Source organism: Hordeum vulgare, chromosome 3H, assembly GCF_904849725.1.
Source record: "Hordeum vulgare subsp. vulgare chromosome 3H, MorexV3_pseudomolecules_assembly, whole genome shotgun sequence".
In the NCBI taxonomy this organism is placed as follows: domain Eukaryota; kingdom Viridiplantae; phylum Streptophyta; class Magnoliopsida; order Poales; family Poaceae; genus Hordeum; species Hordeum vulgare.
In genome coordinates this window covers 18,498,180-18,570,268 of record NC_058520.1, presented here as the reverse complement: position 1 = coordinate 18,570,268, position 72,089 = coordinate 18,498,180, and the positions used below count along the sequence as shown (strand labels likewise).

General features: G+C 43.4%; 3 protein-coding genes across 3 annotated transcripts; 2 read left to right on the top strand and 1 right to left on the bottom strand.

Annotated features, from left to right (window-relative positions):
• The first annotated feature begins 31,723 nt into the window (after positions 1-31,723).
• On the top strand, positions 31,724-33,383 carry LOC123442609 (UDP-glycosyltransferase 88B1-like). The gene has a single exon (XM_045118699.1). The coding sequence runs from the start codon at positions 31,833-31,835 to the stop codon at positions 33,246-33,248; it is 1,416 nt and encodes a 471-aa protein (XP_044974634.1). The 5' UTR covers positions 31,724-31,832; the 3' UTR covers positions 33,249-33,383.
• A 4,251-nt stretch (positions 33,384-37,634) lies between these two features.
• LOC123442608 (protein root UVB sensitive 5) lies at positions 37,635-41,851 on the top strand. Its single transcript, XM_045118698.1, has 15 exons — positions 37,635-37,791; positions 37,876-37,926; positions 38,059-38,201; positions 38,611-38,711; positions 38,987-39,045; positions 39,365-39,411; positions 39,480-39,558; positions 39,663-39,735; positions 39,857-39,946; positions 40,205-40,264; positions 40,374-40,487; positions 40,652-40,712; positions 40,810-40,928; positions 41,117-41,212; positions 41,285-41,851. Exons 1-15 carry the CDS (start codon positions 37,691-37,693, stop codon positions 41,522-41,524), a joined length of 1,434 nt encoding a protein of 477 aa, XP_044974633.1. The 5' UTR covers positions 37,635-37,690; the 3' UTR covers positions 41,525-41,851.
• Positions 41,852-41,921: 70 nt separating this feature from the next.
• LOC123442607 (DNA damage-binding protein 2) lies at positions 41,922-45,795 on the bottom strand. The gene is made up of 11 exons (XM_045118697.1): positions 45,457-45,795; positions 44,954-45,044; positions 44,583-44,710; positions 44,340-44,462; positions 44,135-44,223; positions 43,934-44,054; positions 43,643-43,734; positions 43,183-43,312; positions 42,854-43,102; positions 42,547-42,743; positions 41,922-42,466 (listed from the first exon to the last, which is right to left on the bottom strand). The coding sequence occupies exons 1-11, from the start codon at positions 45,706-45,708 to the stop codon at positions 42,241-42,243; spliced, it is 1,698 nt and encodes a 565-aa protein (XP_044974632.1). The 5' UTR covers positions 45,709-45,795; the 3' UTR covers positions 41,922-42,240.
• Positions 45,796-72,089: the final 26,294 nt, after the last annotated feature.

Below are 72,089 nucleotides of genomic sequence, written 5' to 3'. Positions count from 1 at the left end.
AAGTCCAACTCGGTTTGGGGAGGGAGTCCTCCCCCCTTGGACTCGGCCGACCCCCTTGGGGCTCCTTGAGCCCCAAGGCAAGGTCCCCTCCCTCCCACCTATATATACGGAGGTTTTAGGGCTGATTTGAGACGACTTTTCCACGGCAGCCCGACCACATACCTCCATGGTTTTTCCTCTAGATCGCGTTTCTGCGGAGCTCGGGCGGAGCCCTGCTGAGACAAGGTCATCACCAACCTCCGGAGCGCCGTCACGCTGCTGGAGAACTCTTCTACCTCTCCGTCTCTTTTGCTGGATCAAGAAGGCCGAGATCATCGTCGAGCTGTACGTGTGCTGAACGCGGAGGTGCCGTCCGTTCGGTACTAGATCGTGGGACTGATCGCGGGATTGTTCGCGGGGCGGATCGAGGGACGTGAGGGCGTTCCACTACATCAACCGCGTTCTCTAACGCTTCTGCTGTACGATCTACAAGGGTACGTAGATCACTCATCCCCTCTCGTAGATGGACATCACCATGATAGGTCTTCGTGCGCGTAGGAAAATTTTTGTTTCCCATGCGACGTTCTTCAACAGTGGCATCATGAGCTAGGTTCATGCGTAGATGTCTTCTCGAGTAGAACACAAAAGTTTTTGTGGGCGGTGATGTGCGTTTTTCTGCCCTCCTTAGTCTTTTCTTGATTCCGCGGTATTGTTGGATTGAAGCGGCTTGGACCGACATTACTCGTACGCTTACGAGAGACTGGTTTCATCGTTACGAGTAACTCCGTTGCTCAAAGATGACTGGCAAGTCTCGGTTTCTCCAACTTTAGTTGAATCGGATTTGACCGAGGAGGTCCTTGGATGAGGTTAAATAGCAACTCATATATCTCCGTTGTGGTGTTTGCGTAAGTAAGATGCGATCCTACTAGATACCCATGGTCACCACGTAAAACATGCAACAACAAAATTAGAGGACGTCTAACTTGTTTTTGCAGGGTATGCTTGTGATGTGATATGGCCAATGATGTGATGTGATATATTGGATGTATGAGATGATCATGTTGTAATAGAAATATCGACTTGCACGTCGATGGTACGGCAACCGGCAGGAGCCATAGGGTTGTCTTTATACTAACGTGTGTGCTTGCAGATGCGTTTACTATTTTGCTAGGAAGTAGCTTTAGTAGTAATAGCATGAGTAGCACGACAACCCCGATGGCAACACGTTGATGGATGATCATGGTGTGGCGCCGGTGACAAGAAGATCGTGCCGGTGCTTTCGTGATGAAGATCAAGAAGCACGTGATGATGGCCATATCATGTCACTTATGAATTGCATGTGATGTTAATCCTTTTTTGCACCTTATTTTGCTTAGAACGACGGTAGCATTATGAGGTGATCTCTCACTAAAATTTCAAGACGAAATTGTGTTCTCCCCGACTGTGCACCGTTGCTACAGTTCGTCGTTTCGAGACACCACGTGATGATCGGGTGTGATAGACTCAACGTTCACATACAACGGGTGCAAAACAGTTGCGCACGCGGAACACTCGGGTTAAGCTTGACGAGCCTAGCATGTGCAGACATGGCCTCAGAACACATGAGACTGAAAGGTCGATCATGAATCATATAGATGATATGATTAGCATAGGGATGCTTACCACTGAAACTATACTCAACTCACGTGATGATCGGACTTGAGCTAGTGTAAGTGGATCATGAACCACTCAAATGACTAGAGAGATGTACTTTTTGAGTGGGAGTTTAGCGAATAATTTGATTAAGTTAAACTCTAATTATCTTGAACATAGTCTAAGTCCACTTTGAATATATTTGTGTTGTAGATCATGGCTCACGCGACAGTCATCCTGAATTTTAATATGTTCCTAGAGAAAGCTAAGTTGAAAGATGATGGAAGCAACTTTGTAGACTGGGCTCGTAATCTTAAGCTAATCTTACAAGCTGGGAAGAAGGATTATGTCCTTAATGCTGCGCTAGGAGATGAACCACCCGCTACGGTTGATCAGGATGTTAAGAACGCTTGGTTAGCACGTAAGGAGGACTACTCAATAGTTCAATGTGCAGTCTTGTATGGCTTAGAACCGAGACTTCAACGTCGCTTTGAGCGTCATGGAGCATTTGAGATGTTCCAGGAGTTGGAGTTTATCTTTCAGAAGAACGCCCGGATCGAGAGGTATGAGACCTCCGATAAATTCTATGCTTGCAAGATGGAGGAAAACTCATCTGTCAGTGAACATGTGCTCAAAATGTCTGGGTACTCAAACCGTCTAGCTGAGCTGGGGATTGAACTCCCGCAAGAAGCTATCACTAACAGAATCCTTCAATCACTGCCGCCAAGCTATAAAGGCTTTGTGTTGAACTACAACATGCAAGGGATGAACAAGTCTCCCGACGAGTTGTTTGCGATGCTGAAAGTCGCAGAGTCTGAACTCCGTAAAGAGCATCAAGTGTTGATGGTGAATAAGACCACTAGTTTCAAGAGAAACGGCAAAGGCAAGAAGGGCAATTCGAAGAAGAGTGGCAAGCCTGTTGCCAATCCGACGAAGAAACCCAAAGCTGGACCTAAGCCTGAAACGGAGTGTTTCTATTGCAAGGGTATGGGTCATTGGAAGCGCAATTGCCCCAAGTATCTGGCAGATAAGAAGGCGGGCAAAGAAAAATCAGGTATATTTGATATACATGTTATTGATGTGTACTTAACCGGCTCTCGTAGTAGTGCCTGGGTATTCGATACCGATTCTGTTGCTCATATTTGCAAGTCGAAACAGGAACTGCGGAATAGGCGAAGGCTGGCGAAAGATGAAGTGACGATGCGCGTAGGAAATGGTTCCAAGGTTGATGCAATCGCCGTCGGCACAGTGTCACTTCAGTTACCGTCAGGATTAGTGATGAACTTAAATCATTGTTATTTAGTGCCTGCGTTGAGCATGAACATTATATCTGGATCTTATTTATTGCGAGACGGTTACTCTTTTAAGTCAGAGAATAATGGTTGTTCTATTTCTATGAGTAACATCTTTTATGGTCATGCACCGAATGTGAGAGGATTGTTCATATTGAATCTTGATAACGATACGCATATACATAACATTGAGACCAAAAGAGTTAGAGTTAACAATGATAGCGCCATATTTTTGTGGCACTGCCGCTTAGGTCATATTGGTGTAAAGCGCATGAAGAAACTCCATGCTGATGGACTTTTGGAGTCACTTGACTTTGATTCACTTGACACGTGCGAACCATGCCTCATGGGCAAGATGACTAAGACTCCGTTCTCAGGAACAATGGAGCGTGCAAGTGACTTGTTGGAAATCATACATACCGATGTGTGTGGTCCGATGAGCGTGGAGGCACGCGGCGGATATCGTTATTTTCTCACCTTCACTGACGATTTAAGTAGATATGGTTATGTCTACTTGATGAAGCACAAGTCTGAAACATTTGAAAAGTTCAAGCAATTTCAGAGTGAAGTGGAAAATCATCGTAACAAGAAGATCAAGTTCCTACGGTCTGATCGTGGGGGTGAATATCTGAGTTTCGAGTTTGGTGCTCACTTGAGACAATGTGGAATTGTTTCACAGTTAACACCGCCTGGAACACCACAGCGTAATGGTGTGTCCGAACGTCGTAATCGTACTCTATTAGAGATCGTGCGATCTATGATGTCTCTTACTGATTTGCCGTTATCATTTTGGGGCTATGCATTAGAAACAGCTGCATTCACTTTAAATAGGGCACCATCAAAATCCGCTGAGACGACACCATACGAACTGTGGTATGGCAAAAGGCCAAAGTTGTCGTTTCTTAAAGTTTGGGGATGTGATGCTTATGTCAAAAAGCTTCAGCCTGAAAAGCTGGAACCCAAAGCGGAAAAATGCGTCTTCATAGGTTACCCAAAAGAGACAGTTGGGTACACCTTCTATCTCAAATCCGAGGGCAAAGTGTTTGTTGCTAAAAACGGAGCTTTTCTCGAGAAGGAGTTTCTCTCGAGAGAATTGAGTGGGAGGAAGATAGAACTTGACGAGGTTGTCGAACCTCTCATCCCTCTGGATGGTGGCGCAGGGCAAGGGGAAACCTCTGTCATTGCGACGCCGGTTGAGGAGGAAGTTAATGATGATGATCATGAAACTCCAGTTCAAGTTTCTGTCGAACGACGCAGGTCGACGAGACCACGTGCTGCTCCAGAGTGGTACGGTAATCCCGTCTTATCAATCATGTTGTTAAACAACAATGAACCTGTGAATTATGAAGAAGCAATGGTGGGCCCAGATTCCAACAAATGGCTGGAGGCCATGAAATCCGAGATAGGATCCATGTATGAGAACAAAGTGTGGACTTTGGAGGTACTGCCTGAGGGCCGCAAGGCCATTCAGAACAAATGGATCTTTAAGAGGAAGACGGACGCTGACGGTAATGTGACCGTTTATAAAGCTCGACTTGTGGCAAAGGGTTTTTCACAAGGTTCAAGGAGTTGACTACGATGAGACTTTCTCACCTGTAGCGATGCTTAAGTCCGTCAGAATCATGTTAGCAATAGCTGCATTTTTCGATTATGAAATCTGGGAGATGGATGTCAAAACGGCGTTCCTTAAACGGCGTTCCTTAAACGATTTCCTTAAAGAAGAATTGTATATGATACAACCCGAAGGTTTTGTCGATCCTAAGAATGCTAACAAGGTGTGCAAGCTCCAGCGATCCATTTATGGACTGGTGCAAGCATCTCAGAGTTGGAACAAACGCTTTGATGAGGTGATCAAAGCATTTGGGTTTATACAAGTGGTTGGAGAATCTTGTATTTACAAGAAAGTGAGTGGGAGCTCTGTGGCGTTTCTAATATTATATGTGGATGACATATTACTGATTGGAAACAATGTAGAGTTTTTAGAGAGCATAAAGGATTACTTGAATAAAAGTTTCTCTATGAAGGACCTAGGAGAAGCTGCTTACATTCTAGGCATTAAGATCTATAGGGATAGATCAAAACGCCTGATAGGACTTTCACAAAGCACATACCTTGATAAAGTTTTGAAGAGGTTCAAAATGGAACAGTCCAAGAAAGGGTTCTTGCCAGTTCTACAAGGTACGAGATTGAGTAAGACTCAGTGCCCAGCAACTGATGAAGATAGAGAGAATATGCGCTCCGTCCCCTATGCTTCAGCCATAGGTTCTATCATGTATGCGATGCTGTGCACTAGACCGGATGTTAGCCTGGCCATAAGTATGGTAGGTAGGTTCCAGAGTAATCCAGGAGTGGATCACTGGACAGCGGTCAAGAATATCCTGAAGTACCTGAAAAGGACTAAGGAGATGTTTCTCGTGTATGAAGGTGACGAAGAGCTCGCAGTAAAAGGTTACGTCGATGCAAGCTTTGACACAGATCCGGACGACTCTAAGTCGCAAACCGGATACGTATTTATTCTTAATGAGGGTGCAGTAAGCTGGTGCAGTTCCAAGCAAAGCGTCGTAGCAGATTCTACATGTGAAGCGGAGTACATGGCTGCCTCGGAGGCGGCTAAGGAGGGTGTCTGGATGAAGCAGTTCATGACGGATCTTGGAGTGGTGCCAAGCGCACTGAATCCAATAACCTTGTTTTGTGATAACACTGGTGCCATTGCCTTAGCAAAGGAACCATGGTTTCACAAGAAGACCAGACACATCAAACGACGCTTCAACCTCATCCGCGACTATGTCGAGGGAGAGGACGTGAATATATGCAAAGTGCACACGGATCTGAATGTAGCAGACCCGATGACTAAACCTCTTCCACGGCTAAAGCATGATCAACACCAGAACTGTATGGGTGTTAGATTTATTACAATGTAATTCACATGGTGATGTGAGGGCTGGATTATTGACTCTAGTGCAAGTGGGAGACTGTTGGAATTATGCCCTAGAGGCAATAATAAATATAGTTATTATTATAATTCCTGTATCAAGATAATCGTTTATTATCCATGCTATAATTGTATTGAATGAAGACTCATTTACATGTGTGGATACATATACAAAACACTGTCCCTAGCATGCCTCTAGTTGGCTAGCCAGTTGATCAATGATAGTCAGTGTCTTCTGATTATGAACAAGGTGTTGTTGCTTGATAACTGGATCACGTCATTAGGAGAATCACGTGATGGACTAGACCCAAACTAATAGACGTAGCATGTTGATCGTGTCATTTTGTTGCTACTGTTTTCTGCGTGTCAAGTATTTATTCCTATGACCATGAGATCATATAACTCACTGACACCGGAGGAATGCTTTGTGTGTATCAAACGTCGCAACGTAACTGGGTGACTATAAAGATGCTCTACAGGTATCTCCGAAGGTGTTAGTTGAGTTAGTATGGATCAATACTGGGATTTGTCACTCCGTGTGACGGAGAGGTATCTCGGGGCCCACTCGGTAATACAACATCACACACAAGCCTTGCAAGCAATGTAACTTAGTGTAAGTTGCGGGATCTTGTATTACGGAACGAGTAAAGAGACTTGCCGGTAAACGAGATTGAAATAGGTATGCGGATACTGACGATCGAATCTCGGGCAAGTAACATACCGAAGGACAAAGGGAATGACATACGGGATTATATGAATCCTTGGCACTGAGGTTCAAACGATAAGATCTTCGTAGAATATGTAGGATCCAATATGGGCATCCAGGTCCCGCTATTGGATATTGACCGAGGAGTCTCTCGGGTCATGTCTACATAGTTCTCGAACCCGCAGGGTCTGCACACTTAAGGTTCGACGTTGTTTTATGCGTATTTGAGTTATATGGTTGGTTACCGAATGTTGTTCGGAGTCCCGGATGAGATCACGGACGTCACGAGGGTTTCCGGAATGGTCCGGAAACGAAGATTGATATATAGGATGACCTCATTTGATTACCGGAAGGTTTTCGGAGTTACCGGGAATGTACCGGGAATGACGAATGGGTTCCGGGAGTTCACCCGGGGGGGCAACCCACCCCGGGGAAGCCCATAGGCCTTGAGGGAGGCACACCAGCCCTTAGTGGGCTGGTGGGACAGCCCACAAGTGCCCTATGCGCCATAGAGATAAAAATCAAAGAGAAAGGAAAAAAAAGGAGGATGTGGGAAAGAAGGGGGACTCCCTCCCACCAAACCAAGTCCAACTCGGTTTGGGGGGGGGGAGTCCTCCCCCCTTGGACTCGGCCGACCCCCTTGGGGCTCCTTGAGCCCCAAGGCAAGGTCCCCTCCCTCCCACCTATATATACGGAGGTTTTAGGGCTGATTTGAGACGACTTTTCCACGGCAGCCCGACCACATACCTCCACGGTTTTTCCTCTAGATCGCGTTTCTGCGGAGCTCGGGCGGAGCCCTGCTGAGACAAGGTCATCACCAACCTCCGGAGCGCCGTCACGCTGCCGGAGAACTCTTCTACCTCTCCGTATCTCTTGCTGGATCAAGAAGGCCGAGATCATCGTCGAGCTGTACGTGTGCTGAACGCGGAGGTGCCGTCCGTTCGGTACTAGATCGTGGGACTGATCGCGGGATTGTTCGCGGGGCGGATCGAGGGACGTGAGGACGTTCCACTACATCAACCGCGTTCTCTAACGCTTCTGCTGTACGATCTACAAGGGTACGTAGATCACTCATCCCCTCTCGTAGATGGACATCACCATGATAGGTCTTCGTGCGCGTAGGAAAATTTTTGTTTCCCATGCGACGTTCTTCAACAGTGGCATCATGAGCTAGGTTCATGCGTAGATGTCTTCTCCAACAGAATCTTCATTATATAACTTGGCTTGTATATTCCAATGATTGGCTTCCTCAAAATTGCCCTAGGTCTTCGTGAGCAAGCAAGTTGGATGCACACCCACTAGTTTTCCTTTTGAGCTTTCACATACTTATAGCTCTGGTGCATCTCTTGTATGGCAATCCCTACTCATTCACATTGATATCTATTAATGGGCATCTCCATAGCCTATTGATACGTCGAGTCAGTGTGACCATCTCCTCCTTTTTGTCTCACCACCACCACCACACTCTATTCCACCTATAGTGATATATACATGGCTCGCGCTCATGTATTGCGTGATAGTTATAAAAAGTTTGAGAAAGTAAGAGTGAGAAAACAATTACTTGGCCAATTCTAGGGTTGTGCATGATTTACATTAGTTCTGTGAGGATGATGGAGCATAGCCAGACTATATGATTTTGTAGGGATAACTTTCTTTGGCCTTGTTATTTTGAAAGTTCATGATTACTTTGCTAGTTTTCTTGAAGTATTACTGTTTTCATGTCAATAGTAAACTATTGCTTTGAATCTTACGGATCTGAACATTCATGTCACGTGAAAGAAGTTGCAAAGGACAACTATGCTAGGTAGCATTCCACATCAAAAATTCATTCTTTATCACTTCCCTACTCGAGGACGAGCAGGAGTTAAGCTTGGGGATGCTTGATACGTCTCCAACGTATCTATAATTTTTTATGGTTTCATGCTATTATCCTGTCAAACTTTGGATGTTTTGCATGCCTTTTATTTATTTTTTGGGACTAACTTATTAACTCAGTGCCAAGTGCCAGTTCCTGTTTTTTTCCATCTTTTTGACCCCTTTCAGAGGAGATTTTGAAACGGAGTCCAAACGAAAGAAAATCCCCGAAAAGATTTTTTCTGGAACGGAAGAAGATCGGGGAGCTTGGGAGCCAAGGCAGGGGAGCCCCAGGGGGCCCACAAACCCCCACCCCGCGGCCAGGGGGAGGCCGCACCATCGAGGCTTGTGGGCCCCCTGGGCATCCCCTAACCTAGGGGTTGCGCCTATATATTCCCTAAAAATCCCCAAAAAATCAGGAGATCATCGAAAGTACTTTTCTGCTGCCACAAGCTTCTGTCTCCGCAAGATCCCATCTGGGGGACGTTCTGGTGCCCTGCCAGAGGGGGGATTCGGATACGGAGGGCTTCTTCATCAACACCATGACCTCTCCGATGATGCGTGAGTAGTTCACCATAGACCTACGGGTCCATAGCTAGTAACTAGATGGCTTCTTCTCTCTCTTAGATCTTCAATACAAAGTTCTCCATGATCTTCATGGAGATCTATCCGATGTAATCTTCTTTTGCGGTGTGTTTGTCGAGATCCGATGAATTGTGGATTTATCATCAGATTATCTATGAATCTTATTTGAGTTTCTTCTGATCTCTCTTATGCATGATTTCATATCCTTGTAATTCTCTTCGAGTTGTGGGTTTTGTCTGGCCAACTAGATCTATGATTCTTGCAATGGGAGAAGTGCTTGGTTTTGGGTTCATACCGTGCGGTGACCTCACCCAGTGACAGAAGGGGTAGCGAGGCATGCATCATGTTGTTGCCATCAAGGGTAAAAAGATGGGGTTTTCATAATTGTTTTGAGATTATCCCTCTACATCATGTCATCTTGCTTAAAGTGTTACTCTGTTTGTCATGAACTCAATACACTAGATGCATGCTGGATAGCGGTCGATGTGTGGAGTAATAGTAGTAGATGCAGAATGTATCGGTCTACTTGTCTCGGACGTGATGCCTATATGTATGATCATTGCCTTAGATATCGTCATGACTTTGCGCGGTTCTATCAATTGTTCGAGAATAATTTGTTCACCCACCATAATACTTGCTATTTTGAGAGAACCCTCTAGTGAACACTATGGCCCCCAGGGTCTACGCCACACCATATTTCAGCCTTACACTTTTTACTTCGTTGCACTTTCCGCCTTCAGATCTCACTTTGCAAACAATCTTGAACGGATTGACAACCCCTTTGAAGCGTTGGGTGCAAGCTTGTTTCTGTTTGCGCAGGTACACTGGACTTGACGAGACTCTCCTTCTGGATCGATACCTTGGTTCTCAAACTGAGGGAAATACTTACTGCTCATGTGTTGCATCACCCTTTCCTCTTCAAGGGAAAAACCAACGCAAGCCCACCCTTTGTCAACGTGTCAATTTCTGGCGCTGTTGTGTGTGGGATAGCAGGGCCCACTCGGTAATACAACATCACAACAAGCTTGCAAGCAATGTGACTAAATAGTTAGCCACGGGATCTTGTATTACGGAATGAGTAAAGAGACTTGCATGTAATGAGATTGAACTAGGTATGGAGATACCGACGATCGAATCGGGATTAACTGAATCCTGGTTCAGTCGATAAAGATCTTCGTAGAATAGGTAGGAACCAATATGGACATCCAAGTCCCGTTATTGGTTATTAGCCGTAGAGATGTCTCGGTCATGTCTACATAGTTCTCGAACCCGCAGGATGTGCAAACTTAACGTTCCCCAACAAGGAGATCGCCTCTCGCGGATCGACCATGTCTAACCCTAGCACCTGATCCAAACCGCCCACGCACATCGACACAATGACCCCCGGGAGAAAGGTTTCACGGGGATTTTGAGAGGGGTTTGAGGGGGTTTCAGAGGATCATAGGGGTTAGGGTTGAGCATAAGTAATTTACAAAATATATAAAAATAGAAAACTTGGACGCATCATCATTTTATGTGACTTAGTTGCTAGAAAAAAAATATAAAATTGGATGCACATCATGTACAAATTGGACCATCTCTTTCGAAGTATGAGGGTTTCGGACAAAAAATCATCTCTTACAAAGACATTTATTTATTTTTAGCTTATTACAACTCCACACTTTTTGTGTGTTCAATATGAACCATTCAAAGTGACATCCTCAAATTTCAACCCTTTGTGACTTCATTTGCTATTTTTCATGCATTTAATATTTTGTTGAGCTAAATGACCCTGAAATTGAAAAGCACTACAAATGAACTCCGAAAAGGTTGAAGCTTGGCATGGTATCATCATTTCACCCACATAACCTGTGCGAAAAAGTTGAGAGAGTTACGGCTAAAACTGGATGCACTTCATGTACAAATTGGACCATCTCTTTCAAAATATGAGGGTTTCGGACGAAAAATCACTTGTTACAAAGATATTTCATTTTTTAAAACTTACCTCAACTCCAGATTTTGTGTGTGTTTAATACTCTATGTGTCCCAAAATAAACGACTCAACTTTGTACTAACTCTGGTACAAAATTAGTGTAGAGTTGAGTCACTTATTTTGGGACGGAGGTTGTATGAACTATTCAAAGTCACCCGCATATCATGTGAAGAAAACTTAAGAGGCATGCATGAGTTTTTCAAAAAAGTTTTCACAAAATGGACTACCATGTACGAGGAATCATGCATTTCATGTCAAATGATGAAGTTCATGGCCATATCTAGGGCATACTTCATGGTAAGGGAACTATATTTGGCATAAACATGGGGCTTGACAATACACATCAAAGCACAATTTTGAAATATAGCTCAAATTTGAAAAGCCGACTCAAATTTGTAATATGACTCAAATTTGAAATCTGGCACATATTTTTCAAAGTACAATACACATCGAAGTACAAATAACATTACATCACACAAGTTGAGATTTGTAGTCTAATCATGACTAAATGACACTAGTCGACACTAAATTTTTCACTTCTGGTTCTTCTTACCACACGGTTTCTTCTTCTTACCATTGCCTGTTTTCTATTCTATGACACACACACACTCACGATCTAATTCTAACAAATTCATAAACACAAGCAACACTTGCAACACCATGGTAACCAGGTTATGGATCTGCATGAGCCCCCCTCAGCCAATGATAAATTAGGAATACGATGAGTTTTGTGGAAAGTGTTCACAAAATATTTTAAACTTTTGAGTTTTTTCTATATTCTATTGATTATATGAATTCCTGAACATTTAAGAAAGTAATTCAAAATTGAACTAGAGGTTTGTTATAGTTGGGCCCAAAGTATTGGCAAAATCGTTTTCACATACTCAAGAAGATTGTATGTATTATCCACAAAAAATGATTGAAATTTTATTTTGATTTTGAAATATCCAAACATTTTTTCTAGTTCACAAGAAAACAAACGAGGGAAGATAAAATGACTTCTTCAATGTGACAATTAGTTGGAAATATGTTTCAAAATTATTTGGAATTGATAAAAGAATTTTAGAAAATTGAATTGTGCTGGCATTAATGTTCACAAAGCTCTATATGGGTATATTTAGTCTAGTGAATTTTCCTATTTTTTATGAATTCGTTTTTTACAATTTTTAATATGTTGTGTAAATTAAAAATTTCGTAGTTTTATTAAAAAATAAAAAAAACACGAATTTAAAGAACGTTCATTAGAATTTGAAAAAAGTTCATCAATTCCGAAAAAACGTTCACTGATTTTTTTAAAAATTTCATCAAATTTGATAAAAGTTCATCATTTTTTAAAAACGTTCACTGATTTTTAAAATAAGTTGATCGATTCCGAGAAAATGTTCATCGTATTTTAAAAAGATTCACCGATGTTTCAAAAATAATCATTAAATTGTATAAAAAATCATCATTTTTTTAAAACGTTCACCAAACTTTTTAAAAAGTTCATTGATTCTGAAATATGTTCATCATATTTTTAAAAACGTTCACCGATTTTTCAAAAAGTTCATCATTTTTTGAAAAACATTCACCAATTTATAGAAAAAAATCATCAAATTTTACTAAAATTTCATCATTTAAAAAAAATATCATTGAATTTGAAAAAAGTTCGCAGATTTTGAAAAACAATCACCTATTTTGAAAAAAAGTTCATCAAATTTGATAAAAAATCTTCATTTCTTTAAAAAAGTTAATCAAATTTGGATTTGCCACCGTTTGGGAGCTGCTATGCGCCTCTCGCTGAGGCGAGCAGCCGAGCGGGCGCACAGGTGGGACTCCAGCCCATTATTAGAACAAGCTAAAAAGTCTTAAAAAAACATGCTCGATGCGTGGATCAAACTAGAGACATGTGGCTTCTTTCTTGCGAGCTTTGTTGGTTTACTATGGCGCGTGTGGCTTCTTAATCCGACTGTTTTGTCAAATTCCGAACATGAGCATTTTCTCAAAAAATCTGAAACATTTTTACAAAAATCCTGAACATTTTATAAAAATCCGAATTTTTTTATAAAAATCCAGAACATTTTATAAAATTCAGAAACATGCTTTCAAATTCTGAAACATTTTTATAATTCCGGAACATTTTTTCAAATTCAGAACATTTTTTCAAATTCCGGAACATTTTTTCAAATTCCTGATAATTATTTCAAATTCCATAACATTTTGTAAAATATCAGAACATTTTTTGAAATTCCGGAACGATTTTTCAAATCCGGAACAATTTTTTGAATGCTGGATCATTTTTTTAAATTCCTGTACATTTTACAAATTTCGGCACATTTATGAAATTTCGGAAAGATTTTTTCAAATGCTTGATATTTTTTCGAATTCCGGACATTATTTTCAAACTCCGGAACATTTTCCAAATTTCGAAACATTTTTTCCAATTTCAGATTTTTTTAATTAAAATCTGAAACATTTGTTCAGATTTTTCAAATGCGGAGCAGTTTTTCAAATTTCAGAACATTTTTCCAAATCCGGAACTTTTTTTGAATTTTGAAACATTTTTTTAAATTTTGGAACTGTTTTTTAAATTTTGGAGCTGGTTGCCGACGATGAGAATGGCAGCCGAGCACGTTGAGACGCTCCACCCATCTCGAGCGGATGCAAGGAAGAGGGAAGAGAGCTGCGAAGCGGGACTATCTCTGCTAGTTGGCGAGTTCCTTATCGCGTCTGCTGGCCGGCGAGCTCCTCACCGCGGCTGCTTGCCGGTGAGCAGAGATGTGGTTGCAACTCTTCTTGATCTGTAGGACGGGACGACCCGATTGCTTTTTTCAAAAAGTTTGCAGGGATGTGATTGTTTTTAAAAAAATTGTAGGAACCTGATTGCTTTTGTAAAATGTTTTCAAATAAGAGGATAAGACACTGACACGTGGGCCCCATATGTCACTTAATGGTTAAACTAACGCTTCGTTTAGGTGTTGGTCCGACATGTCATAATCGCGATCAACTGATTAGCACTCAACTATTCGGGTTTTCTGAAACAACCGGCCCTCACTCGGTAGGTATCGACGAAAAAAAAATCCAGTAGTTTCTTGAAATGATAGCGCGAATTATAGTAGTTTTATGCTATTTACTCGCCCTCGCGGGATGCACGACCGTGCCTCTCGAAAAGTAAAAAAAAACTTGTTTTCTAGTTGTTTCCTTTTTGTGAGAGGCACGGTTTTTTCCTTCGCGAGAGGCACGACCGTGCGTGTGAGAAAGAAATAAAATCGTGATTTTTGGTTATTTTTTCACGAGAGGCACGGTTTTTGATTTGCGATAGGCACGGTCGTGCCTCTCGAAAAGGAAAAGAACACGTTTTTTTTCAAGAAAGAACGGTTTTTTCGTAAAACAATTTCGTCAAACCTATCAGCATGGGATCTAGTTTTACAGATCTCGACACGAGAAAACCCAACGATGAAAATGATTCGATATTTGGACACACGGTTTAGGAGATAAAATGTTTCGAAAATATGGATCTACGAAAAAAAAGGAAAAACTCATAGGTTACGACAAGTAGTACACATGCAATTCATCAATTGTCACAACCTGGAAAAGTTAGAGTGATTCTTAAAAGAAATACTTTTTAATTAGTGATTTTATAGAGGATAAGATTGAGAAGGAGACAAGAGAAATACAAAGGATAAGATTGGCCAAAAGAAAGAATTGCGCGAGGGCCATCCAATTTGTTACCATCCAACGATGGCGCGCGTCAGGTCCAGCGTTTGGATGATATGTCAAACGTAAATGTTTTCCTTATACTTTCATGTACTTCTTTTATTTTTAAATATAAGTCATTTCAAAGATTTTAACATGAACTACATACATATGTATATAAATATATTTTAAAGTATTGATTCGCTTATTTTCTTTCGTATGTAGTCTTTAATAAAATTTACAAAAAGTCTTACATTTAGGAAGCGGAGGGGGTACTAATAAAGGTTTTGTAGAGAACCCACCATTAATGTTTTGTGTCTTAATTACATCCTAAAAAGGGTTTTGTGTGTTAGAACTGTCTAAAAACATGCTTGACCTTTCGAGATAAATTTAACATTTGCCGTGCATATCCTCCAGCGGGCTTGCTTGGAGGCCGGCGGCGTTGTCGAATAGCTTGTTCCGCATGGTGGGGGAACAAGTAGTGACAAGCACTTCGATGATAATGCAAAGGTATCTATAGCCGGATCCCTCAAATGAACCTTTATACGTCCGCAGACGCGTCCGGTCAGTGATCGGACAAGAGAGAAGGAAAAAAAAGACCCAACCGGACCCCTTATATCATACTTAGGCCTTGTTCGGTTGCAGAGTATGGAATCCTCTAGTGGATTTAATACTCTAGAATATTGGATGATTCCCCACCCTACACCAAATCCGCTCGCGGCCTAAATACATGTCACTATGCAATCCATATTGCATTCGGTTAATCCTCTACGGGAGTATTAATTAACAACATGAGTCTAGGCCGGCATCACCAACGCCTTATTGTAGGTAGAGAGAGAAAAGACAGTAGGCAGGAGAGCAAGCACACACACAGAGAAAGAGAGAACCAATCTGAAGGTCTCGTCGTCGGCTGCCTCCTCTTCTCCGGCGTGAGGTGGCGGGGGAGATTAGACCGGCCAGGCTCCATGGCTGTTCTGGGTCACCGTCGAGCTCGTGCCGCTTCACTTGGTTGTTGAGTTGACAGTTGAAAAGGGAGGAGGAAGGGGAAGGAGGATGCACGCCCATCTGCTCCGGTAGCGTCCCCGGCGCCTCGTCGCTGAATCGAGGGAGGGAGAGACTCCCTCGAGAGGATCGGGGCGGAGAGAGAGAGAGCACACATAACGTTTCGTGGGAGGGTTTGCTTCCACGAGGTGGGACGCGTGGGTGGTTTCCCTGTGATTTCCACGTAGTTTGGTAGGGATTTGGTTCAGAGAGGGTCTAACCGAAGGCTGTCAGCAGCGAGACCGGGATTTGGCCCCGGCCGGGACGAAACCCACGTGGATCGGCGGGGTTTGCACCCAATCCCAGCGGGGATGGGGCTAACCGAACAAGGCCTTATATGTTCGAATTGTCCGCTAATCCTCATATCCAACTCAAATATGCGGAGGATATGAGGGCTCGCGAACGTGTCCGAACGCGTCTGATAAGTCTGCCACATAGAACGCGACCCCATCACAGAACATCTTTTTTTTCTTCTCTATCTTCCTCCTCATTAATCATGTGCAAGTAACTGGACATGTGATAAAGAAGATGAAAAGTGTGGTTGCGCGGACGAATAAATATGTAACACGTTCGGTCGTTGATCGAACGCGTCTGCGGATGTTTAAGGGTCCGAATTTACAAGTCAGGAAGATGCTTAATATACCGGCAATGACATGATCAGGCCACTCCTACTCCAAAACCTGCTACTGATCAGGAGACTGATTTGAGAAAGCAAACGTGCTGCAGGATTGATAACCTACTGTACGTACCATAAATCCATGCATGATCAAATACCATCTTAGAGTATATTAGAGTCAGAAGGTGTCCACTTGCGGTTGGCGAGTTTGGGTCGGCCCACACGCACTGTCCATGCATGAAAGATGAAGTACCGTAGCAAGCATGTGCACACATATATAGAGTATATATATTCTTTATCCTTACAACACATTATCTATTTTTTTTAATCATGCAACCATCACACATAAGCAAGTATGCATGCAAGACATAAATACCATCTTTTGCATTACTCTATGCATGCAATGGTGCCACATCATCAATTCATGCATATTATTAGTCATAAATAGTTTTTTTTTTGCATTAGAGGTCATCCTCCATATTTTGTTAATACATTTTAACTATAATTTTCACTATTTTCTTGTACGCTTTGTATTTTATTGTTTTTAAGTTTACAGTCATTTTTCATTAGCTTTAGATTTTTTATAACAACTATCTATCCATATTTTAGCAATGTTTTCGCATCAACGTATGGGGCATCATCTAGTATTTATATATATAGAGCTAATAGATAGATATAGATATAGAAGGATACCGTCGGTATACACTGTATACATACTCCAGCTCATGCAATGCATGCATGAGTTCTTAACTTAATGCATCATATATATATATATATATGTGTGTGTATATACACACACACACGTGCGTTATTACCATATTCATATTTCATAATCATATACTCACCCCGTCTCAAAATAGATGACTCGTAATGTAAAATTAAGTTATTTTTAAGTCACTTATTTTAAAACAAAGAGAGTACGTACGTGCGTTGGTCATGGCACTGATGGATCAATGTTTTCGACGGGACCCTGGTTCTTCTCCTCCTCGTCCGGCGAGACGGTGACAGCTGCGTGACCGCGGCTGCTCGGGCCCGAGGGCGGATTGCGGCGCCACCGCCAGGCCATGCTCTTCTCTCCCCGGCGCACCACACGGCGCCTCCACGGCAGCTCGAGGCCGAGGGTGCCCACTGAGGTCGGCGAGGAGGGCGGCATGCCACGGAGTAGATTTAGCCTTTCTTCCGTGCTCGCCAAGGATAGGCCGCCAGCAGCAGCTACAACCATGACCAGAACGACAGCCACGAGCCTCGACCGCAGCGAGTTCATTGAGGTGACCTAGCTGGGCTGCCTAGTTTAATCAGCGACACAATCAGTTTTGGGTGCTGAACTCTTCTGGCGTCTACGTTGTTATATATGCATGTGATGTCGCGTGGTACATGGACTGGATGATCGATCTCCGCCTCCATGGCGATATATATATAGGCACGCCGGAGGAGATCTAGCGCTCAGCAATAATGGTTTCTTTTGATTACCGGGCATGCATGCATGCATGCATTTGCTGGTGGTTAGAAGGTAATGGCTGAATCGAATTAAGCACAGAAAATTAAAGGCAAAGCGGTGGCTCCGTGCTGCTTTCGGTCAATAAAGCTAGCGAACGAACTTTGCAGAGTTGGCACCGGTGGTGGACAGCGCAACCGCATTCGATCTGCCGTGGCAACTGGCAAGGGAAAATATTGAATTGAAGGTTACGGTCATGCAAAGAGATTTTTTTTTTAGGCTCCTTCCAATGCAAAGGTGTTAGGCTGATCATAGTGGGGATATCATAGCTAGTAACATAGTCTTGGGACTAGCAAACATGATGATGTGGCAAGTAATTAAAGAAGAGAGAGAGGGTTAGAGTAACATAGGTAGATACAGTATCATGTTAAATGCTATGCTATTATGTGTCATGCATGTCAATAAATGAGATCATCTATGATACTGATAGTATGCACTATGAGGCTGGTTGTAATGGGTAGTATCATATATTAGTATCATGCATATGATACTAGTGTATGATACCACATCCGTAATGCATACTCCCTCCGTCACGGTTTGAAAGGCACGCATGGAAAATCTCTGGGACCAAGGTAGTCACCGATTGGTTGTGGGATGTAGCATGTGTCAATGGTAATGCGCCTAATCAACTGAGAAAATACTAGTACTAATGCGTGAGCAGCAAATTAGGAGGGCGCATGCATGAGTACTACTAGTACTAATTAATAGGAATAATTGCTTTCGTGTCTTAAACCTTGTCTATTTTGGAAACGCACGCAAGTTTAACTGTGCCTTCTAAACCGTGACGGAGGGAGTAGTATTATATGTTAGTATCATAGGGTAGGTTATTTATTGACATGCAAGACACATAGTAGCACACCATTTAATATGATACGGTATCATAATATGATACTCAACCCTCTTTTTCCTCATTTAATTCTATGCCACCTCATCAAAATTGCTTAGTTGGCATGCATGATACTACCTACGATACTTCCATTACGGGCAGCCTGAAGGTAGTATCATACAATAATAACATATGCATGATACTACTATATGTTACTCTCCACTATGAGCAGCCTTAAGATGTGGTGTTAAGAGCATTAAATAGCTTAGCAACTCAACTTTTCAATGCATAGATGCTTAACTTGTTGATTTAGCACCTAAACTCTCTCATGCATTGGTCATCTTCTTTTATTTAAGTGGTTTGTCTAGGTTCACGTGTATGGCATTGGTTCTTTCTGGGGTCATCAAAGTGTTCTCTTTCCTCCTTAATTGCTATCTCATGTCATTTTTTTGCTTATGTGACATGCTTAGTACATGTTCATCATGGAGCACTCGGAAGGGCCTTACGATGCATTGTACTACCGGAAATAGTGGGTAGCATATAACTGATACGATGGTCAATTATTGATGCCTAATTTTGTTCTTCCTACGGCATTTTGGTAATTGGCTGTTAGGGTAGATTTGTCTTTTCTTAAAATTAATTGTCATGATTAATAACGCAAGTAATCAGATCTGCGAACAAATGAATTGCCTTTCATCTTAGTTCGTAGGTTTGCTCTTCATACAATTCATCGGCCGCCCAAGCAGTCCGGTGGCCGCTCTATCTCCCGTCCTCCGGTCGCCGCTCCAAGATCTTTGAAGGCACAGCCGCTCCGCTCTGCCCGTTGGCCCTTTATCCATTGCATGATCTCTTTAGGCCTTGTTCGGTTCCACCTCTTTTGAAGATGATTGGAGGGGATTGGGGTGGAATTTGACTTGTAGGGGTTATATCCACCTCAATCCCTGTCAAACCCCTTCTAAATCACTGTCAAACGAACAAGGCCTTAAACGGCGCCCGAGATCAGTTCCTCCTCAAGTCGTTTCTCATTAGTTATAGTCCCACCGCCCCGTGCATATTCATCTTAAAAAAACAAATAACTTTAAAACATTTAAGTGTGATACATTAACCCTCACCTCATTTTTCATTTATTTTACATGAATAAAAAAATCAATCAATAAAAGATATTGGCCGTGTATGTTTTTAATAATTTGAGACTAACTAGCAAGGCATGCAGTGGTAAATTTATTACATGTAATGATTTTAATTAAAAAATTAATAATTTGTCTCTTTTTTTTGTCTTGGTCGGGGTGCACAACCTAAGATGACTTGGACCCCTCCCAATACATACTCCACCTTGTACATGTGCTAAGGTTGTCATGTAGGCAAAGAATCTGACGTGGCAAGTGAAAGCATAATTGCTTCATAAGGTGGTTTTGGTAATTAATCACAACATATGCATCATTGGACTAATGAGTTTATTCAAGTATATATTTCAAAAAAGTTCAAAGATGCCTTGGCTATAGGATTGCGAGGACAAGCCCCTTGATGCTAGGAAAGGAATACGATTGGCTCAAGCTTCAAGAAAGGAGACTCTATATTTTATATTTGTGAGAAATCATTTTGAATCCATAGGAAAGCCAATACTGTTAAAAGGAGGGTGAGGTATTATGATGAATTGGTTTCTCAAGTTCTTAGAGATAGCCACAAAAAATACTTAGCCATTTTCCCATAAAATATCTCTTCCCAAAGTCAAACTAGCAAAATCGATGCCACCAACAATTTCCACTTGGCCCTACCAATTTTACACTTGACAGATCCTATGCCAAACCCTATCATCTCGGTACTACCAATTTTCACATCGATGCCACCAAGATTCCGTGACCAACTTTCTGTTGAGAAGATATCAAGAATCGGAATTTCCGAGTTTGAAATCGGTCTCACCAAGATTTGGAAACCGGTCTAGGTCATTGTATCGGTACCACCGAGATTCCTATATCGATCTCACCGAGAATTCAAAAGTTGCCAAATTTAGTGCAACTCGGTACCATCGAGATTCTTTTTGGTGTCACCGAGTTGCGCAATAATGTTGTAACGGTTGGATTTTGGGGATGCCTATATATACCCCTCCACCTACGTCTCATTCATAGAGGAAGCACTCATAACACACTTACACTTGCCAGATTCATTTTTCTGAGAGAGAGCCACCTACTCATGTGTTAAGATCAAGAGATTCCATTCTAACCATTTGAATCTTGATTTATAGCCTCCCGAAGTTGCTTTCTACAAGAACAATCTCTCCTACCCCTGCCAAATCTGAGAGAGAGAGTGATTGAGTGTTGAGGAGACTATCTTTAGAAGCAAAAGAGCAAGGAGTTCATCGTTCTACCACATGCATTACCTTTTGAAGGGTGGTGCCTCCTAGATTGGTTAGGTGGCGCTTGGAAGCCTCCTACTTTGTGTTGTGGAGTTGAACCAAGATATTTGTAACAACAAGGAGATCGCCTACTTCGTGAAGATCTACCATGAGTGACGCTAGTTCTGTGTGGACGGAAGATGTGGTGGAATAGACAAGGCCGCTTCTTCGTGAATCCCTTGTGGTTGGAGACCTCCGTGGACTCTCGCAGCCGTTACCCTTCTTGGGTTGAAATCTCTACTAACATGGACGTACGATAGCGTTAGGGCTGGGCGTTCGGTTTATATGGTTAATACGGTTCGGTTTATTCGGTTCTATATAATTTCAATTTTGGAGGAATAGAAACCGAAATAATCATTCAAAATTTAAAACTGAACCATATTAACCATAATATATCGGATCGGTTTATTCGGTTAATCGAAAAACCAAAATTCATGCATTTGTTAGTATAAGTGTAATGACTCGAGAGCACTGATTTGGATTGTATAATGTGCAAAAAGATAATCACAAGTTCTAGCAACCTTAATATCATTCTATGGTTTATTCGTTCAAGCAAATTAGTAACCATAATTAAGTAGAAAAAGCACATGAAACGTGAAATGTATTATGTGCGGAGAAATATGTGATGCCTCCATACTGTTGCACTTTCGGAAACAATGTATTATGTGGGGTATCCCACATATCGGTTTGTTCGGTCTATTCGGTTTCCGGGCAACAAAAATAGAACAAAAACAGAACACCGAACAACCTTAAAATTTCCCACCGAACCAAAAATCAAACCACCAAATGAACCGACAAATCTGTTAATACGGTTCGGTTCGGTTTGGTTTTTTGGTTTTCGATTTTATAGTGCCCACTCCTAGATAGCGTCATTTATCGAAACCATGCCAAAAATTGACGTGTCAACATTTGTGTTTGATCCCCCTACCTTACCCTCTACTTTACATTTGCATGTCTTACTTTCCTATGCTATACTCTTAGATGTGCATATGTAGAGTGTACTTGACTAGTCATAATTGCTAAAACTGACACACAACTAAAATTGGGAAAAGACTAAGTTTTTATCTTGTCAAATAGTCTACTCACCCCCCCTCTAAACATACTTTCGATCTTACAACAAGTTAATTAATAGGAGAGAGATGAGTGTGGTGACTCCGAAAAGATACAATACTAAGCGCGTGAACCTAGGCAAAACACTTAAATGAAAGAAGCTCATCAATGCATGAACAACTTTAGTTCCAAAATCGTTAAATGAAGGACGCTTACCAACAACAAGTTAAGCATCAATACATTAGGATGGTCGTAATGGTAGTACCATAGATAGTATCATGCATGTCAACTAGACAATTTTTATCTTAAGGTTGAGTATCATATCATGATACCGTATCATATTAAATGTTGTGCTACTATGTGTCATGCATGACAATAAATGACCTAGTCTATGATACTAACATATGATACTATGCATTACGGATGTAGTATTATACACTACTCCCTCCGTCACGGTTTAGAAGGCACGCATGCAAAATCTCTGGACCAAGGTAGTCACCGATTGGTTGTGAGATGTAGCAGGTGTAAATGGTAATGCGCCTAATCAACTGAAAAAATACTAGTACTAATGCGTGAACAGCAAATTGAGAGGGCGCATGCATGAGTACTAGTAGTAATTAATAGGAATAATTGCTTTTGTGCCTTAAACCTTGTCTATTTTGAAAACGCACGCAAGTTTAACTGTGTCTTCTAAACCGTAACGGAGGGAGTAGTATCATATGCATGATACCAGTATATGATACTCTCCATTATAACCAGCCTTACGAACAGCTAAACATCTTTGCATTGAAAGATGGCTTATACACCGGTACGAAGGGCCAACGCATGCGGCAAGGCATGCTCGTGCGAGTGCATGCGATAGCCAATGCATAACCAAACTAGAACGTGGGAGGTGCCCTTTGACACAGCATGCATGTAGGAGGCAATTATCACAACAATTAATCTCTGGTGCTATTATTATGGGAGTTAATTCCGTCTTGGTCACAACACTATCAAAACTGTCCATGATAATAAAATATACTACTACCGAAAAGTTGCAATAGTATTTTCAAATACGGGCCATCCAAACACAAAAATAAAATGGTCTATATTAATCTATAAAAACCGGCCTTTTATGGGATTACTAGAAGGGATATCTAGAGGGGGTGAATAGACTACTTGACAAAATTAAAACCTTACATTTTTCCAATTTTAGTTGTTGGCAGATTTTAGTAATTATAGCAAGTTAAGCACATCCTACACATGCAAATTACGTTCATGAAGGACTAGTCTCACTCAAAGTAGATCTCACGAAGTAGGGGATCTCTTTGCCCTTACAAACATCTTAATTCAACTGCACATGACCATAACCAATCTAGGAGACACCACTCTTTTAAAAGTAATAGATGTGGTAGTATAATAAACTCTCTACTCTTGTGTTTTAAAAGATAGTCTCCTCAACACTCAATCACCCTCTCACATATTTGGTTTGGGTAGAAGAAATTGATTGGGTGAAAAGCAACTTGGGGGCTAAAAATCAAGATTCATATGGTAGGAATGGAATATCCTGATCTCAACACATGAGTAGGTGACTTTCTCTCAAAAAAATGAATGGGGCAAATGTTGGTTCGTTGTGAGTGCATCCTCTACAAATAAGAGGTTGGTGGATTGGTATATATAGTCATCTTCAAAAATCCAACCATTACAACATTATTGCCCAACTCGATGAAACCGAAGTAAAAAACTCGGTTGCACCGCACTAGTAATGTGACAACTTTAGGCTTTTCGGTGAGACTAATATATGAATCTGGAAGGGTCCGATTTTGGCTTGACTGGGTAGTTACCAGACTCGGTGGCATCGATTTGCAAAACTCAGAAATTTTGATTTTAGCAAATGGCTAACCAGAGAGTTGGTCACTGTTTTTTTTCTGTCATACAGAAACCAAACCTGGTGGTACCGAAATGACTGTGTTTGGCATAGTTTTTGTCTAGGGTAAAACTCGGTAGGGCCGATTCGGAAAAATTTTGGTGGCACCAAATTTGACTTTGAGGTTTGGACAAAATATTTGTGGGAGATTTTCATGAGTATTTTTGGTGGCTAATCTCTAAGCATTTGAACAACCAGCAGCCGCTTCGAGATTGGATCACTCTCTTTGTTTCTCTCCTATTTTCGCTTCTGTTTTCTGGCCTTTCATCGTTTCTTAAATATTCAGATATCTGTAACTCCGATCAGGCTGAAATTTTGAGGGGATTTTTATCGGAAAATTATCTTTCTTGCGCGAAAGTAGGGCCCCAACCGACTTAAGGGGGTGCGTCCAACCACCCTGGCCACGCCCTGTTGCATGGTGGGGGCCATCGGGTAATTATATATGTTGCCTTGATTCTGCTCCCCAAAATTCACATATATTAATCTCCGTAATTTTTATCATGTTTGGACTTTGTTTGATATGGATATTCCGCAAAACAAAAAATACACAAAAAACAGGAACTAGCACTCGACACTGGATAGGTAAGTTAGTCCCAAAATTAATATAAAATATTACCAAAATTGTTTAAAAGTTGTAGAATATGGACATAAAACAATCAAAAATTATAGAAATGATGAAGACGTATCAACCAACCTGTGGTTAGATGGTTAATAGGACAATGGCACACCAAGCCCACCAGGGTTCAAGTGCTATACTTGACACTGATGCTCGCATTTTCATGTATTTATCCTAGACCTTAGATGGTGTGCGTTCAGTGAGAAGGGACATTCCGGCCGAGTATGAATGTCTTTATAGAGGCGAGTGTATGTGCGTATGTATGAGCATCTGTATTTGTATTGTATTGAAAGAAATGTCTCCAACTAGAAATTACTTTCAAGATCTTATCTATTATAGGATGCACCACATCAGCACTTAGTTTGACATATATAATATAAAGGGACTCTTCCAAAAAAATCCAACCAGGTCATCCCTTTTAGCTTAATGGAAATACAAAGTCTGTTAAAGCAAAACAAAACCACAAGCAGGAGAATAAGTAGAGGGAGAAACTCCAGCTACATGGCAACGACCTGCTAATATATATGGTGATCATCCGATCAAGGGACTATCCCAAATAACCTAGCTGGATGATTAATTTTGCTAGAGGTAAGACACACAATCGAACACAATGAAGAATGAAATCAGGCAGGGAGAACAAGATTTTAACGTGGAAAACCCTTTCAACACGAAGGGGAAAACCACGGGCGCTAGCCATTCAAACTTCACTATATCAAGAGAGGTTACAAACGCCGGGATTCACAACTGACCAACCTATCCCGTGTGGCGACTTAGAGCATCTCTAGCAGACCCTGTAAAAGCCCAAACTGTAAAACTAGGATACGGGTAAAAAAAAGGAAATTTTAAGGGTCCATTTTAGCTACCCCGAACAGAAACTGTAAATCCCTCGATAAAGAGCTCCTTCCTCCGGTCCGGCGGCCACCGCCCCTTCATCCAGCCGGCCATGCCGACCACGTCGGCTGCATCCATCCCCGTCGAATGCGCCCTGTCGCCCGTCGGCCACGGCCTGTCCCCGTCGGCCGCGGCCCGTCACCACGCCGGCCATGCCCCGTCGCCTCCGTCGTCAGCACCTTGCTCTGTTGCCAGCCGAGCCGTGCCCCTTTGCCTGCCGCACTGGGAGGATTCCGACGGCCAGGCTAATGTCATGGGAGGCCATGGTAAGGTCGAGCTCGTCCAATTCAAACCGGCGGCGATCGATTGCGGCGTCCAACGGCCTTTTCCGATGAGTTTAGGACGGATTCGGGCAAACTCCGCCATGACGTGTTGGCTACGACAAGGTTTGACCGGTATACGCCCCCCCCCCTCCCCCCTAAAATCGGCCTTCCAATCTTTAAAAATAAGGGCTTCGGATGTGGCTTTTCCCTGCCCCTTAAAAAATTTATGGGTTGGATCACTTTTACGGTTTCTGTTCTGCACATTTTTTACGACAAAACTGTAAAACCCATTTTTTTACGGGTTTGACCACTTATACGAGGGTCTGCTAGAGATGCTCTTACAAGAGGTATATATAACACATGAGTCCTATCGACGACGGGCCTCGCTCCGCTCGTTTGTGAGAAGTTGGTCTTTCTCTTTATATTTAAATTCAGAACATAATATAACGAACTTTAGATAGTCTAGCGGAATTGCTGCTTTCAGCTGCAAATCCACCCTGCACCCGGGTGAATAGCTAAATTCCTAAAAAGAGGAACTACTTCTAACAAACAAATGACATATGTTAACCATCTTTCTTTTCGTTTCTTTGAGATAGACGTCGCAACCATATGAGCACGGGGCTTTTCACTACTCCATGATCTTTTCTTGGACAGTAAGTACTACTCCCTATTTTACTTCATTTATTTGATACGAGCAGAACTCCATACTACTATTATTATAGTTAATGTGGAAATGTGATTTTTTTTAAACTACTACGTATTTTATAATAAATTTGAAAAGCATATGTGTTTTTTTAAAAATGTCAAAATTAGCATCCCGTCAGCCTCTGATGGGCCGACGGGGACCTGTCGGCCCGTGGGAAGCCGAATTTGGCCTGTCGGCCTGCGGGTGGCCGAAGAGGGCCCGTCGGCCTCTAGGAGGCCGAAGAGTGTCAGGGGCACAAAACATGATTAAGATGGCCTCAAATAAAAAAGTTATCAACATGAAAAATCTTTGTCTCATCGAAACTGTTGATTTTGATATAAAAATCGTCTTAATCCGAGGTCGTATGCGACCTGTAGAGCCAAAACAAGATCAGTGATAGAAGATGTAGAGTTACTTCAGGCAGACCGAATGGATGTCAGAAAATTTGTCACGGGACACCCGATGCACTCGGTGAGACCGTGTGGAATACAAAAGAATATACAAGTTTGGTCATGTTCAGTGCCTTGGAACACCCAAGGAGGTATGCACACTAGAGTTACACAACAATCCGATGTAGTACTATGTTTAGTTGATCAATAAAGTCGTTTTGATATAAGAGAAAAATGAGGTTAACAGTAAGATTTACCTGAAAGGAAAAGGTTTGGTCTTGGTAAGCAGTTGATTGCTGCATAAAGAAGATGATACATTAACTTGGCAATGCCAAAAATGTTGCAGTTGAAGACAAGGTACGGCAGCAGCCGTGTCCTAACCATAACGACGGTGTAGTAATTTCAGCCGATGTGAACAATAATTTACAACTCTGTAGGCAAAAACAACAAAAATGATATTACGATAGTATGTTTCACTTTTGTGTCTTGTCCAGTCCATCATCAACAATTTAGCCACCACTTGTATTCATAATAACATCATCCTGATATATGAGAAACTAACAAGCACGTCTAGAAAGAGTGCAAAAAAATGTATGTACAATGAAAGCATCCATGAAAAGAGATGCAATGAAGCACACACCAACATAGGTCAAAACATAAAATTCTACAAAAGAATCAAAATGTCAGTACAATTTACCAAGATAAGCAACACAACATTGTTTGAAGCATACTTTAATGTTGGTTGAAATATACTCTAGCGGCGGCTCAAGCAAAAGTTCATTGCCCTAACATATGTGAGAAACAATAATTTATAGTTACATGTTTGTTGGTGCCTACATTGTGAGCCCCAAGAGCCCCGTAGAGAGCAGCGACACTGTCACCAACGAGGGAACGATGCCCTTGAACTTGAACAACCTAGTGTTTGTATTGCTAGTTTGCTTTCAAAATGATGACAAAACATTGGGCACTCGAGATGCTCGATCTCATGTTACACTCCATGCCCACCATCGATGACCCTGACATGCCCACCGTCGGGAAAGCATGATTTTCCACTCTTGCTAGCCTTGGAGAAGTTTAGGAAGCATGATTAGTTTGATTTGAATACAAAGATGATGCCTAAGAAACAATATTAAGCATGCAATGAAGCAAACTCAACACAATGTAGAAGCACCAGTGTGAAGCACTTAAAGTAAACCATATGAAATGAAGAAGCATAACTATGATGCGTATGAAGCAAGTTGTGCACCGTAAAGAAGCAAAATTATGATACAAATGAATCATGAAAATTGGATGCATCATATTTATGTAATCTCAACATAATTTATGTATGGTGGAAGCATATTTTAAAATGGGGTTAACAAGATTTATGCAGTCATTCGGAGAGTTTGGTCACGTTCACTCGGTCTCATCGAGTGAACGCGACCAAACTTGTGTACTCTTCTGTATTCCACACGGTTTCACCGAATGCATCGGGTGCCCCGTGACAAATTTTCTGACATCCATTCGGTCTGTCCGAAGTAACTCTATAGCTTATGTCCTTGATCTTGTTTTGGCTCTACAGGTCGCATACGACCTCGGATTAAGATGATTTTTGTATCAAAATCAACTGTTTCGACTAGACGAAGATTTTTCATGTGGATAACATTTTCATTTGAGACCATCTTAATCACGTTTTGTGCCCCTGACACTCTTCGGCCTCCTGGAGGCCGACGGGGCCTCTTCGGCCAACCGCAGCCGACAGGCCCACTTCGACCTCCCACAGGCCGACAGATCCCCCGTCGGCCCATCAATGGCTGATGGGGTGCTAGTTTTGACATTTTTAAAAAAACACATATGCTTTTCGAATTTATTATAAAATAGTAATAGTTTTGAAAAAAAATCTGGAAATGTAGTAGGAGTATACTTTTTTTTTTTAAACGGTAGTATAGAGTATACTTAGATTAATAAGCAAGGATTGATTTCTATGTTGAACTGATCTCCTCATGGGACGTTAGCACATACGCCCGGGACGTAAAGTCTGGTTCCGCTCGTCATTGATGACGTCGCCCTTTGTAGCATAACGTGCCTTCATCGGATGATCACCATATATCAGCCTACAATATACAAATAAAAGTGAGCATCGAGGTCCTTTCTGTCTGCCACCATGAAGCTGTAGAGTAGAACCTAGGAAGTTTCGGTACTGACGGATGCATGCAAGTTCAAAAACAATCTCCACCTGACCTGGGCAACACGGATCACGGATATTTGAATGATAGTTTTGGAGAAATGGGAGATGTTGGGGTTATGTGTCACGGACATATATTCAAATTACTTGGAATTGTTAATATCCGGAATATCCCGTTGTGAAATTATACATGGAAATATTTTACATGTTTAGTATGGAATTATTACTAATTGAAACGTACTTAAGTAGTATTACTCTTTCCGTCTCGATTTACTTGCCGCGGAAGTACATTCATTTGTACGACAAGTAATTCAGGATGAAAAAATAAAAATATGCTTAATTAAGGAAGCTATGCAATTACTAGTGAAACACAATATACAATGTACATTGAAAAGATTACGCGGGTACACTGATAATTAAAAGGAACTAGATCGATGGTAAGATTACAAACCTAACTATGATTTACATAATTAACTGTTTAGATTAGTTATGACGCACAGCTCACGTCTAGATTAACCGGCTTATAAAAACCATTCGGCATATTGAAATAAGCTCTTGGCTTACAGTCGAAGTCTCGACAGATTTCCCTGCTATGTGGCCATCAGAGCAGGCTACAAGCGACAGAGCAGACTACAAGCCGAGTGGGTGCCATAAGGTTCTCAGCTAAGTTTAGGGAATTAGTTTATTTTTAAAAGTATGTGAAATATAAGCCCAGTGCCTATAAAATGTAACTTGGCTTACATGTGGCCTATTTCTTATGCCAAAATGACTTTTTAATAGTTAACATTTCATTTATATTTACTTATTGCATCTCGTTTCTTCGCCTCTTCCTCATCTGTTCTCTTTGAGCTATTCCTTATCGTACTTTCGATGCCTTAATTTCCCTATATTCCTCTAACTAACTATTGTCACTGCCAATTTAAAGTGGTATTGGCTTGTACTCTTCACACCTCCTAATGTAATCATATCAAGATCAATTTTCAAAAATTAAGAAAAAACTAGAAGACAAGTTTCCTGTAACATAACACAGATATACATGTTAGATTTTTTCCCTATCTACGCTTCTTTTCACCAGCGGCAGTTGCTCTTCTGGTGTGCTAGTCCTATGAGCCCTAGGACGATGATTGCACGACTGTCTATTAGAACAAGGTTTGTCCGTCACCGATTAGGAAGGGGCCACGACAGCGGCACATCTTCGGCTGGCTCTAGTGTTTGTAGTTCTCGCTAGTTGGTCTATGAATCTGAATATTTTTTTTACTTACAGTGTTATTTGTACTACTTTAATAGTTGATTAATAGATCGGATGTCCCCCCCCCCCCCCCAAAAAAAAGGAATATATCACAAATATTATCTATACCTATTAGTAAAGTACGGAGTGCTTCTCTCGTTCGTCAGATAATTTTGCAAAAAATAAAAGCTCAATTCCTATGAACTACCATGCAGTACACAGTTAAGTCACAGCCAAACTGTTTTTAGCATTTTTTTATAAACCCCACCGATTTTTCAGATAATTCACCCGCGGGTCATATTTATGTTATATAGGAAATTTGGTTACAAAAAAAGTGTAGGATCGGAATGTGATATTATTTTTACCTGTTAAATATTTTTAAATATTATTATGTAAGCAATCTTATAATGTATAGCCCATGGTTTGTTTTACTTTTGTACTGACGGTGATCCGGGTTGCAAATAAACACCTACTAAAAACATATAAAGAGGAAAGAAAACATCGATAATCACATATGCACACCTCTAAAAACCTTGCACCAAAAAATAACAGCTTTCTCAGAGGAAGTGAAAGAAAGAGACGTCTTAAGATTGACCATATTCAAACACGTTCTGGTTTATGCGAATACTGAGACCATCGTCGACAAGGTTGAGAAGGAGGATAAACGGCAACACAAATTTGATACCCCGCTAAAATAAAGGACATAAACCTATTGTGATCTTGAGTCATGGTTATTGGGTTTAGAGCGTGTGTTATTTTTTCTCATGTTACAACGCACAAGCTATTTTGCTAATTTTGATTAAGTATTGATTTTTTTTGCGAGAAATGATTAAGTATGGTTGTCGATCAAAACAGGTCTTTCATAACAAACAAAAAAAGTACTACTGTTATTTTCCATCTAAATAGAAAACGTACTGCTGCTAACACACAAGCGATGGCGTACGTTCACCGGCCCGCTGCTACTCCATAATATTTTCTTGGACAGCACTACTCCATTCGTTGAAGTGATCTCCTCATGGAACGTTAATACTCCCTCCGTATCTAAATATAAGTCTTTTAAGATATTTCACTGGGTGTCTACATACGGAGCAAAATGAGTGAATCTATACTCTAAAGTATGTCCATATATATCCGTATATAGTCCATTAATGAAACCCTTAGAAAGACTTATATTTAGGAACGGAGGGAGTACTAATTAGCAAAGGTAGCAGCAGGTGATTACTAATAATTAGTATTCGGCTTCAGTGTTGAACTGACCTCCTCATGGGACGTTAGCAGATACGTCCGGGCGTAAAGCCTGATTCCGTTCGTCATTGATGACGTTGCCCTTTTGTAGCATCATAATATATGTGCCTAACTCGATTCATCGGATGATCTCCATATACACATAAAGTGAGCATCTAGAAGGTTCGTTGAAGCGCCTGAGAAGGTTCGTTGCCATCCATGTTGGAGTGAGGGATGCAAGTACAAACACGGTTGCTATCCATGTTGGGCCTCTATAAATGTCAGGTTCCTCTTGGTCATCTTCATCAATCACTTGTCATCCAACTCCCTCGTGACATTCCAAACACAAACCAACGTACACTCCACAAGCTAGCCACACTACCGATCAGGATCAGGAACCAAAGTTCTTTTTTGTCGACATGGACGGCACCATGACGATCAGTGCCCGGAAGCCGCGGGTGATGCTCTACTCGTCCCCGCTCATTGGGCATCTCGTCTCCATGATCGAGCTCGCCAAGCTCTTCGCTGCTCGCGGACTATCCGTCACGGTCGTCCTCATGGACCCGCCGTACGACACCGGCGCCACGGGCCCCTTCCTCGCCGGCGTCTCCGCGGCCAACCCCTCCATCACTTTCCACCGTCTACCCAAGGTCAAGCTCCTCGACTCCGACCACTCCATGATGCCAGCCTTAGCGGTCGCCCGCCTCTCCAACCCGCACCTACACGACTTCCTCGCCGGCGCCTCCCCGGAGGTCCTCGTGTTGGACCTCTTCTGCAGCGCCGCCATGGACGTGGCCAAGGAGCTCGGCATACCCGCCTACTTCTTCAACACCTCCGGCGCCCAGATCCTGGCTTTCTTTCTCCACCTCCGGGTTCTGCATGGTAAAAGCACGAGGAGCTTCCGGGAAATGGGCCAAGAACTCGTGCACGTCCCAGGGATCACCTCCTTCCCGGCGACGCACTCCATCCAGCCGCTCATGGATCGCGACGGCGCGACCTACAATGCGTTACTAAACGTGAGCCTCAACCTGTTCCGATCACAGGGCATCATCGTCAACACCTTCCGCTCGCTGGAGCCCCGCGCCATGGACACCATCCTCGCCGGGCTCTCCGCCCCAGCCGGCCTCTCGACGCCACCGGTCTACTGCATCGGGCCACTGATCAAGTCGGAGGAGGTGGGCGTGAAGCGCGGCCACGAGTGCCTCGCGTGGCTGGACGCACAGCCCAAGGCCAGCGTGGTGTTCCTGTGCTTTGGCAGTCTAGGCCGGTTCAGCGCCAGGCAGACAATGGAGGTGGCCACTGGACTGGAGGCCAGTGGACAGAGGTTCCTCTGGGTCGTCCGTAGCCCGCCAGGCGGCGACGACACGACGACGACGACGACAGAGCCGGACCTGGATATGCTGCTTCCACAAGGCTTCCTCGACCGAACCAAGGGCAGGGGCCTCGTCGTGAAGTCATGGGCACCACAGGGTGACGTGCTAGCACACCATGCCGTGGGTTGCTTCGTGACGCACTGCGGGTGGAACTCTGTGCTCGAGTCTATCATGGTTGGCGTGCCAATGGTGGCGTGGCCGTTATACGCGGAGCAGAGGCTGAATGCGGTGTTCCTCGAGAAGGAGATGGAGCTGGCCGTCACAATGAAAGGGTATGACAAGGAGGTGGTGGAGGCCGAGGAGGTTGCCAAGAAGGTGAGGTGGATGATGGATTCGGAAGGCGGGAGGGTGCTCCGGGAACGGACTCTAGCGGTGATGCGGCGGGCGAAAGAGGCTCTGCTCGAGGGTGGAGAATCTGAGGCGACGTTGGCGGGGCTTGTGGATGCGTGGATTCATGCTTGATGTGTGCAGCATCATTTATAATTAATTCATCGTGGAAATAAGGAGTGAGCCTTATGTCTTTAAGGTGTGATTTTAGTTTCTTCAATTCTGTAATATGCAATAATAGAGAAATTTTTCATACATGCCACTCCAAGCTTCCCATATGCTAATATTTTGTCCAAAAAAAAAATTCACTGGTCCAGAACCCTATCAGATTCTTCTCATATTGGCTATCTTACCCCATGAGTCTATAGGAGGTCAGACAATGGATAGCTTTGACGGTAAACTGATAGATGTGGTGCATTTCAAATTTAACCCGATGGACAATCCGCAAGGGGACAAAACATTGATGTGCATGTCAGGAAAAAATGTTAGATTCGCCATTCATTTGTTCAAATAACTGTTGCCATGATATGCAACTACAAGATGAAAAGGCCATGATACGGACTGAGAATACTATAGTAGAGTAAATTTGCCATGGAATCAAAAATAAAACTGGCATGGTAAGAACGATTTTTTTTTTGCCGCGACACAAACTGAAATGTGTCATAGTAGAGTGATTTTTTTCCATGAATTTCATAACAAAAACTAGATGGGATGATGCATTAGCCTTCAGTACTCAAAAACTTGATAGAATCTAGTGTGTGTGGATTACTTGAGGTCAATCAAAAACAAATTGGCAAAAAGGAGCATCTCCCCGCTGATGGGAACCTCACAAAAACTTAGTACCTTGCAGATGACCAAGACGTAGTGGTTGCCGAACCCGACAAACTGCATCTCCCCGCCGGGAAAAGCCTCTCGACAACCTCTTCTCCTCCCTGCAATGGGAGAAAGCCGGAGTAGACAGTGCCTCCTTGTTTTTCCCTCTCCTTCCTCGCCTCTTCCTCTTGCTTGAGATCCCCATGAAAGCCACCCCTCTTCCTCCTGCTCGAGCTCCCCATGGACCAACATGACGACCTTGTTGGACCTACGCCATCGCCGACTTCTCATCGCGCGTGCTAGATCGAGCAAACCAGCTCGCGGGCACCGCCGATGAGGATGCGTCGCCATAACTGCATCCTAGTCAAGTTACCTCACTAGAGCCACTCCCAAAGGATATAGTGCCACGCCATCGTCGCCTCCTGCTGCGCGCGAGGTCTGTGCCACCATTTCCTGTATCGTGGTCGCCGACGAGAAGGGGGAAATTGGATGTCCAAATAGGAACATAGCTGCAGGGCGCACTACTAGGAAAAAGCCTAGCAGTAGCGCGGGTTTTCCCTGTAGCAGTAGCGCGGGTGCCTACGCTATTGCTATGACGCTACAACTAACTTTTATAACACGCGCTACTACTAACGTGCAATAACAGTAGCAAGCTTTTAGAACCCGCGCTACTACTATTAGTTTCACAAATGAAAAAAAAAATCTCAATCCCGTGTGTTGTGTCAATGGTTCGATGCAGCAACGACAGGGGTCACCAGAGGTGCGGACGGGCAGCGGGAGACCAGATTCGGTGACGGCTGTTGGAGAGGGACCGAATCCAGGGCAGAGCAAGACGATAGTGCGAGGATCCTCTTCGCGGTCAAGGTAGAGAGCTCATGGTTGGTCATGTCGACGACCTGCGCATGCATGGGCATGGGAGGTGAGTAAAATCGGAGAAAGAAGGGAGAGGGAAAACATAAACAAGGGAGAGAGGAAGGAGATGGAGGGCGCATCGGGGCTAGTCATCGGTGGTGAGGTGCTCCGTCGTGGTGGCATGGAGGCGAGGGGGAAGACGGACGAGCTCCTGGACGCCAGCGATGCGAGGAGGCGGCTTCGTTCGGCACCATGAAGGAGGAGGTGTGCTTGGACAGGAGCACGATGGAAGAGCCTATGAAGAGAGGGGAGAGTGAGGGAAAGAGGAGGGATTCGGCCGAGGATATGGGACATTCACCTACCTTATACTTAGTAGTAGCGAGGGGTATAAACTACTACTATCAACTTAGTAGTAGCGTGTGTGTTATACCACTTGCTACTACTATGGCATGTCTCGGAAAGCATGGTAGAGACTACTTGGTAGTAGCGAGGGATATAAACTTACGCTACTATTGTCAACTTAGTAGTAGCGAGGTGTATAAACATACGCTACTACTAAGTAGCACTAGCGAGGGTTATAAATCCGCACTACTAGTAAATGTCTATCTATAAGTTTTCCTAATAGTGGCGGTGTGATGGTGAGAGGATATGGTCCTATGAATGAGTACGTTCGCGAGGAAGCATACCCAGCGATCGCTTGGTTTCGACCGACTATGTCAACTTGGTCTGCTTCAAGATTAGTGTTTTCCGATGGCCGTTGGCACGTTCACTGGGAACTCCCTCCAAACGTTTGCCAAGTAACATTTTCCGTTTGAGAATTTTTTTAATAATTAATTAAATCAGAATAGTTTTGAAGCATTTTTAGATTAAATTTAACTTTGTTTTGTACTAGCATATAAACTTTTAGAAAAAAATCAACATTGATTTCGGGGTAAAAAAGACAAAAAATATTTATTATTATAGGTCATTGTTTACACTATTTTGATCATAAAATTGCCTTTTCTAAAAAAAGTCAAAGTGTAAGGCCGTGCTTGGACTGCCGTTTTCCAACGGATTACATGCGTAAAACATACAACTGTAAGAAAAAGCGAGCGATCTACTTGGGACATCGTTTTGACGTTGTAAACTTCACACCCGGTTTCACTTTACAATTGTATTCAGCTCGTAACCCACCTGTTTGCAAAACACTGCTCAAGTCATCGTTTTCTTCCGTATTCCCAGTCTCGCTCGATCAATTGACTGGCCAAAGCGCCACAACGGCTCGCCGGAGCACGCCGAGGACATTGCCGTCCGCCGAAGGCGCCACCGCCAACCTCTGCCGCCGTTGCCTCCTGCCGTGATGGCTCCACCACCGCGGTCCGTCATCGACGTCCAGCGTCCGCCTCTGCTACCATTGATGCCTGCACCCCGTCGAGCTCCGGGCCGCCGCCGCCATGTCCGTGACGTCGCCGGAGCGTCACCAAACCTCCTTTGCGCGCCACCGCGGAAGCGCCACCGTGCGCCGCCACTACGTCTTGTCACCGTCGCCGCCGGATTCCGCGTCCGGCGCGGCGTCGTTCTACCACAGGGGAGGGCGAGGGATAACGGGGTTGTCGGGGCATCTAGCTGGCTCGCTGGTCCCTGGTGCGAGAGGTATGCAGGGCTAGAGATTCCTGGCGTCGCCGGAAGTGCAGGATTCCTGGTGCGAGTTGCGGCAAGGACGGCCATGGAGGATGGTGGTCGTCGGCTGCTTGTCTTTTTGGAGTTCCTGACCGACAAACCAACGAACCAAGCGCACCGTACACATATGGAATATATCTGGTTGTATTATACTAATCTCCAGTAATATACAGGGGTAATCCTATACAGATGTAAAACTTCTACAGGGATTCCAAGCGCGACCTAATTTTTTTGTGGAATTTTATTTACAAGTACAATGAAAGGTCAAATTTATTTTAAAAATATTTTTATATTTATTTAACTTTTTATTGAATTAATATATTTTTTTACATATAGAATGTATATACACTGAGGTTTTAAAAGTCCTCTTCAAAAATAACTACTCCCTTCGTTTCTAAATATAAGTCTTTTAAAAAATTTCAGTAGAGGACTACATACGAAGCAAAATGAGTGAATCTATACTCTAAAGTATGTCTATATACATCCGTATGTAGTCCTCCTAGTGTAACCTCCTAAAAGACTTATATTTAGGAACGAAGGGAGCATGCCTGGCCAAACGGGCCGGCCCGGCATGGCACGGCCCGCCCTGGGCCCGATTAATATACGGGCCGTGCCGTGTCGGCCCGCGTGCTGGCCTCCCAGGCCCAAGCACGACACGTGGCCTAATCGGGCCGGTCCGCGGCACGGTAGGCCCACGGCACGCACTGGCCGATTTAATTGGAAAAAAATCCCGCCCAGATCCCGCCGGTCCCGCCCCTCTCCCGTCGAGATCTCGCTCCCCCGCCCAAATCCCCCTTTTCCCGCCCCTCGCCCGCACAAATTCCCGCCCACCCGCCAGTTGGCCGCTCCCCCCGCCCAATCGCCCTTTTCCCGCCCGCCCGCTCAGATCCCGCGCGTCGCTCGCTCCCCCGGTCCCCCCGCTGGCCCGCTCCCCCCCTCCCCCCCCCATCACGTCCCTAATCGTGCCGGCACGCGGGCTCGGGGTGGCTGCCCGGGCACGGCCCATGGCATGCCTCATGCCTGGTCCGAGCACGATTAGCCAATGCCAAGCCCGGCCCGTGTCATTCCTGGCCTGCGGGCAGTTGGGCCGGCCCGGCAGGCACGGCCCGTTTGGCCAGGTATTGAAGGGAGTAGTACTATGTGTTAAAAAAAGTACTACTACTGGAAACAAACCAGTGGACTGTAAGCTGCGCTGCCTATCCTTCCATAGATTCCACCTACCGACCGGTCAGCTCAGTCCCCGGCGCCGGAGCATGCTCTCCGTCGGCGGCCGCTTCCAGTCGGGATCTCTCCCATGGCGACGGCCCCGGCCACGCTCGCACCTGGCGTCCAGCAGCGGCGCCGGCGACTCCGGGTTCGGCCCTGGATTTCACCGCTCCCTTTCTTGATTTCCCGCCGCAATTTCTCATCTCGACGGAAACGTGTCTGGCTCCTGCAGAAAGGCCAGGCCTTTGCTCGTGGAGAGGTACCGAGACGGCGCCGCCAAGAGGTGGGTCTCTTCTGCTCTGGAATCCAATAGCTCGCCGTCCATTGGTTTGCTGATATGCCTGACTGAATTTGCAAAGTGTTCAAGTCTGTATTTGCGACGAGTTTCTCGTCATCTGATTGACGTTACGAGCAGGTATATGTTGGACGGCGACTCTAAGCTGCAGGTTCATTGGGAGAAGCGTGATGATTCTTCGATGAACACCGTCGAAGATGAAACTGCGAATTCTCAGATTCCCCGGGCTCTTAGTGATTTTGTGCTTCCAGCAGGTTTTCCAGGTGAATGCTGGTATCCATCTGTGGTTTGGTTATGCATTGCTCTTGCTCTTTGTCATGGAGTATGAACTGTGGAGGTTCAGGTTTACAATCTAGGAAATGCTGTGATTGAGATGTTTTCTTAATCATAATGCAGCGGGTTTTCCAGTGATTGAACTGTGGAGGTTCAGGTTTACAATCAAATTTGTTTTGCATGTGCTGTAGTTCAAAAAAAAAAAAAAATGATCTCGCCATTCTTATCAAGTGCTGTCAAATGTACAGCTTGATTCAGTATATGTATTTTCCTCAGACTCTCGTTGTCCTGCATAAGAGGTCATTACTATTGCAGAGTTGTAGACTGACGCTATGTCTGAAACTACATATACCACTTATCAAACCTATAACTCTCTGTTGTCCCTCCTTTTTGTTTCAGAATCTGTTTCGGATGATTACATGCAGTACATGCTATTGCAATTCCCAACAAACGTGACAGGATGGATCTGTCACACGTTGGTTACATCAAGTCTTCTCAAGGTATCCCATAATCTACTAACCAAGATGTTTGCAGAAGTAAATAATGTTGTAGTGACTGAAACGATGAGCTGATGACTGCAGTAAGTATATCGTTTACAGTAGCATCTTATGTGATGTGAAATATGATCATATGGATTGCATTATTTGATAGCTCCTAAATAACTTCAAGATTCTGACACGTGCTCTCAAACGATTGTAGTCTAAAAAGACTTCCAAGCCATACTCTTCAATTATTATGTCAAGACTGATGATTAACTGATCATAGATTGGCACAGGCTGTAGGTGTTGGGTCCTTTACAGGAACTTCGGCAGCTGCTGCTGCCGCTGCTATCAGGTCATTATCAACTCTGCTATGTTTATGGGCTATTAGAAACTCGGAACTTTAATATTAATATATGTTCTTTGGAAGACAAATAATCTTCATATAGGTTTTATCTTAGCTTTGTTTCATTCTGATTTGATCACCATTATTATATTTGTATACACAACTCAAGTCTTTGTCAAATACTGTAATCAACAATTAAACATACCAGAGGGCACATACCAACATCCTAACAGTCAACATGAAACATGAATGCAAGTGGATCAGCTCATTTTATGCTCATGGTTAAATTACCTACTTTGTTTGTGCTGATGTAAATCATCTTCTGTAGATGGGTATCAAAAGATGGCATAGGAGCTTTTGGACGTCTTCTGATTGGTATGATTATGCCTGACTATTTATTCAGAATTATTTGTCCTGGAATATCTACGAATGACTTGTATTAGGTGGACGATTTGGAACACTTTTTGATGATGACCCAAAGAAGTGGCGGATGTATGCTGATTTCATTGGGAGTGCTGGAAGGTTCATGCACTAACTCTGTTAAATCATAACAGCAAATATATAAAATCAAGTGAAGAATCAAAACCCGCTTATGATATTATCTATTTACGTGTGAAATATGGCAGCATCTTTGATCTCACAACTCCTCTCTATCCTGGTTACTTCCTCCCACTTGCATCATTGGGGAATCTTGCAAAGGTATATTTAAAGCAACACATATTAATCCTTACATTTAGTTTCACATGTGACTAAAGCCTAACTCAAACTTTGTAGAGAGCTCCCTCTATAGAAAATGATTGACTCCGGACTTCTTAAGCAGGCTGTAGGAAGAGGATTTAGAGATCCTTCCAATCGTGTTATCCAAAATCACTTCGCAAAATCGGGAAATCTAGGGGAGATTGCTGCAAAGGTACTAGCTATTTCAGTACTCTCTCTAATAGTCAGTCCGGTGTCCTATTGTTCAGTGAAACCGCAGAAAAACGGTACTTGTGTAGGAAAAACGAAAATAATATTATGAGTATCCAAGAGTTCCTTTGCAGTTTCATGATCGAGTGGACTTAAAACTTCTTTATTATGCACCATTCATGTTTTTTGGTTCAGTACATAAAAGATCTTGCTGAATAATTTTGCAACTTTTTCACCAAGCAACTCCTATGTTTTTTTTCAGGAGGAAGTATGGGAAGTAGGAGCTCAGCTGGTAGGCCTTTCTATCGGTGTACTTATTCTGGTAATACTATCCACATTAAGCTCTCTTTATTTGTAATAACGAACCTCCTTCCAGTATAACAACATTAACTTTCCTCACTGTTTGACGATTCTTTGGTATTTCATTCCAGGACACGCCAGGTATACAGTCTTCATATTTAACGCTTACTCTGACATGGCTAGGTGTTCGTCTTCTACATCTTTGGTTTCGCTACCAGTCCCTAGTAGTTCTCAAGTTTCGCACAGTAAGGTGCTGGAGTTAAATTATGTTTGGTCAATTTAATAAAGCTCCATGTTTGCATGTTAGACCATGTATTTTCAGCCCATGTACATAACTGTGTAATACTACTAATGTACTACTTGTTTTTCATTCATCACCTTTATACCCTCTTCATGTCCATATTGGTAGGTTAACCTAAAACGAGCTCGGATTCTTGTGAGGTCACATGTTGCACATCATACAGTTCCTGGTGACATGCTCTTCGTTTCTTGATTTTACATTTTTCTTTTCTTGGTTGCTTTTGGAAAAATAATAATATCAATGCTTGTTTTGTCCTTCCGTTGCAGGTTATGTTGCTTGCAATGAGGAAGAGAATATTTTAACATGGGAGAGATTCTTGCAACCCCGAATTTCTTTTGGTGTGCCCATGGAGAGGATGCTCGGTGGAAAGGAATCCACTGACATGGTTTGTGTGTTTAGCAGTCCTTTTCTTTCATGGTATGAGTTGTCCAAATGCAAAGCTGGGAAGTTGGTTCTTCATGACTTCATCAGTACAAAAAAGAACTCTAGTTGAGGTTCCTTGGTAGTTATGCAACCAATTTCATTTGGCTTTTAGTACCACTTGCTCACGTGTGTTCTTAACTCTCGAAACAGGTGAATATGCTGCTGAAGCTATACAAGAATGAGAAGTACATCCTCTGCGTTGAGCGGCTTGGGTCAGAAGATCCAACATACCTGGTTACATTCAAGGTGATCTACTGCTAAATATTGGCGTATGAAAATTATTACGTACCATATGAACAAAGGCATGCTTGTTTTTAGGAGGCGGCAACGAGCATGTCGGTCCTAAGAAGCCTATGGCAAGCGCATTGGCTTCACCGAAATCAGCTGAAGCAGGACGACGTTTTCGCTTGGCTCGAAGAGAGCCTCGCTGCATTGGAGGGTGGATTTGCCGACTTCATCAGACAAATGGAGGAAGCTGGTTGGGATCAAAACCAAGTCTTCTTGAAGGTGCCAAAAGAACCTGTCTTGGTGTTGGAACACCTTGACCAGGAGGTGTGAGATAACAGATGGATCATTTTTTGGGGTTTGACTGGTGCTAACCAAATCAGTTCCAACCAAACGACAAACTGAAGCTCAAAGCCTCTGATAGTAGTAGATGTTTAGTGAGCTAGTAACAATCTGCAATGGAAGAAACATTGTTTGGCATGTGGCTCAATGTTTTGTACTGTCAAAAACAAAACAAAAAATCGTGGTTAATCTCTAGCACTATTCAGCAGTCAGTTTACGAGTAGCATGTTGGTGGATTTCTGACCCACTGAAATAATCTCAGCCATTCACATGATGGTACACTATTGTTCATGTTGGTATAGTTGGTTACTTTGCTTAGACACACCGTTTGTGCATATTAATTGTTTCATTTCATGGACAAGAAGCAGACAACAAACACTGAAACACATAGGGCAGATGATCAGCAACTTGTGTTCGAAACTGCGTTCAAGCCTATATATATATATACACAGATTTAACCCCTAAATCGCATCAGGATTCAAAAGCAACACATGCCTAATTCTAAATGTTTGTTGCTCAAGATGGCTGTGGCATACTGCCATGGTACCACAAGGCTTCAGCACATCAGGGTTCAAAAGCAACACAAAACGAACTCTAAAATGTTTGTTTCTTAAGATGATCATGCTTCAGCATGTTAAACTACGACTAGGACGCGATATGGTACCCAAAATGAGCTCCAGCAGCGGTGGTTAATACTACATCTCTCATCAAGCTTTGGATTTGCCCTTTCCCTTCGCGGTGTGAGTGAAGCGGGTCTTCTTTGCCTTCTTGCCCTTTCCACCACCACCATCTGAGTCATCATCACTACTATTGTCGTGCTTGCCATTTGGTTTCTTGTGTGAACCTGACCCGTATACATACTCCTTGACCTTCTGGCTGGTCCTCTCTTCCGTGGGATCGACCTCATTCTTTGGTTTCCAAATGAAAATGGACCTGCATGGACAGAACCACATAAGAACGGAAAGAATCTAGCATCGGTAGATATGCTGGGTAATACGGATCGAATGGCCTACCTTGAGCTCCCTGTGGCTAGGATATCATCTTGAGGATGTAGCTTGTTCACTGGGCTGATGGTGGTTATGTCAGGGTCCATCACCTCGGCCAGAAGCTTCCCAGTGCTGGTGTCTATGAAATCAATGGGATGTAGAGCAACCCCATTGTAGTTCTCACTTATGTAACGACCAATGACTGCAACTGTTTCCGAGTAATCCTGCAGAACATTAACATTTCGTATCAAAGTTGGCATGTTAGTTGTTCCAACTTGGCAACAAAAAAACCTTGAAGGAACAAAAAGGAAACAATGCATAGCCACAACCAAACCTTTGGATCCCACTCCGCTTTGAAGGGAGTCAAGTGACGGTTGAAATCATGGCTGTGCACGATTTCTCTACTTGGGGATTCCAGATTACCAAAAATATAATCCCAGACACGAATTCGGTTGTCTTGGCACGTTGTCATGATCTTATTCCCACTTCGTGGAGAAAAATATCCTGAATTAACAACCCGTCCATGAGCAAGGCTGGCAAGAGCAGACTTGGGATCAAGTTTCCTTGTATCCCAAATGCGGGCCTGTAATCACAGAGTGGTGTGAACTATTAGATAGCGGGTAAAGGAAGGGATTGTACGTATGCAGAGCAGAGCACACTCACAAAGTGATCATTCCCGCTGCTCAGAAGAACTTCAGGTTGTGCAGGATTGCAATGCAGGCCAGTTACCTTGCTACCCTTTTTATGTATAAGAATTGGTTGCCCGATTCTTTCCTTCGACCGTCTATCCAATCTGCAAGAATTAAGGGTGTAAAACAGATATATAGCTCACATGCAAGATACTCTGATATGACAAAGGCGTGTATGCTATATGTCACATATGACAATGCACAATGATATCCCTGAATCACATATGACAGTATACAGCTATATCTTGGAAGTCAAATAGAAATAGGAACTCATCACTGATAACTCCATTTGGAATTGAGTTGCCCAGCAAATGCATGAATAAACCATATTAGCATCCAAGTCAACAGTTTCAAAAGGAGCTGCATATACTGCATATAAGCTATTAATCTCAGAGAAGGTATCAAACAGCTCCTAGGAGTGCTCATTTACTCACAAGTAAAGGAACCCAAAACTATCTGCCACCAAAAGAAGACCTTTCTCGGTGTTTAAGTCCATTCCGTATATCATGCGCCAAGTGCTTGGACCCTGTTAAAAGGAACAAACAAGGTTGATTAAATCAAGCCCAAAGTGGATGCAAAAAAAAAAAATCAGAACAATGCAAACAAATGTTTGCCTAACACAGCACAAGATGCATTGAGATAAGATTGAAATGAAATGTGCACAAAACCCATTTCAGCGTAGCAATCTGTATAAGCTTGATCAGATAGCAATGGGGATAACTTACACTCCAACCATCTGGGTTGAGATTTAACAAGGGCGAGCCAATTCCAGTGTCCAAGTCTGTGCTGCTGATAGTCCCATCAGAAGAAGCTGTGTATAGCACTCCATCATTTGCAGTGTCAAACCTGAATAAGATCATATCAAGTTGCCATATTCCATCCTTGGATAAGGGAACGAATAATAGCCATCAAGCTAAAGCTCTTACTTCATACTGTTCAGAATGCAGGAGTGCACAGAATCATAAGTAATCTTCTCATGCAGCTTAACATAATCCCAAATGCCTAGTAAGCCTTTCTGTGTGGACAGGAAAACAAAGGGATTATTAGTCGCCTATAAATACCTGCAATGCGACCATACTTATAAGGAATTAAATGACCAACAAAGCCCGATGGTAGGTAGGACTGTAATACCTTGTCTCCTGATAAAAGCACATTGTTCTTAGTTGGATGAAATTCCAAGCAGGTCACGCGTCTTTGGTGAAATTTTATGTTACCACACTCCAATTGGTTAGGCACCAGAAACCGAGGCTTAACCTAAAAATAGGGAGAGGAATTTATTTTAAACATAATCGGTAGGGCTAGCAAAAACAGTTATATGGAGTGTTGCAACTGATGACGATGCGGAAAAATGACGGTGGCCATCAACTCACGCACCATGGAGATCTTGCCTTTGACTTGACTCTGGAAGACGTAATCCAGTGAAGTGTTTGTGTTCCTTCTTGGGGCTGGGATAACACCATGCTCCATCGCTACCCTGTGTGGGCAAGTCAAGGTCGTGTGACCTGCAAATTAAGTGCAAACGATGAAAGCATCATGGTACCAGTGTCTCCATCCATCCATGTCAAGCCTTCGGATTGAAGCAAATGGCAAATACATAAGCTAATAAGCTATTATGAAACACTCGAAAGTAAACATCCATCTGAGACTCATTTCTGCAGATACATGCGGTGGTTCATCAATACCGAATCTATTTCTATCCATCTTATGTCAACAGAAATGCGGAACTTTTTCAGAACTATGAGGACCTGGCATCTTGCATAGGAAGCAAGGCTTCATGGGGCAATCGATGTACACCGCCCCCTTGAACCCCGCCTCATGCCCCGTCTTCTTGCACACCTGCAACCAGAAACAACAAAGCACACATCATCAGAATTACCACGGTAAAATGACACTCGAAAGTTCAGACACAATCATCAAGGACAGAAATCTTTCCACAAACAAGAAGAAGCTCGAGACGATGCTGAAGCGGGTAGATCCTAAGTTAGTCATAATGATAAATGCGGAGTGAAGCACGCCATTTCCACAGGCAGCAAACGCAAGGGGGAAGCAACCGCTCCTGCTCCGAGCCCCCAAAACAGCCGCAGGCGCTCACCGGGGAAGCTAGCCCGAAACTTGAGCCCGAAATCTCGGAAATACACATTCTTTATGGAAAGTCACGCAAAGCGCGCAGCGAAATCGAGAGCAGAGTGCTACGAGGAAACAGGGGAAACACCGGCGGCGGCGGCGGCGGCGGCCGGCGGCTACCTACCTTGCAGACTTTCTTGAGGCTGATGGTAATCGGGCCCTTCCTGCCGCCCCTCCCCGCGGCCGCTGCCGCTACGGAGGAGGAGGAGGACGCCCTGGCCGCTGGCTCCTCCTCCTCCTCGGACCCCTCGGCCTCCATCTCCTCCTCTTCCTCGTCGCCGCCGCCGTCGTCAGAGGAGGACAGAGCCTCCTCCTCGTCGGAGCCGTCCTCGTCGGCCGCGCGGCGGTTGTGGACGAAGCGGGCGCGGGCGGCCATTGCGGGGCCCGTGTGTCGGCGGGGCGGCGGAGGGAGGCCTCGGGGGGCGGGAAGAGTGAGGGGAAGGTGTGGTGAGGGGGGAGACGCGACGGCGGGGACACAAACCGTTTTTTTTTTATTTTTCTTTTTCGAGGGGTAGGGAGACGAAGAAAGCGGTTGGGGTCGGCGCTCCTTCCTGCCCAGCCCGTTGGGCTCGCGCCGTTTGGGCCGGCGCCTGCGTTTCACAACCGGGTAGCCTATGGCACGCGGCGCCTCGACGGAAAACCTTATTTGACGCTCCGTGCGTCAAAGAGTTGACCAATCACGCAGGCACGCGACCACGTAGCCTGGCCCATTTGCCACTGTTGGCATAACTTAACAGCCGAAATCACTAATTAGCAAATACACCTTCCAGCGATTACTTTCATCTTCATAGGTTGTGACAAGTGATGCACTGTATGCGTGCTATTTGTCGCAACCTGGGGTTTTCCCTTTTTTTTCGTAGATCCGTATTTTTAAAATGTTTTATCTCCTATAAACCATGCGTTCAAATATAGAACCGTTTTCATCGTTGGCTTTCTCGCGTCGAGATCTTCAAAACTAGATCCCATGTTGATTTTACATGAAAAACCCGAAGGAAAAAACCAGACGAAAAAAACGTGCCTCACGCAATAGAAAAAAAAAACAGAAAACATAGTTTTTTTTCATTTCCGAGAGGCATGGGTCGTGCCTCTCGCAAGGCAAAACCGTGCCTCTCACGGACGCAAAACTGTGTCTCTCGTGCAAATTTGTTTTTTTTAAATCTCATTTTATAAAAATTCTTCACATCTGAAGAACATTTTTTCACAAGAAAATATTCATACTTCAAAGTTTTTTCGGAAGTTTGAAATACGTTTGCGTTTAAATTTTTTGTTCTGGAATTTCAAAACATATTCCTGTTTCAAAAAAGTTGATCATTATTTGCAAAAAATGTTCCAGTTTTCGAAAATGTTTCTGTTTTTTCAATTTGTTCCATAATTTTGAAAACAGGGGCATTTTTTAAAAGCACTGAACATTTTTGAAAATTTGTGAACATAATTTCAAAATTCATACGTTTTTTGGAAATTTGAAATTATTTTAAAATAGGCGAACAAAATTTGAAATTCTATTTTGTTTTGAAATTGAACAAATTTTGGAAACAGGAAAAATTTATGAAAAAATGAACAAATTTGAAAAAATGTGAAGTGACCATTATACAAGTTTCCAAACATTTGCTCAAAAAATAAAAATACACTTGAAAAATAAAAAAAATTGCAACAAAATAAGGAATAAGGAACAGAAACAGAAAAAAAATTAAGAGAGAAAACGGTTTAGGAACCTTCCAGAAGGTTCCCAACACCAAAATAAACCGGCTCGGAACTTCAAGAAGGTACCCAAAATGGTAAAAACAAAGCCTTGCGTACTGTGCCAACCCACTGCGGCGACAATTTGCCGCAAGTAGCGTCAAATAGGACGTCCGGCCTTGACTCATGTCTATCTCCCCTAAAAAAAAGGAGTACTTACCAAACCTTTATTTTAATAATCACGGTCCGGATTTGACAAACATTTATTAACACGATCACGGACAGGATTTGATAAAATATACTATGTACACAACCGTGTTAATATGTGCAGGTAAATCATGAGCTAATGTACTGGAATATTGATATCCCATTGCAAGCCACGGGCATTGCCCTAGCTTTCTAAAAAAATCAAATGCTTTCATGTTCCCTCCCCCCAGGCTTATAAGTCTCGCTTATATGTTTCATCAAATTTTAATCATATATTTAAATATAAAAATAAAATTACACACAATAATGTTCATATCATTGAATTTGTGTTCAAAAGAGATTTTGAATGATATTATTTTTCTATACATAAAGTGTATGTTTTATTAATTAAATTTATGATCAAAGTTCAACACAATATACGAGAGGGACTTGTAAACCAGGATGAAGGAGTACCTCACAAACAATGTGTGGTTGCAAAAATTCACCAAAAAGGAAACGCGGTGGCAAAACAAATACGATGAATCTAAAGCAAAAGTACAACTACACAAATAACAAAAAGTTCAAACTATAATTGGGCCAAAAATGCTATTGCAACAAATAAAAAATGGAAAATAAAACAAAAACAGATAAGAGGAAAAGGTTGATTGAAAGCTCAGAAGAGGTGATGGAGACATCAACATTCACAGGACAGCCCTGCCAAAACTTGGTTGTCTACCATATTTTTGATCTTTTTTGGTTTATTGCCAAAAAAAAAAAAATGGCTGCAAGTGAGGGTGAAGGACTCCTCGACATAAAATTTAGAAGCTAGTTCTTGCCAATATCAGTTAGTACTAGAGGGGGCATGAACCAAACATAACCTAAAATTTCAGGAAAAAAAGGTGAAAGAACATGCAAAAATGCTATACTTACGGGGATCATCCTACATAATTAATGAAAGGCCGAGCTGGGATCCTCTGATTGGATAAAAAATCAGGGCAATGGCCCCATCGAGTGTAATTCAGGGGATGGGGGTGAAAGAGTTTAATTGGGAAGGTTTCGTAAGAATTTAGTAATTGTTTCGTAAGTGTAGCATTTTTGTATGTTTGATATGTGTTTGTGTCAATGTAAGAAGAAAAGAAGATGTGTATGAAAAGTTTGCATTTATGATAACTTTTTTTACAAGAAACTTTCAATCTATTCATTTTCAATCAAGACGGTACAAAAAACACGAGAGGTAATAAGAATTACAACCAGGTCCATGTACCATCTAGCGACGACTACAAGCTCTTAAGCGAGCCGAAGGCGCATCGCTGTCATTGCCCTTCCCTCGTCGAAGTCGGACAAACCTTGTTGTAGTAGACAATCGGAAAGTGTCGTGATAAGGCCCAATAGGACCAATGCCCTAGAGCAACAACTATCGCTGATGAAGAAAGTCATAGATTGAAAGGATCAAACATGTAAATACGCAACCGAAGACGAACGAAGAATGGATCAAAAGAGGTCCACCAAAGACATACCTCCACACGTCCTCCGACAAAGCTAGACGCATCATCAGGACGAGATAGAACATGTAAAACATTGTTCCTACCGAGGGACATCGCCGCTGCCACACAACCTCCAATCAAGATGTTGATCCTAACAAGAACGAAAACGGAGCCCCCCCCCCGGTCGGCGAGGGGCCGAGGTCTCCGCACCTCCATGGTCCAAAGGGCATCGGGAATGAGGCAGACCAACACATTTATGATAGCTTGGTAAGGTTGTTCTCGTCCATCGCTCATTTGATCGCAAAGGCAATGGCTCATGCTAGACATGTGAATGTGATGGCTTGCTTCTGTGCATCCCTCTGGGCGGACTCCTGAGGGGCACCCGTGCATCCCTCTGGGCGGCCTCCTAAGAAGGGACGCTCGCTAGAGTGGGGGCGGCCTCCTGAGGGGCACTCGTGTTTAGCTTCGACGGGGCCCGTGCAACCCCTTGCGAAAAGATGGCTTGGAGTACTGCTACTGCAACAAAAGACCTTCCAATGGCGCCAGAAACGTGCCGACGGCACCAGGAATCCTTCTGCTACGGCTACGCCTTAAGGGACTTCCTAGGCAAATATGCAAAGGATTTCCCCCGTGGCCTTGAAGTCTTGCGTTGGTGTTCCCTCAAAGCGGAAAGGGTGATGTAGCGCAGCGATGGTAAGTATTTTCCTCAGTTTGAGAACCAAGGTATCGATCCAGTGAAGGAGTATCACAAGTGCCTGCACAAACACAAAAAGCTTGCTCCCAACGCTATGAAGGGGTTGTCAATCCCTTATAGATTGTTCGCCAAGTGAGAACTGAAAGCAACAAAGTAACAAAGCAAAGTAAAAGTGAAAGTGGAAACGATAGGTGTGAATAGACCTGGGGGCCGTAGTGTTTACTAGTGGCTTCTCTCATGAAAGCAAGTAGACGGTGGGTGAACAAATTACTGTCGAGCAATTGATAGAACCGCGCAAAGTTGTGACGTCATCTATGGCAATGGTTATATCTATAGGCATCACGTCCAAAACAAATAGACCGATACTTTCTGCATCTACTACTATTACTCCACACGTCGACTGCTATCCAACATGCATCTAGTGTATTAAGTCCAAAAGAACAGAGTAACGCCTTAAGCAAGATGACATGATGTAGATGGACAATCTCATATCTACGACAAAGCCCACCTTGTTACCCTTGATGGCAACTACACGATGTGTGCCTTGCTACCCCTACTGTCACTGGGAAAGGTCACCACACGGTAAGAAACCAAAACCAAGCACTTCTCCCATTGCAAGAATCAAATATCCAGTTGGCCAAACAAAACCTAAGACTCGGAGAGACTTACAAGGATATCAAATCATGCATATAAGAAATCAGCAAAGACTCAAATATATATCATAGATAATCTGATCACAAATCCACAATTGATCGGATCTGAACAAACACACCGCCAAAGAGGATTACATCGGATAGATCTCCATGAAGATCATGGAGAACTTTCTATTGAAGATCCAAGAGAGAGAAGAAGCCATCTAGCTACTAACTACAGACCCGTAGGTCTGAAGTGAACTACTCACGAGTCATTGGAGGGGCGATGACGTTGATGTAGAAGCCCTCCAACTCCAAAGTCCCCTCCGGCAGGGCACCGGGAAGGGTCTCCAGATGAGATCTCGCACAAACGGAAGCTTGCGGCGGCGGAAAAGTATTTTCGTGGATCCCTTGATTTTTTTCCTGTATTTTAGGGAATATATAGGCAAAGGAGCTAGGTCAGGGGGGCGTCAGGTAGGCCACAAGCCTGCCAGCCGCCGCCCCCTAGTGGCGGATAGGGGGCTTGTGGGCCCCTTGTAGCCCTCATGGCTTGGCCCTCAAGCCCCCTGATCTTCTTCCGTTCGGGAAAAATTTATTTCGGGGATTTTATTCCATTTGGACTCCGTTCCAAAATCAGATCTGAAAAGAGCCAAAAACACAGAAGAAACAGGAACTGGCACTTGGCACTGAATTAATAAGTTAGTCCCAAAAAAGATATAAGAGATACATAAAACATCCAAGGATAACAAGATAACAACATGAAACCATCAAAAATTATAGATACGTTTGAGACGTATCAAGCATCCCCAAGCTTAACTCATGCTCGTCCTCGAGTAGGGAAGTGATAAAGAATGAATTTTTGATGTTTTCATGCTACCTAGCATAGATGTCATTTGTAACTCCTCTTATGTGACGTGAATGTTCAGATCCATTAGATTCAAAACAATAGTTTGCTATTGACGTGGAAACAATAATAATTCAAGCAAACTAGCAAGGTAATCATGAACTTTCAAAATAACAAGGCCAAAAGAAAGTTATCCCTACAAAAGCATATAGTCTGGCTATGCTCTATCATCATTGCACAACGAATTTAAATCATGCACAACCCCGGTATTGGCCAAGTAATTGTTTCACACCTTTACTTTCTCAAACCTTTTCAACTCTCACGCAATACATGAGCGCGAGCCATGGTTTTAGCACTATAAGTGGTGTGGAGTGTGGTGGAGGTTGCAAGCAAAAACAAGGAGAAGATGGTCACATTAACTAGGCATATCAATGAGCTGTGGAGATGCTCATCAATAGATATCAATGTGAATGAGTAGGGATTGCCATAAAAATGATGCACTAGAGCTAAGAGTATGTGAAAGCTCTTAAAGAAAACTAGTGGGTGTGCATCCAACTTGCTTGCTCACGAAGACCTAAGACAATTTTGAGGAAGCCTGTCATTGGAATATACAAGCCAAGTTATATAATGAAAATTGTTGGAATTATGCCCTAGAGGCAATAATAAATATAGTTATTATTATAATTCCTGTATCAAGATAATCGTTTATTATCCATGCTATAATTGTATTGAATGAAGACTCATTTACATGTGTGGATACATAGACAAAACACCGTCCCTAGCATGTCTCTAGTTGGCTAGCCAGTTGATCAATGATAGTCAGTGTCTTCTGATTATGAACAAAGTGTTGTTGCTTAATAACTGGATCACGTCATTAGGAGAATCACGTGATGGACTAGACCCAAACTAATAGACGTAGCATGTTGATCGTGTCATTTTGTTGCTACTGTTTTCTGCGTGTCAAGTATTTATTCCTATGACCATGAGATCATATAACTCACTGACACCGGAGGAATGCTTTGTGTGTATCAAACGTCGCAACGTAACTGGGTGACTATAAAGATGCTCTACAGGTATCTCCGAAGGTGTTAGTTGAGTTAGTATGGATCAAGACTGGGATTTGTCACTCCGTGTGACGGAGAGGTATCTCGGGGCCCACTCGGTAATACAACATCACACACAAGCCTTGCAAGCAATGTAACTTAGTGTAAGTTGCAGGATCTTGTATTACGGAACGAGTAAAGAGACTTGCCGGTAAACGAGATTGAAATAGGTATACGGATACTGACGATCGAATCTCGGGCAAGTAACATACCGAAGGACAAAGGGAATGACATACGGGATTATATGAATCCTTGGCACTGAGGTTCAAACGATAAGATCTTCGTAGGATATGTAGGATCCAATATGGGCATCCAGGTCCCGCTATTGGATATTGACCGAGGAGTCTCTCGGGTCATGTCTACATAGTTCTCGAACCCGCAGGGTCTGCACACTTAAGGTTCGACGTTGTTTTATGCGTATTTGAGTTATATGGTTGGTTACCGAATGTTGTTCGGAGTCCCGAATGAGATCACGGACGTCACGAGGGTTTCCGGAATGGTCCGGAGACGAAGATTGATATATAGGATGACCTCATTTGATTACCGGAAGGTTTTCGGAGTTACCGGGAACGTACCGGGAATGACGAATGGGTTCCGGAAGTTCACCGGGGGGGGCAACCCACCCCGGGGAAGCCCATAGGCCTTGAGGGTGGCACACCAGCCCAAAGAGGCTCTATGCGCCAAGAGAAGAAAAATCAAGAGGAAAAGAAAAAAAAGGAGGAAGTGGGAAGGAAGGGGGACTCCCTCCCACCAAACCAAGTCCAACTCGGTTTGGGGGGGGGGGGGGAGTCCTCCCCCCTTGGACTCGGCCGACCCCCCAAGGCAAGGTCCCCTCCCTCCCACCTATATATACGGAGGTTTTAGGGCTGATTTGAGACGACTTTTCCACGGCAGCCCGACCACATACCTCCACGGTTTTTCCTCTAGATCGCGTTTCTGCGGAGCTCGGGCGGAGCTCTGCTGAGACAAGGTCATCACCAACCTCCGGAGCGCCGTCATGCTATCGGAGAACTCTTCTACCTCTCCGTCTCTCTTGCTGGATCAAGAAGGCCGAGATCATCGTCGAGCTGTACGTGTGCTGAACACGGAGGTGCCGTCCGTTCGGCACTAGATCGTGGGACTGATCGCGGGATTGTTCGCGGGGTGGATCGAGGGATGTGAGGACGTTCCACTACATCAACCGCGTTCTCTAACGCTTCTGCTGTACGGTCTACGAGGGTACGTAGATCACTCATCCCCTCTCGTAGATGGACATCACCATGATAGGTCTTCGTGCGCGTAGGAAATTTTTTGTTTCCCATGCGACGTTCCCCATCAGTGGCATCATGAGCTAGGTTCATGCGTAGATGTCTTCTCGAGTAGAACACAAAAGTTTTTGTCGGCGGTGATGTGTGTTTTGCTGCCCTCCTTAGTCTTTTCTTGATTCCGCGGTATTGTTGGATTGAAGCGGCTTGGACCGACATTACTCGTACGCTTACGAGAGACTGGTTTCATCGTTACGAGTAACCCCCTTTGCTCAAAGATGACTGGCAAGTGTCGGTTTCTCCAACTTTAGTTGAATCGGATTTGACCGAGGAGGTCCTTGGATGAGGTTAATAGAAACTCATATATCTCTGTTGTGGTGTTTGCGTAAGTAAGATGCGATCCTACTAGATACCCTTGGTCACCACGTAAAACATGCAACAACAAAATTAGAGGACGTCTAACTGGTTTTTGCAGGGTATGCTTGTGATGTGATATGGCCAACGATGTGATGTGATATATTGGATGTATGAGATGATCATGTTGTAATAGAAATATCGACTTGCACGTCGATGATACGGCAACCGACAGGAGCCATAGGGTTGTCTTTATACTAACGTTTGTGCTTGCAGATGCGTTTACTATTTTGCTAGGATGTAGCTTTAGTAGTAATAGCATGAGTAGCACGACAACCCCGATGGCAACACGTTGATGGATGATCATGGTGTGGCGCCGGTGACAAGAAGATCGTGCCGGTGCTTTGGTGATGGAGATCAAGAAGCACGTGATGATGGCCATATCATGTCACTTATGAATTGCATGTGATGTTAATCCTTTTATGCACCTTATTTTGCTTAGAACGACGGTAGCATTATGAGGTGATCTCTCACTAAAATTTCAAGACGAAATTGTGTTCTCCCCGACTGTGCACCGTTGCTACAGTTCGTCGTTTCGAGACACCACGTGATGATCGGGTGTGATAGACTCAACGTTCACATACAACGGGTGCAAAACAGTTGCGCACGCGGAACACTCGGGTTAAGCTTGACGAGCCTAGCATGTGCAGACATGGCCTCGGAACACATGAGACCGAAAGGTCGATCATGAATCATATAGATGATATGATTAGCATAGGGATGCTTACCACTGAAACTATACTCAACTCACGTGATGATCGGACTTGGGATAGTGTAAGTGGATCATGAACCACTCAAATGACTAGAGAGATGTACTTTTTGAGTGGGAGTTTAGCATATAATTTGATTAAGTTAAACTCTAATTATCTTGAACATAGTCTAAGTCCACTTTGAATATATTTGTGTTGTAGATCATGGCTCACGCGACAGTCATCCTGAATTTTAATACGTTCCTAGAGAAAGCTAAGTTGAAAGATGATGGAAGCAACTTTGTAGACTGGGCTCGTAATCTTAAGCTAATCTTACAAGCTGGGAAGAAGGATTATGTCCTTAATGCTGCGCTAGGAGATGAACCACCCGCTACGGCTGATCAGGATGTTAAGAACGCTTGGTTAGCACGTAAGGAGGACTACTCAATAGTTCAATGTGCAGTCTTGTATGGCTTAGAACCGGGACTTCAACGTCGCTTTGAGCATCATGGAGCATTTGAGATGTTCCAGGAGTTGAAGTTTATCTTTCAGAAGAACGCCCGGATCGAGAGGTATGAGACCTCCAATAAATTCTATGCTTGCAAGATGGAGGAAAACTCGTCTGTCAGTGAACACGTGCTCAAAATGTCTGGGTACTCAAACCGTCTAGCTGAGTTGGGGATTGAACTCCCGCAAGAGGCTATCACTGACAGAATCCTTCAATCACTGCCGCGAAGCTATAAAGGCTTTGTGTTGAACTACAACATGCAAGGGATGAACAAGTCTCCCGGCGAGTTGTTTGCGATGCTGAAAGTCGCAGAGTCTGAACTCCGTAAAGAGCATCAAGTGTTGATGGTGAATAAGACCACTAGTTTCAAGAGAAACGGCAAAGGCAAGAAGGGCAATTCGAAGAAGAGCGGCAAGCCTGTTGCCAATCCGCCGAAGAAACCCAAAGCTGGACCTAAGCCTGAAACGGAGTGTTACTATTGCAAGGGTATGGGTCACTGGAAGCGCAATTGCCCCAAGTATCTGGCAGATAAGAAGGCGGGCAAAGAAAAATCAGGTATATTTGATATACATGTTATTGATGTGTAGTGAACCGGCTCTCGTAGTAGTGCCTGGGTATTCGATACCGGTTCTGTTGCTCATATTTGCAACTCGAAACAGGAACTGCGGAATAGACGAAGGCTGGCGAAAGATGAAGTGACGATGCGCGTAGGAAATGGTTCCAAGGTTGATGCAATCACCGTCGGCACAGTGTCACTTCAGCTACCGTCGGGATTAGTGATGAACTTAAATCATTGTTATTTAGTGCCTGCGTTGAGCATGAACATTATATCTGGATCTTGTTTATTGCGAGACGGTTACTCTTTTAAGTCAGAGAATAATGGTTGTTCTATTTCTATGAGTAACATCTTTTATGGTCATGCACCGAATGTGAGAGGATTGTTCATATTGAATCTTGATAGCGATACGCATATACATAACATTGAGACCAAAAGAGTTAGAGTAAACAATGATAGCACCATATTTTTGTGGCACTGCCGCTTAGGTCATATTGGTGTAAAGCGCATGAAGAAACTCCATGCTGATGGACTTTTGGAGTCACTTGACTTTGATTCACTTGACACGTGCGAACCATGCCTCATGGGCAAGATGACTAAGACTCCGTTCTCCGGAACAATGGAGCGTGCAAGTGACTTATTGGAAATCATACATACCGATGTGTGTGGTCCGATGAGCGTGGAGGCACGCGGCGGATATCGTTATTTTCTCACCTTCACTGACGATTTGAGTAGATATGGTTATGTCTACTTGATGAAGCACAAGTCTGAAACATTTGAAAAGTTCAAGCAATTTCAGAGTGAAGTGGAAAATCATCGTAACAAGAAGATCAAGTTCCTACGGTCTGATCGTGGGGGTGAATATCTGAGTTTCGAGTTTGGTGATCACTTAAGACAATGTGGAATTGTTTCACAGTTAACACCGCCTGGAACACCACAGCGTAATGGTGTGTCCGAACGTCGTAATCGTACTTTATTAGAGATGGTGCGATCTATGATGTCTCTTACTGATTTGCCGTTATCGTTTTGGGGTTATGCATTAGAAACAGCTGCATTCACTTTAAATAGGGCACCATCAAAATCCGTTGAGACGACACCATACGAACTGTGGTATGAAAAAAGGCCAAAGTTGTCGTTTCTTAAAGTTTGGGGATGTGATGCTTATGTCAAAAAGCTTCAGCCTGAAAAGCTGGAACCCAAAGCGGAAAAGTGCGTCTTCATAGGTTACCCAAAAGAGACAGTTGGGTACACCTTCTATCTCAAATCCGAGGGCAAAGTATTTGTTGCTAAGAACGAAGCTTTTCTCGAGAAGGAGTTTCTCTTGAGAGAATTGAGTGGGAGGAAGATAGAACTTGACGAGGTTGTCGAACCTCTCATCCCTCTGGATGGTGGCGCAGGGCAAGGGGAAACCTCTGTCGTTGCGACACCGGTTGAGGAGGAAGTTAATGATGATGATCATGAAACTCCAGTTCAAGTTTCTGTTGAACCACGGAGGTCGACGAGATCACGTGCTGCTCCAGAGTGGTACGGTAATCCCGTCTTATCAATCATGTTGTTAGACAACAATGAACCTGCAAATTATGAAGAAGCGATGGTGGGCCCAGATTCCAACAAATGGCTAGAAGCCATGAAGTCCGAGATAGGATCCATGTATGAGAACAAAGTGTGGACTTTGGAGGTACTGCCTGAGGGCCGCAAGGCTATTTAGAACAAATGGATCTTTAAGAAAAAGACGGACGCTGACAGCAATGTGACCGCTTATAAAGCTCGACTTGTGGCAAAGGGTTTTTCACAAATTCAAGGAATTGACTATGATGAGACATTCTCTCCCGTAGCGATGCTTAAGTCCATCAGAATCATGTTAGCAATAACTGCATTTTTCGATTATGAAATCTGGCAGATGGATGTCAAAACGGCGTTCCTTAACGGTTTCCTTAAGGAAGAGTTGTATATGATACAACCCGAAGGTTTTGTCGATCCTAAGAATGCTAACAAGGTGTGCAAGCTCCAGCGATCCATTTGTGGACTGGTGCAAGCATCTCGGAGTTGGAACAAACGCTTTGATGAGGTGATCAAAGCTTTTGGGTTTATACAAGTGGTTGGAGAATCTTGTATTTACAAGAAAGTGAGTGGGAGCTCTGTGGCGTTTCTAATATTATATGTGGATGACATATTACTGATTGGAAACAACGTAGAGTTATTGGAGAGCATAAAAGGTTACTTGAATAAGAGTTTCTCTATGAAGGACCTAGGAGAAGCTGCTTACATTCTAGGCATTAAGATCTATAGGGATAGATCAAAACGCCTGATAGGACTTTCACAAAGCACATACCTTGATAAAGTTTTGAAGAGGTTCAAAATGGAACAGTCCAAGAAAGGGTTCTTGCCAGTTTTACAAGGTACGAGATTGAGTAAGACTCAGTGCCCAACAACTGATGAAGATAGAGAGCATATGCGCTCCGTCCCCTATGCTTCAGCCATAGGTTCTATCATGTATGCAATGCTGTGCACTAGACCGGATGTTAGCCTGGCCATAAGTATGGCAGGTAGGTTCCAGAGTAATCCAGGAGTGGATCACTGGACAGCGGTCAAGAATATCCTGAAGTACCTGAAAAGGACTAAGGAGATGTTTCTCGTATATGGAGGTGACGAAGAGCTCGCCGTAAAAGGTTACGTCGATGCAAGCTTTGACACAGATCCGGACGACTCTAAGTCGCAAACCGGATACGTATTTATTGTTAATGGGGGTGCAGTAAGCTGGTGCAGTTCCAAGCAAAGCGTCGTAGCAGATTCTACATGTGAAGCGGAGTACATGGCTGCCTCGGAGGCGGCTAAGGAGGGTGTCTGGATGAAGCAGTTCATGACGGATCTTGGAGTGGTGCCAAGCGCACTGAATCGAATAACCTTGTTCTGTGACAACACTGGTGCCATTGCCTTAGCAAAGGAACCACGGTTTCACAAGAAGATCAGACACATCAAACGACGCTTCAACCTCATCCGCGACTACGTCGAGGAAGAGGACGTGAATATATGCAAAGTGCACACAGATCTGAATGTAGCAGACCCGTTGACTAAACCTCTTCCACGGCCAAAACATGATCAACACCAGAACTGTATGGGTGTTAGATTTATTACAATGTAATTCACATGGTGATGTGAGGGCTAGATTATTGACTCTAGTGCAAGTGGGAGACTGTTGGAATTATGCCCTAGAGGCAATAATAAATATAGTTATTATTATAATTCCTGTATCAAGATAATCGTTTATTATCCATGCTATAATTGTATTGAATGAAGACTCATTTACATGTGTGGATACATAGACAAAACACCGTCCCTAGCATGCCTCTAGTTGGCTAGCCAGTTGATCAATGATAGTCAGTGTCTTCTGATTATGAACAAAGTGTTGTTGCTTGATAACTGGATCACGTCATTAGGAGAATCACGTGATGGACTAGACCCAAACTAATAGACGTAGCATGTTGATCGTGTCATTTTGTTGCTACTGTTTTCTGCGTGTCAAGTATTTATTCCTATGACCATGAGATCATATAACTCACTGACACCGGAGGAATGCTTTGTGTGTATCAAACGTCGCAACGTAACTGGGTGACTATAAAGATGCTCTACAGGTATCTCCGAAGGTGTTAGTTGAGTTAGTATGGATCAAGACTGGGATTTGTCACTCCGTGTGACGGAGAGGTATCTCGGGGCCCACTCGGTAATACAACATCACACACAAGCCTTGCAAGCAATGTAACTTAGTGTAAGTTGCGGGATCTTGTATTACGGAACGAGTAAAGAGACTTGCGGGTAAACGAGATTGAAATAGGTATACGGATACTGACGATCGAATCTCGGGCAAGTAACATACCGAAGGACAAAGGGAATGACATACGGGATTATATGAATCCTTGGCACTGAGGTTCAAACGATAAGATCTTAGTAGGATATGTAGGATCCAATATGGGCATCCAGGTCCCGCTATTGGATATTGACCGAGGAGTCTCTCGGGTCATGTCTACATAGTTCTCGAACCCGCAGGGTCTGCACACTTAAGGTTCGACGTTGTTTTATGCCTATTTGAGTTATATGGTTGGTTACCGAATGTTGTTCGGAGTCCCGGATGAGATCACGGACGTCACGAGGGTTTACGGAATGGTCCGGAAACGAAGATTGATATATAGGATGACCTCATTTGATTACCGGAAGGTTTTCGGAGTTACCGGGAATGTACCGGGAATGACGAATGGGTTCCGGAAGTTCATTGGGGGGGGGCAACCCACCACGGGGAAGCCCATAGGCCTTGAGGGTGGCACACCAGCCCTTAGTGGGCTGGTGGGACAGCCCAAAGAGGCTCTATGCGCCAAGAGAAGAAAAATCAAGAGGAAAAGAAAAAAAAAGGAGGAAGTGGGAACGAAGGGGGACTCCCTCCCACCAAACCAAGTCCAACTCGGTTTGGGGGGGGGGAGTCCTCCCCCCTTGGACTCGGCCGACCCCCTTGAGCCCCAAGGCAAGGTCCCCTCCCTCCCACCTATATATTCGGAGGTTTTAGGGCTGATTTGAGACGACTTTTCCACGGCAGCCCGACCACATACCTCCACGGTTTTTCCTCTAGATCGCGTTTCTGCGGAGCTCGGGCGGAGCTCTGCTGAGACAAGGTCATCACCAACCTCCGGAGCGCCGTCACGCTGCCGGAGAACTCTTCTACCTCTCCGTCTCTCTTGCTGGATCAAGAAGGCCAAGATCATCGTCGAGCTGTACGTGTGCTGAACGCGGAGGTGCCGTCCGTTCGGCACTAGATCGTGGGACTGATCGCGGGATTGTTCACGGGGCGGATCGAGGGACGTGAGGACGTTCCACTACATCAACCACGTTCTCTAAAGCTTCTACTGTACGGTCTACGAGGGTACGTAGATCACTCATCCCCTCTCGTAGATGGACATCACCATGATAGGTCTTCGTGCGCGTAGGAAATTTTTTGTTTCCCATGCGACGTTCCCCAACAAAAATTTCCCACTAGCTATATGGTGGTGACAAAACGAGAGACTCTCAATCATGATGATCATGGTGCTTAATATGCACAAGTGTGGAAAGGTGGTAGCATTGTCCCTTCTCTTTTTTTCTCTCATTTTTTTGGTGGGCTCTCTGGACTCTTTTTTTTGGTGGTCATCTTTGGCCTCTTTTATTTCCTCACATGGGACAATGCTCCATCAATGATGATCATCACACTTTCAACTCAAAACTTAGAGCAACGATGACTCTATATGGAATGCCTTCGGTAGTGTACCGTGACAATGATCTAGCATGGCATAGACATTAATGGAAACATCATGCTAGCTATCTTACGATCATGCAATGAAATGTAGACGTGGTGGCACATGTCATGGTTGTAGTTGCATGGCAATATATCTCGGAATGACTTTGAAAAAGCCATAGTAGGTAGGTATGGTGGCTGTTTTGAGGGAGGCTAATGGTGGGTTTTGTGCACCGACGAAAGTTGCACGACACTAAGAAGATAGTGATGGTGGAAGGTTAAGGTGCATCTAAACCATGGACTCAACACTAGTAAGTTTTATTAGTAATCAAAACAAAGCATTCAACGCATACTGCTAGGGGAAGGGTTGGTAGGTATAAACCATCGCGCGATCCCGATCGCCACGCAAAGGATGACAATCAATAGACTAATCATGCTCAGATCTCATCACATAGCGGTTCGCCATAGGTGCATGCTACGGGAATTACTTACTTCAACACAAGTAATTCTAGATCCACAACACCTTGCTAGCATGACTTCAATATTACCAAAACCACAACTCAAAACTAATTGAGAGAATCAAACTTCTCTAACTATTCAATGCACATGAAGGTGGAAGTTTTCGTATCCCTTTGGATAACTACCCCTTTTGAGACTACTTTCAAAGCATAGATTAACTACCAAGCCACGCACCGCTGTGCTCTAAAAGATATAAGTGAAGCACATAGAGCAAAAGTATCTAGCTCAAAAGATATAAGTGAAGCACATAGAGCAAAAGTATCTAGCTCAAAAGATATCAGTGAAGCACAACAAAATCACGGTGAGTGCATGTCTCTCTCTAGGTGTGCAACAAGGATGATTGTGACACAACAAAAATAAAAGACTCCTACGATACAAGACGCTCCAAGCAAAAACACATAACATGTGGTGAATAAAAATATAGCCCCAAGTAACGTTACCGATGGATTGAAGACGAGAGAAGGGATGCCTTCCCGGGGCATCCCCAAGCTTAGGCTTTTACGACATCCTTGAATCTCTTGGGGTGCATTGGGCATCCCCAAGCTTGAGATCTTGCCACTCTTTATATCTTTGTCCATAAGAACTTCACCCAAAACTTGAAAACTTCACAACACGAAACTTAAACAGAAACTCGTGATAACATTAGTATGAGAAAGCAAACCACTACTTTCTTAGGTACTGTAGCAAACTTAAATGTTACTTATGCTGATGTTGGGTTACTGTATTTTCAATCTTCCATGGCTAATACCCCCCGATACTATCCATAGTTTCATCAAAATAAGCAACCAACACAACAAAAACAGAATCTGTCAACAACAGACCAGTCTGTAGCAATCTGTAAATTTAGTATACTTCTGCTACTTCAAAAATTCTGAAAAATTACGACAGTCTGAAGAATTTGCGTAGAAATCAGCAACAAAAAGAATCAACTCAAAATCTCTTACAGAAAAAAAAAATTAAAATTCGTTTCGTGAGCAGAAAGTTTCTGTCTTTTCCAGCATGACCAAACGATCATCCCCAAGACTAATCATAACGGTTTTGCTTGGCACAAACGCAAAAAGAAACACAAAAAACACAATCATAACAGAATTATGGAAGTGTGGAAACCACAAAACAGAAATAAAAAGGATAGATTCGTTGGGTTGCCTCCCAACAAGCGCTTTTGTTTAACGCCCTTAGCTAGGCGAAAGGTGATGGAATCACGTATAGTCATCTTTGGTGCTCAAACCATAAGTAGCCCTCATCATAGATTCATAAGGCAATCTTATTTTCTTTCTAGGAAAGTGCTTCATGCCCTTCTTTAAAGGAAATTGAAATCTAATATTCCCTTCCTTCATATTGATAATAGCACCAATAGTCCTTAGGAAAGGTCTACCAAGAATAATGGGACATGAAGGATTGCAATCTATGTCAAGTTCAATGAAATCCATGGGTACATAGTTCTTATTTGCAACAATAAGAACATCATCGATCCTTCCCATGGGTTTCTTGACAGTAGAATCCGCAAGATGCAAATTAAGAGAACACTCTTCAATCTCATGAAAACCAAGAATATCACATAAAGATTTTGGAATCGCGGAAACACTAGCACCCAAATCACACAAAGCATTGCACTCATAGTTTTTGATCTTGATTTTGGTAGTAGGTTCCCACTCATCATGAAGTTTTCTAGGTATAGAGACTTCTAGTTCGAGCTTCTCTTCAAGAGATTTCATCATAGCATCTATGATATGCGCGGTAAAAGTTTTGCTTTGGCTATAAGCGTGTGGAGAGTTTGCAATGAATTGCATCAAGATAGGTGGACTCCGAATCATTGGGGCGTTTTTCAACCAAAGTGGATTCATATCCAGCTCCTCCATCAATAGGTTTGACACGCGAAAACAAAGATTCAAGAGGAGACACACCAAGCGCTTTAAGATATTCATGATTTGCATCAATAGAACGCACCCTTTTAAACCATTCATGCCTAGCGCGAATTTGGGCGGTTCTTTCTTTGCTCTCATTCATGGAGACACACATAGCTTTCAAAGTTTCATCCAAGTTGACCTTGGGAGGAGCGCATCTAACTTTCAAAGCATCAATATCACAAGACATCCTATCAACGCTCTTAGCCAAATCGTCTATTTTGAGTAGTTTTTCCTCTATGGACGCATTGAAAATCTTTTGAGAGTTGATGAACTTTTTGATATTACTCTCTAAATCAGAGGGTAATTTGTTATGATTTCCACAAGTGTTGTTGTAGGAATTGCCATAATTGTTAGAGGAGTTACTAGGAAAAGGCCTAGGAATATAGTTTCCTCTAAAAGCATTGTTGTTGCCAAAATTGTTCCTACCAACAAAATTCACGTCCAAACTAGAGTTGCTACTCTCAATCAAGGAAGATAGTGGCATGTCATTAGGATCTACAGTAGCGTTTCTACTAGCAACCAAATTCATCAACTCGTCTATCTTAGCACTAAGCGAGTTAATTTCTTCTATAGCGTGCACCTTTTTGCTAGCAGGCGACCTTTCAGTGTGCCACTGAGAGTAGTTGGTCATGATATTGTCTAGGAGTTTTGTAGCGTCTCCTAACGTGATTTCCATGAACGTTCCACCTGAGGCGGAGTCCAAGATACTCCGAGAAGCGAAATTCAAGCCAGCGTAAACGATTTGTATAATCATCCACAAACTCAAGCCATGAGCGGGATAATTTCTAATCATAAGCTTCATCCTCTCCCAAGATTGTGCAACGTATTCATGATCAAGTTGCTTGAAATTCATGATATCGTTACGTAAGGAGATGATCTTAGCCGGCGGAAAATTCTTGGATATGTAAGCATCTTTGCACTTATCCCAAGAATCGGTACTATTTTTAGGCAAAGAAGAAAACCAAGTTTTTGCGCGATCTCGCAACGAGAAATGATTTTTTTAACTTAATCACGTCATTATCCACATCTATTTTCTTTTGCATATCACAAAGCTCAATGAAGGTATTGAGATGGGATGCGGCATCTTCACTAGGAAGGCCAGAGAATTGCTCTTTCATAACAAGATTCAGCAAAGTTGCGTTGATTTCATACGATTCCGCACTAGTGGCGGGAGCAATCGGAGTACTAATAAAATCATTATTATTGGTACTCGAGAAGTCACAAAGTTTGGTGTTTTCAGCCATGATGACTTCAACAAACAAACAAGCACACAAGCAAGCAAGAAAACCGGCAAAGGAAAACGGCAAAAGGCAAAAGGCAAAAGAAAATGGCAAAGGAGAAAGGCAAATGAAAACGGCAAATGTAAAGTGGGGGAGAGGAAAACGAGAGGCAACTGGCAAAAAAAGTAAATGCAAGAGATGAGTTTGTGAGACCTACTTGGATAGATATCTCCTTCCCCGGCAATGGCGCCAGAAATACTTCTGCTACTGCAACAAAAGACCTTCCAATGGCGCCAGAAACCTGCTGACGGCACCAGGAATCCTTCCGCTACGGCCACGCCTTAAGGGACTTCCTAGGAAAATATGCAAAGGATTTCCCCCGTGGCCTTGGAGCCTTGCGTTGGTGTTCCCTCGAAGCGGAAAGGGTGATGTAGCGCAGCAGTGGTAAGTATTTCCCTCAGTTTGAGAACCAAGGTATCGATCCAGTGAAGGAGTATCATAAGTGCCTGCACAAACACAAAAAGCTTGCTCCCAACGCTATGAAGGGGTTGTCAATCCCTTATAGATTGTTCACCAATTGAGAACTGAAAGCAACAAAGTAAGAAAGCAAAGTAAAAGTGAAAGTGGAAGCGATAGGTGTGAATAGACCCGGGGGCCGTAGTGTTTACTAGTGGCTTCTCTCATGAAAGCAAGTAGACGGTGGGTGAACAAATTACTGTCGAGCAATTTATAGAACCGTGCAAAGTCGTGACGTCATCTATGGCAATGGTTATATCTACAGGCATCACGTCCAAAACAAGTAGACCGATACTTTCTGCATCTACTACTATTACTCCACACATCGACCGCTATCCACCATGCATCTAGTGTATTAAGTCCAAAAGAACAGAGTAACGCCTTAAGCAAGATGACATGATGTAGATGGACAATCTCATATCTACGACAAAGCCCACCTTGTTACCCTTGATGGCAACTACGCGATGTGTGCCTTGCTGCCCCTACTGTCACTCGGAAAGGTCACCACATGGTAAGAACCCAAAACCAAGCACTTCTCCCATTGCAAGAATCATAGATCTAGTTGGTCAAACAAAACCCAAAACTCGGAGAGACTTACAAGGATATCAAATCATGCATATAAGAAATCAGCAAAGACTCAAATATATATCATAGATAATCTGATCACAAATCCATAATTCATTGGATCTCGACAAACACACCGCCAAAGAGGATTACATCGGATAGATCTCCATGCACTAGTGGGGACGGGGCCTATATTCCCGGCCCGTAAGGGGCTTTAGTCCCGGTTCACCAACCGGGACCAAAGGGGCGGGACTAAAGGCTTTGGTGTTCGGGAATTAGTTTTCGTATAATTCTAAATATACATGTTTATGCATATATATATATATAAGATTAACTTATCTTACAAGCGAGCATATATATACAATTATATGGAGATCTGAATTATCGGGACTAGAGCCCGTCTATTCGATTACATGGACCAACATCAGTAATGGCCCCTAGCTACACTAAATCGTCCTTTGTCATCTATAGCTTCCGTCCTCAGAAAGGTCGCAAGCTCCTCTGCAACAGCAATCACGCGTTGCTCTGGTAGGACCTTCTCCCTCATGGTCGTGTACTATATAAGAAGAGGAGATGAATATGAATATCAATCATGATAACAAAGAATGACGGGTAAAAATAGAGGTGTGAATGTTCATTTCTTACGTCGTATCTGTGATCCTTGTGCTCAGAGGTAAACGTGCGAATGATCTCGCAAACATAGTATCCGCATAGATGCGTCCCCCGTGGCTGCTGGTCGCACTTCACGAGAATAGAATATATATAATCAAAATAATAATCTAGCATCATAAATGTATTGAAAATAGAAGTATATCATACTACTACTTACCTGAGCCGCTCTAAAGGTCAGCTTCTCATGCTCGATACCGGGAGTCACGCACTTGAACCGCTTCCAAACCCTGCCCGACAAGGAAAATGATTTGCTAAGTTTTTCATTAATTGATATATCAGAAAATCATCGAAAGAGACCGATAGAGCGCAAGAATGATTGAAATTACCCTTGGAGCATGTCCTGCAGGCTTTGGAACTGTTCCAAGGGTCTCGATAATGGGTCGAAGGCATCAACTCTTCCCTTATCAATTTGAATGTCCAACAGAATCCAATGGAAGCTGCACATGTATATATGTATATATATATATATGTGTGTGTGTGTGTGTGTGTGTGTCAGTAACTTATCAATTACACTTATAAGTGAATGGACACAACAGAGTAAAGACCCTCACCTGAAGTTGTATGGAAACAGTATGTGGTCACAATTTTTTTGATCTGTTAGAAACCTTAGAAGGTTTTCCTCCGTCTCCTTGGGTTTATCAGTTAGCGTCGCTATATGTATTTTATCTCGGTCAATAAACCCAATATTTAGGATGTTCCTACTTTTACATTCCAGAATCTTCATTCTGCATAATAGGGTACAAGTTATATGTAGACAATGAATTGAAATAACTAAACAAGTTATATGTAGACAACGAATTGAAAAACTTACAAACAATAGCAACTCATAAGAGATTTGTCGAGGGCGTCGGCATTGTACATCTGGAAAAGTTCATCAAAGTCGATATGGATTTCTTCGGGGCGGCCGTACTACTCCCGTGGGACACGCGCCACGATCATCGTTCTCCCATTCTTTGATTCACTTAAGTACCATGTATGCAAGTAACACATATTTGTTGGGAGATCATCTTTGCTGACCAAAGGCGCTCCCATGACAAACTGTGGCTTAGGGGCTACCACAACCTTGGGTAACACCATGAGGGGTGGGATGGACTGTTTGGCCTGTTGTCCAAGCTGAGGAACGTCTGATCTTTTTTTGCTTGTAGTTGAACTTGATTTGCTCCCACTTGCACTTGCACGTGATCTGCTCTTTTTCCCTTCCTTCTGCAATGTGCATGTATAGTCATCAGGCTTATGGTGTAAGTCATACTTTGATGGAAGGGTCGTGAAGTATTTTGCAAATGCTATTTGCTTCTCGGTGTATTCCGGGCGGGGCTCGGGTTCCTTGTTTTTCATCTGCGCATCATAATGTTCCTTTGCTATCCTCGCGTTTTCCTCGGCGGTACGATCATAAGGTCTGATAGGAAGATTAGCATGAGGTACCTTTGGGAGGGGCGACAGTTTGCGCTTTGGGGAGCTCCGTCGCTTAGAAATCATCGACGGAGCGTTCTTGCTGGCACGCTTCCGCTTAGTATCCGGAGCGGGCGGCGGCGGAGACGGCGGTGATCGAGATGGACTCGTGTTGTGCTGGCCGTCGTCATGTGGAGGGCTTGGAGGTGATGGAGGTGTAGGTGACCTGCGACGACTCGGAGGCGGTGTTGTCCTTGGGGCCGAGCCTGGAAGCTTGATGTAGTTATTGTCCCATAGGATGACTCCACCTAGTACTTCTCCGAGTGTCCTCTCATCTTCGGGTCCAGCTATGTCGAGCTCCATATCATGAAACCCCGCCATGATTTCATCCACCCCGACTTTAGCAAAGCCAGCTGGAATCTCACGGCCATGCCAACGTGCATCAGGGCCAGAAGGTAAAGCTTGTCCGACGGCCACCTTCATGGATATGTTCTTGAATTTCTGATGGAGTTCACATGATGTTGACTCCTTGATTCCATCCACGGGGTAGCCGGGACCGCCCTCTATCATTCTTCGTGCATCGTCGGGCGGGGCCTCAGATTCAGCCACGCTGTTTTTCCGCTTAGATGGGGCGTCGGTAATATCGAGTGCAGGATCTTCCTGGCGCGCTACTCCTCTAAGCTCATCAATCTACTTCTGTTGCTCGTTAATCCTGGCAAGCAACTGGTTGAACTTGTCATTCTCCTCATCCTGCTGTCACTTCTTTGCTCTCGCTCGGCTTCTGTAAGTGTCTTGGTCTCTGGAAAACCCAAGCCACCACGGGTAAGAAGGACCGAAGCCTCGCGTTCGTCCTCCATGTTCGTCATTGCCGAGGACCAGTGTGAGCAAATCTTTCTCTCTATCTGCAGTGAACTGTCTTTTTCCCTCCTTAATTTCTTTCACTATCTTTTTCCAATTCTCCCTGGGTATCCTAAGACCATCACTGCAGATGAGGTCCCCTGTTTCTTCGTCGTACGAACCACCATGCGCAAGGAACCAATTTCTTGCTCTCAATTCCCACTCATCACGGAGTGGTTCAGGTATGATGCCTTTAGCTAGCAGATCTTGCTCTTTCTTATCCCACTTTGGGATGGCAGTCTCATAGCCCCCTCGCCCCAGCGTGTGGTGATATTTCTTCTTGTTGGCATTTTTCTTGTTCTTTTCTGATAATGCCTTGGCATCTTCTGACTCCTTGTACTCTTGAAATGCCTTCCAGTGATTCGCCTGCTTTGCTAGATACCCCTCGAATACTGGCACTTTCTTTGTCTTCCGATAGTTTTTCCATAGCTTCTTCTTCCAGCTACGGAACAGTTCGGCCATCTTCTTTGGAGTCCACTGCTTGACTTTGGCCCTCAGTGTTTTTGCGGCGTCTTCATTCTCACATTCTGGCAGGTTGAAATGTGACATGAGATCATTCCAAAGATTATCTTTGTACCTTTCGGCGACATAGTCACTATCGGCCGCCCCTTTGCGCTTGTTCCACTCCCGAACGCTGATCGGGACGTGATCCCTAACGAGAACTCCGCATTGCTTCTTGAATGTGTCAGCAGCATTCTTAGGAAGCTTGGGTTCGCCCGTAGGCAATATCACCTCAAAGGTGTAATGCGTCCGTGCATCCAACTTTTTAGTCGGGCCTCGTTTCGTAGCTTTGCTCGATGTGGAGGCCTAAGAGGGAGAAACATTCGCCAAATGAATGTATATGTATACAATATAGAGCTATCTCCAATATTTTTCACATATTACAAGTGATTGTCGAACTTCATATGTATACCTCGCCGGACTTTATTATTTCTCCACCGGCTTCTCCACCGGCTTCTCCATCAGTGGAGCTATCACCTTCTCCGTCATTGGACCTATCTCCTGCCCGATCGGCTTCATCTTCGTGTCGGTCGACCTCCATTCCATATCCGGAGGGGTTTAGATATGACGACGGAGATTCAGCTGGTTCAACGTCGGGGCCGTCTTTGATTATATCTTCAAGAAGTTCTTCCTCTTCGAGGTTCCTGATATGTGGATCCATAGTTCTGCAAAAAACGGACATTTGATCTCATCTACCCTTCTATATGTTACATTGTCTAGTGTCAAAGGACTTTGTTGAACTTTGTACCAAAAAAGAATTATTCTATCAGGAACTTCGTTCCAAAACAACTTTAGTCCTGGGTCGTGGCTTTTCCAATTTGAGCATTCAATAAGCAAAACCAAATCGTAAAATAAAGTAGTATTCAAATTAGCATGCATTTAATTATAAGCAAAACTACATCATCTCTTGTGTCCGTACATCGTCGAATATTATCACTAATACTCCTCGAATACTGTCATACATATAGCATCACTAATACAACTAGAACCGTAGCGCCCGACGGGTATCGTCGCGGGCGGTGGACACCCAAAGAGAAGGAACCATCACAAGATCATAGCTCCAGTGAGATCCCTGAAGAACCTGCCAGGTATGGTCGAACCTGCCCTCCAACGCAACCATGTAGCGACGGACGTGCTCATCCTCCTCGCTGACACGGTGACGTACCACCTCCGCGGTGTCCGGAAGCCTCGGCACCGTCACTGGCCCACGCGACCGCCACCAAACAAGGATAGGGTCAACAACGGGCTGACTCCTCACCAACCTACGCCCCCCGGAAGGTAGCACCTCCCAATACCAGCCGGGCGGAGCCCAGTCCCGGACATGGCCCCTCTGATCAAGCAGGTGTCCTCCGCCGAGTCGACGACGAGGATGCGGGATAGGCATCGTAAAATGAACTAAAAAATAAACTAGTTCTATTAATTTTCTTGCTAAAAATAAACTAATTGTATATATAGTAAAATAAAGTAGTTTTATTAAATCAGATAGTTCAACTATATATTGACAAAAGTTTTAAGTGTGTGTAAAAATTCGTGTATGTAAGCATCTGCAATTGTATTGTTTAAAAAAAATAGGAGCATGATGCTATGAAGCTTTATAAAGTTGTTTTGTAATGGAATCCCAAATAGGATAATTAGCTTTTTGGTACGGAGTTGAAAAAGAGCCATCCGAATATCGCTATTTGGAAGGACTTTTGTTGAACTTTGTACCAAAAAAGAATTATTCTATCAGGAACTCCGTTCCAAAACAACTTTCGAGAGCTTGATAGCGCCATGCGTCTGTTACTACCAGGTAATGATGAAGCCATGGACCGACCCTAACCTAACTTACTTAAATTTACATAGCCTTAAACTAGCTAACACTAACCTAATTAACACTAATTTATATGCTTAAGTGATTTAACCTAGCACACTAGCTAACCTATTTCTTCTTCTCCTCTTCTTCTTCTTCCTTTTCTTATCTTCTTCTTCTTCTTCTTCCTCTTTCTTATTTTCTTCTCCGCTTCTTCTTCTCCTACTTTTCTTCAACTTCTCTTCTTCTACTTCTCCTCTTCTTCTATTTTTCCTCTTCTTCTCCTCTCCTCCTCTTCTTATTCTCCTTTTTCTTCTTTTCTTCTCCTCCTCTTCTTATTTTCCTTTTTCCTAATCTTATTTTCTTATTTTTGTTCATCTTTCTTCTTCTTGTAACCCTAACCTAATTCTAAATATTACTAACCCTAATAATCTAGCACAAACCTAATAACAATAGGAATTAAATGACAAAAAAATTATTTTCTTCATTTCTTCTCCTTTTTCTTCTTTTCTTCTCTTTTTTCTTCTTTTCGTCTCCTTTTTCTTCTTTTCTTCTCCTCCTCACCGGCACGACGGCGGCGGTGGCGTCCCCGCCGGCGGGCGCCGGCGGCTCGTCCTTCGTACGTGTTCGGCATGGGGAGGAGGGGGCAGGGGGCTTACCGGAGTGGGAGGGGGGCTTACCGGAGTGGGAGGGGAGGGGGTCCGGCACCGGCGAGGAGGACGGCAGGGCGACGGTGACAGCGGGCAGCCTGGCGGCGTCGAGGAGTTCGTCCGTTGCCGCGCCGGGCAGGAGAGGCGAGCGAGAGGAAGAAGAGAACGAAATGGCGTTTGGATTTGGATTTTCGTCTGCGCCGTATATATAGTAGGATCTTTAGTCCCGGTTCGGGGCTCGAACCGGGACTAAAGACACCCTTTAGTCCCGGGTGGAGCCACGACCTGAGACTAAAGACCCTTTTTCGGCAGACCAAAAGGCGGGAAGCACGGGCCTTTAGTCCCGGGTCGGGGCTCGTCTTTAGTCCCGGGTCGTGGCTCCACCCGGGACTAAAGCCCCTCCGCTAGTTGCACGATAAGTTTAGTCCCACCTCGCCCAGCAAGGGGCACTTACACTAGTTTATAAGCCCCGTCGCAGCATCTCCATCGAGCTCCTCTCTAAAGCAGGCTTACGGGCCTAAACAGACTGTAAATTTAAAAATTGAAACTATATTTGAAATTATGGAGAAAATTCAACCTGAATTCAAAGTGAGGTCACTTTGAATTTAGGTTGAATTTTCTCTATAAATTCTCATATAGTTTCAATTTTTTTCTATTTTTAAAATGAATTATTTTGACTATCCAAACTATTAACTATTTTGTTATTTTCAATTAAAAACTATGTTTATTAAAATTCTTTTTGCATATTTGAGAATTTGACAAAACTATGAAAATGAAAAGTGTTTGAAATTGAATAAATAATTCAAAACTATTTTCTATTTTCAAAATTAATTATTTTGACTATC

Bases quoted from the DNA above. Each gene is read 5' to 3' on its own strand.
- LOC123442609 (XM_045118699.1), top strand. From the start codon at position 31,833: ATGGACGGCACCATGACGATCAGTGCCCGGAAGCCGCGGGTGATGCTC.
- LOC123442608 (XM_045118698.1), top strand. From the start codon at position 37,691: ATGCTCTCCGTCGGCGGCCGCTTCCAGTCGGGATCTCTCCCATGGCGA. The intron at 37,792-37,875 runs GTTCGGCCCTGG...TGGCTCCTGCAG, and splicing joins AGCGGCGCCGGCGACTCCGG to AAAGGCCAGGCCTTTGCTCG. The intron at 39,559-39,662 runs GTTCATGCACTA...GAAATATGGCAG, and splicing joins TTCATTGGGAGTGCTGGAAG to CATCTTTGATCTCACAACTC.
- LOC123442607 (XM_045118697.1), bottom strand. From the start codon at position 45,708: ATGGCCGCCCGCGCCCGCTTCGTCCACAACCGCCGCGCGGCCGACGAG. The intron at 44,224-44,339 runs GTATTACAGTCC...CTGTCCACACAG, and splicing joins TGCTTTTATCAGGAGACAAG to AAAGGCTTACTAGGCATTTG. The intron at 42,467-42,546 runs GTAGGCCATTCG...CTGTCCATGCAG, and splicing joins CTAGCCACAGGGAGCTCAAG to GTCCATTTTCATTTGGAAAC.